General features: G+C 33.3%; 4 protein-coding genes across 6 annotated transcripts in view; 1 reads left to right on the top strand and 3 right to left on the bottom strand.

The window, feature by feature from the left end:
* The window catches only part of LOC142609470 (putative CoA ligase CCL10), an 8,999-nt gene extending 1,546 nt beyond the window's left edge, over positions 1-7,453 (bottom strand). Inside the window, exons 1-5 of the mRNA XM_075781055.1 lie at positions 6,342-7,453; positions 1,833-2,022; positions 1,154-1,299; positions 312-379; positions 78-180 (exon numbers count right to left, since the gene is read on the bottom strand). Of these exons, the coding sequence (XP_075637170.1) occupies positions 78-180; positions 312-379; positions 1,154-1,299; positions 1,833-2,022; positions 6,342-7,367 (1,533 nt within the window). The 5' untranslated portion in view covers positions 7,368-7,453. The remainder of the gene's footprint in view (positions 1-77; positions 181-311; positions 380-1,153; positions 1,300-1,832; positions 2,023-6,341) is intronic.
* A 26,598-nt stretch (positions 7,454-34,051) lies between these two features.
* On the bottom strand, positions 34,052-39,990 carry LOC142609892 (putative CoA ligase CCL10). 3 transcript variants are annotated; one of them, XM_075781619.1, is made up of 7 exons: positions 38,849-39,989; positions 37,759-37,948; positions 36,775-36,920; positions 35,542-35,609; positions 35,331-35,433; positions 34,461-34,575; positions 34,052-34,159 (listed from the first exon to the last, which is right to left on the bottom strand). In XM_075781619.1, the coding sequence occupies exons 1-6, from the start codon at positions 39,872-39,874 to the stop codon at positions 34,462-34,464; spliced, it is 1,647 nt and encodes a 548-aa protein (XP_075637734.1). In that variant the 5' UTR covers positions 39,875-39,989; the 3' UTR covers positions 34,052-34,159; position 34,461. The 3 variants fall into 3 exon arrangements, with proteins under 3 accessions (XP_075637734.1, XP_075637735.1, XP_075637736.1); XM_075781620.1 differs by lacking the exon at positions 34,052-34,159 and having other exon boundaries at positions 34,170-34,575; positions 36,775-36,902; XM_075781621.1 differs by lacking the exons at positions 34,052-34,159; positions 34,461-34,575; positions 35,331-35,433; positions 35,542-35,609 and adding an exon at positions 35,627-36,133 and having other exon boundaries at positions 38,849-39,990.
* Positions 39,991-61,633: 21,643 nt separating this feature from the next.
* LOC142608655 (zinc finger BED domain-containing protein RICESLEEPER 2-like) lies at positions 61,634-62,440 on the top strand. Its single transcript, XM_075780352.1, has 2 exons — positions 61,634-62,222; positions 62,322-62,440. Exons 1-2 carry the CDS (start codon positions 61,634-61,636, stop codon positions 62,438-62,440), a joined length of 708 nt encoding a protein of 235 aa, XP_075636467.1.
* A 1,876-nt stretch (positions 62,441-64,316) lies between these two features.
* Positions 64,317-72,089, bottom strand: part of LOC142609484 (putative CoA ligase CCL10) — a 9,909-nt gene continuing 2,136 nt past the window's right edge. Inside the window, exons 2-6 of the mRNA XM_075781076.1 lie at positions 67,680-67,869; positions 67,001-67,146; positions 66,160-66,227; positions 65,926-66,028; positions 64,317-64,788 (exon numbers count right to left, since the gene is read on the bottom strand). Coding sequence (XP_075637191.1) covers positions 64,675-64,788; positions 65,926-66,028; positions 66,160-66,227; positions 67,001-67,146; positions 67,680-67,869 — 621 coding nt within the window. The 3' untranslated portion in view covers positions 64,317-64,674. The remainder of the gene's footprint in view (positions 64,789-65,925; positions 66,029-66,159; positions 66,228-67,000; positions 67,147-67,679; positions 67,870-72,089) is intronic.

The raw sequence follows: 72,089 nt of genomic DNA on the forward strand, positions 1-72,089 counted from the left end.
AATATTTCCTCAAAGATATACAACATGTTGTCATCACTGCAATTAAAATCATCCCAAAAAAAAGAAAAAAAAAAAACCTGCTTTGCAATGAATTTCTGAACATCTTCTTCTTTTAGCAAGATGTTTGGTGCACGCACAACAAATGCAATTGGGACCTCACCACATTTGGCATCAGGAAATCTACGAAAGTTGAAATTGTAATTAAACTGTCATGCAGTGATTCAAAGATAAGGCAACAGATGGACATGTATAACTGCTTACAAAGCATAAGGAAAATTATGACAGAGAACTTATATGACTCTCCTACTTACGGGATCACAACAGCATCTAATATTTCAGGGTGAGAAAGCAGCAGCCCTTCAAGCTCTGCCGGTGCCACCTAACAAACAGTCAAGTAAAAGATGATACACTACCTTTTATAATAATAATAAGGAAAAGTTTTAGTTTACGTTGTACTAGCAAAATGTGTATAACATTGTACACATTTCGTGTGCCTACAATGTAGGTTTACATTGTTAATATAAAGTAAACGTTAAGCCTATAAAAGTCCTAATACTAATTCATAATGAAGTGACTAAATTTTAATTCAACAACCCAACCTATCGCAACTCTCATTTTTTTGAACTTCCGGGATTGGCTGTAGTCGATGTATATGACACTGAACACAAATACAAGCTAACTAATATACTCACCTAACAAAAGGTAAAAAAATCATGCGGAGAAACAGAGGCATTGATAAACTCATAGGAGAAAGTGTTTTTTTTTTATTTCCAAGCTAATCAGATGACTGGAGAGACATGGTGACAAGTCATTAGTAGTAAAAGTTATATAGCACTTTGGGGGATATTTTCTCAGTAAAGAAATATACTTGACAATAGTATCAAATGAATCAGCTTAGCTAATTTTCATTAATCATTAAATTGTTCTAAGAGGCTTAAAGATTATTCGCTCACTGGGGAAGAATATATCTAATTTCCCCAATACTGCTATATGAGCAAATGTAAACTTTCCCAGGGTCAAATGCCTGCACTGTTAGGATAAGTATTGCCAATATAAAATGTAAAGGAAACAAGAAGCTTTAATCTTCTCACAAGAAATGGTTAGTAATATCACATACACCTTCTCTTTTAACAATCAATAAAGGATAAGTTACCTGAAAGGCATTGCACTTGATGAGCTCCTTAATTCGGTCCACAACAAATAATTGTCCTTCTTCATCGAAATATCCAAGATCTCCTGTGTGCAGCCATCCTTGTCCATCTATTGTTAGCTTTGTTGCTTGTGGATTATTAAAATAACCTGAAAGAAAGATTTTGAGATATTGCATGAATCATACTAGCTATATTTAATCTATAAGGAAAAAGTAATTTAACCAATGAGTCTCTCAAGGTGTTTTCTCCCTGACATACTCAAGTAACTCTATACCAAAGGTTTGCAAGCTGTTAGAACTTGGAGTTATGGTTAATTGATTAAATTCACAATTTTCTAACAATTTAAACTTTTGGTAATTTAACATTGTATCATAGTAAGAGATCTTGAGTTCAATCTTTGACTCCACTCTACCTCCACGACCAAAAGAGAAGTCCTTGCAAGGAAAGCAAGAAGCTTTTGGAATAATAGTTAATTTAATACAAGCAAATGTATATATAATCCCTAGTCACATACTTTGTTATTTTAACATTAGCAGTGTGCAAAATCAGTGACACAAACTTTCTTGACTACTGGATGGATTAAGGGGGAAAAAAGTCTGTAAGGTACTTTGGATTAAGAAATCAACATATGCCCTGTCAAAACTAGGAATCTAGTAAGAAACATTGATCCAAAAACTCAACCTTGCATCATATTAGGTCCTCGAAACCAGATTTCTCCTAATTGATTAGGTGGAAGAGGCTGTAATGTATCTATGCTAATTATTTGGCATTCAACTCCCGAAAGGAGTGTTCCGGTCGAGGAAGAAAGGTGAGATCCTTCCTTTGGATTTGCCAATGAGATGTCTCCACAAGCTTCTGTCATTCCATAGCCCTGCCAGAATACAACATAATGCACTTGAAATCAAGATGTGAGTTTTCTCGCTACAAATTACCACAGAGAAGCTTCAATGCATAATTCTACATGTATTGCTTATCATATGCTTTTTCTTTATTGATACTAAATTTAAGAACTTATCCCTATATTATAATATGCTTCCATGATAGATGAAGCAATGCATGTTTGTTGAAAATTTGTGAGAAAAGTTCACCTTTTCAGTTTATAGGCTTATCATAAAAAAGTTAGAGCAGGCTTAAAAGATAGCCATTGTAATGTTCCTATGCTTTCTATGCCTTTACCTTCCCAGTTGAGCAACTAAAGTTCTACTCAAGTTAGGAAGGAGGCAATACCTCTCTGCCTCACTAACTTATATCTTAGTGCATAAATCATTCATTCTATTGAAAAATAATTTTAAAAAAAATAGCAAACATACAATTGAGAATTTATCATTGCTGCAATTCTCTCGAGAGGAAAGTTATGACATGTACAATACTTCCCTCTGCAGTGTGAAGAACAAAATATTTGAAAATGTTTGATTATTGTAACAAGTATGCAATACTGATATAGTTTTATCTCACCCAACTCAATAAGAGATTCATTCTAGATTACTACCAATTTGTCTTGTAGTTGCATGGTTTAGAACTTCGTATGACAAGAACTTCTTTAACTTGTTCAAAATAACTCTAAAACTCTAAATAACCAAAATACATTGAAGTGTCTGAAAGTTTGTCAACTTGTGGATTTTAAAGGCCTATGTAATTTGTCAACTTGTGGATTACAGAACCACGTACACAAATAGTGAACCCCATTGGAATTCCATGAAGTGTCTGAAAGTTTTTAAAACAAAAGGTTAATATAAAAGAGAATCAAATAATCAAAACCAAGGCTAAACCCATAATATTAATTAATTAAATAAATAAATACATCTGACCAGGTGAAACTAAGAAATATTTTAACCAAAAAAAAAAAACTAAGAAATAGTTTGGTTCAAATACATCTTACCAGTTTTTTAAAACGAATGTTTTTTTTTTAATCTTATATGATGTTGACGTTTGATTCAAATATATTGCTATTTTATTTGATATTTTCTATTTTTTAATCAATGTGATTTTTTTTTTTGTCTTTTTATCGTTAAGCTAAAACATTAATTTGACTTAAATTTACAACTAATTAAATATTGAAAAAAAAAAAAAAAAACATGATCATCTCCGCAACCATTTAATTAAAAATTGCATTTACCGTCCTTGGACACCTAAGTGATAGGGGACTAAAATTAAAAAATTTCTTTTGGGTGAATTATAAAAATTTCCTTTGAAATTTGAGGATATAACACTTTTGCTCAAAACTAAGAGGAAAATAATATGCTATTTTGTCTATTGTTTTTCTTTAAAATATCATTGTTATACTAAATAATTATTTGCTATTATATGATGGTGACGGTGGTTGTGATGGTTGTTTATTATAGTAGATATATTATTTTATTGTGTTAAAAATTAAAATAAAATTATTGATATTAAATATTTTGTAAATTGAGAAGATAAAATAAATAAACTTCTTATGATGTCAAATAACTAAATTTATAACTCTAGCAAAGTGAATGTTCTTATAATAAGTCATTGGGGCTGCCATGTAAAAGCACCACAAACCTATCATTTTTGCATTTTAAAAAAATTTCATTGCTAAGAGGAACTCTTGTCAGAAGAAAAAATTAAGTAGGATGTCATTAATTTTTGACGAACTCTTGTCAGCATTTAAAAGTTTAATTCAAAAGAAATAAATATCGTAGATGGGGAGGATTTTAATTAAATATTACCTTTTTAGGCCAAGAACATATTAAAAAAATAATAATAATAAAAAAACTATACGGAGGGGTATTTGGTTTAGTCATTTTCATCGTTCATATCTCTCGATTTCCACCAATTATTATTCCATAATTATGAACCCTACCCCACTGGTGCAAATTTCGTAACAATTCTCATCAGTCATCCCTCGTCGCTCATTTTTTGTGTTTTCAGAAGTATGATTGATGAGTTTCATGGAAATTTTGTAACGAAATGCAACCTTGCATAAAAAATAAAAATAAAAACTAAATGCAACCAGTACTAGGTGGTACCCAATTCATTGTGTTGTCACATCAGGCTTTTTTTTCATTTCTCTTTCTTGCTCTCTTTATATTTATTACTCCTTCCTCCTTTCCACGAGGAAGTACACCTGATACATGCTTTCTCTCTCTCTCTCACAAGTCGGTAGTTAAAAACAAAAAAAAAAAACTAAATGCAACCAGTTACCTAATTCATTGTGTTGTCACATCCGGCTTTTTTTTTCATTTCTCTTTCTTGCTCTTTTTATATTTACTACTCTTCCTCCTTTCAACGAGGAAGTACACCCTGTTACAAATGCATGCTTTCTCTTTTTCACAAGCCGATAATCACAAGCTATCGAGAGAAACATACACATGTAACAGGTGTATTTTCTCCCTTTCCACATACGTTGCACCTGCAGTGCTTCTTTCACCTTTTCGAGAAGGTAGTCAACTACTAGGTGAGATGGGTGAGTGGGTCTCTCATGTCAGTGAGATAACAGGTTTATAGGCCCGTATTATTCAAGATTTTTCCTCCATTTTTTCCTTCTTTCTTCACATCTATTGCTTCCTCTTTCTTTTTTTCTCTTCTTTTTATTTATTTATTATCTCATCACACAGATGCTTTTGTGAGTTTTTGTTGTGGGTTTTTCTGTACTTCTAATGGGTTTATTTGTTTTTGTATTGGTGGGATTTGTTTGGGCTTGTGCAGAGGAGGGAGAGACGGCAGCTGGATTTTTGGGTCTCTAATCTCTCTCTCTCTCTCTCTCTCTCTCTCTCGCTTCAGTGGATTTGTGGGTTCCAATGATGAGATGTGAGTTGGGTTTTTAAGGGTTGGTATCGGCGGTTTTGTGGGTTTTTGTGGGATGCACTGGTTGTCCGTGGTGGTAGGAGGGGGAGTTGGGTTTTACACTTGTTGCTCATGTCTTTTTGGAAGAGCATCTTGGCAGTGTGACACAACTTGGCTTGTTTGTGAGGAAAGGAGAGGAGGAGCAGTGGTGGCTCTGAGCAGAATTGTGACTTTTGAATATTGTCACCATTTTGTCTGGTCAGACTTGTAGGACTCTATATTTTTAGTTAAAAAATAATATTTTTTAGCAGAAAATTAAAGCCAAACATGTTGGGATTAAGATAAAGAGAAAAAGATAGAATAAAATATGAATGAAAATTGAGATATGAGCGGTGAAAATCAAATAGACTTCATCCATACCGACATGTTTCGTTTTTAACTTGGGTTGCGTTGTTGGGCATAGTAAGGTGAGGTTAACAACACATTTTGAGTAATTTTATATATAATTTTTTTAATTTTTGACACGTTTTTAATTTTTAAATTTTTGATGTGAACTATTCTTTTACTGGATTTTTTTTTTGTATTTGTCTATAATAAACTATATAATTTTTTATATGTTCATTAATATTTAAGAATATAACAATATATCAAAGTTAATAATTTTGCATTCAATATGAATTATGGTTAATATATCAATACTACAATTCAGCCCCCCAAGTAAAATTTTCTGGTTACGCCCCTGCCTCGTGGCATTGTCTTTTCTTTTCTTTTTTCTTTTTTTAATGGAGACTTTTTATATAGGGTAATGTTAATGAGTGTATTAGGATATTCGTTAACAATCTATTTTAGAAAAACTTTTACACTACTTTTATGAGAAATGAAAAAAAAAAAAAAAACCGTTATAATATTAATTGCTTTTTTTTCTTTTCTCGTAAAAACTTTCTTTAAATAAATTATTAATCAATATCTTAAGGGTATTTGTTAGTATTTCTCTTTTAATATAAGATTTTGTTAATATGTGTCCTAAGGGCACATAATAATTTATCATTTTTAAAAGAAATTTCTCAAAAATTGAAAAAAATTTGATAATTCTTTTAATTTTAAAAAAAAATATTTTAAATAAATAGGTTAATGTGTGCCTTTAGAGCACACAATAATCGGAATCTTATATATATTATATCATTTCTTATTTAAGTCATTGACAATAATTAAAATGTTACGACGAATATAAAATCTTAAACCATCGTTAATACATCTCTTGACAACCATGATAATGTTGCGGGGATACAAAGGGGTGCTTGACTTTATTATTTAAATAATAAATTTTGTTTTTTAAACCATACAATACAAATTTTATAACACTTTTTAGGTTAAATATTTCACTTGACTTATTGTCTTAAAAAGAAATATTAAAAAAATGAAAGAAAAATCAGAGATTTCTACCTGACAAATTTCAGCATGAGGGATCTTCTTTGCGCACTCCTCCATCACATCCCTCCCAAGAGGTGCTGCACCAGACCTGATCTGCTTCAACGACGACAAGTCATACTTCTTCAACACCGCGCTCTGCTTCACCAGCTCAATCATCACCGGCGGAACCACGCACAAATGGGTCACTCTATACTTCTCCACCGCCCACAATACCTTCTCCAAATCAAACTTCCTCATCGAAACCACCGTGTTCCCTCTCCGAAGCTGCGAATACAGTGCCACCGATAGCCCGAACATGTGAAACATAGGCACGAAACACAGGAACACGTTTCTTGGGTCCCCGTATCGGTCCTGGTCGGCTGTCACCATTAGCGAAGTCGCGATTAAGTTCTTATGCATCGTAATCACTCCCTTGCTCTTCCCGGTCGTGCCAGACGAGTACATAAGCGCCGCCATGTCGCTCTGTGTCACGGCTTTATCCGGTAATTCACACTCCACGTTCGACATTTCTATCAGTTCAGAGTAATACCAAATCTTCGAACTCGGTGTTTCTTTAAAACTCATAGATTTTGAAGAACCTATAATTATGGAAGGCAAGTTTAATTCATTGATTTTGTGCCAGAGTTCAGGGACGGTTATAACAAGCTTAGGGTTACAGTCCTGGACTTGCTTTGAGATCTCGGAAACGGTATACGAAGGATTACAGGTTGAAGCAATTGCACCGAGAGCGACAATGGCGAGGAAACACACAGGGAAGTGGATTGAGTTGGGAGCGACGATGAGGACGACGTCGTTTTTGTGAATGTTGAGATGGTGCAAAGAGTGGGCGAGCTTGGAGACCTGGAGTTTGAGCTGGTGGAAGGTTAGGGTTTCGTTGGTATCAGCGTCGATAAGAGCGAGGCATTGTGGGAAGGAAGATGAGTTTTGGAAGAGGAAAGAAGTGAGAGAGAGGTTGGGATTGGTGGGGAGGTGAATCTGTGGTCTTGGGGATGTGTAGGTATGAGTTTGGGAGTTGAAGGTTACTGTTGCCATGCCCATGGGTGTTTGGGGAGTAAGAAAATGTAGCAATTGTTTGTTTCTAATTAAGGAAAGTTTGATGTTTCAACTATGAAGATGGGAGATTAAGGCAAGGTGATCGAGAGTTATATTGAACAAAAAGTTGAACGGTGGGAGAGGGACAGTGCCAGTAGCATGAGCGTTGAATCTATCACTTGGCCAGTACGAGTTGTAATCTGGTTGTAACTAAAATTCATAACACTTTCAGCACCTAGATTGGGAAAAGGTTTTAATGTAACATGATCTTTTGAAAATTTTAGACGTGTGGATGCAGGGGCGGAGCCAGGGGGGGTCGAGGGGGGCACCTGCCCCCCTGGCCCGCCAAAAAGAATCTGAAGTGCTGGTGCTTTATAACAAATTTAAGAAAAAATAGTATAGTATTTTGCTATCTTATAGAGTTTCAGTCCAAAAATATAGTATTTTTCTTAAAAAGTTCTATATTTTAAGAAGTAATAGTATTGTTCTATTATTTTATTTTAAATTATGTAGGTCTTATTACATTAAAATATCACTAAAATATGTGTGTATTATTTTTTTTATATCAAGTAAATAATATACATATACATGTCCTAATGAATGTTTATAGTGTATATAAATTTTGCCCCCTCTGAAGTCAAATCCTGGCTTCGCCACTATGTGGATGGTTCTTTCAACCACCACCACACGGTGGATTGCATAAAAACTCTCCCAATCTAGATCACTTGCATAAAAATCTTACTCATTGAAAAATTCTAGGACCATAGTCAAATTTTTATTTTCACAATTATCTAATGTGATTGATTTTGAGTAGTGAAATCATATAAAAATTACAGACAACTAGTCATAATTAGGGCTATCCATCTCACCCGCAGACAGGCCAAACCCGCACAATTCGCCTGTACCTGACCCGCTACAACCGATCCGACAGCTCCAGTGGTCGAACGCGGGTCCTGAGCTCCAAAACTCGACGTTGGCGGTTTGGTTTTGGTTCCCTTCCTTCAAAACCCATTCAACCTGACCCGCCCAAAGTGAGAACGATGAGCTACGATTTCAAGTTTTTTGACACGTTTTTTAGCATGATTTGGCAAATTTCGGCTACCAAAATACCAAATCTGGCGATTCTTGGCACGATTTGGGGGAAAAAGCATCGGATTTGGTGAAATTTCTGCCAAATTCGACTAGATTGCACCGGATCTTGGACGGCAATGGTTGAGATATCGCCAATTTTCTACTTTTTCGTCCTCACCGACAGGTTTCGGTCTCACCCAACGGGAAACCGACCCATAAAACCCAATGTCAGTTGTGGGTTCAGCACCGCCCTACCCGATCTCCAGCAGGTCGGTTGCGGGTTGAGCACAAATCCAACCCGAGGATAGCCCTAGTCACAATATACTTAGTAGAATAGTTGTAAAATTGGGTGTGAAATATTAATTTTTGACCTAGAGGCTAGAATAACATGTGTTGAGCCAAACAAGGTTAGCCACGTGTATAAATTTTTTGAGGGACTAAGAGTATTGGGCTAGAGCTCTGAACAAAGAAATTACATAGTACATGCATATGTGTACTTATAATTTAATGGTACATAGATGTATATTTACATTGTACAATAATTCACAAGCATATAAATGCATAGGTATCCTTATAGCACAATTTGTATCTACATTTTTATCTGTTTACATGGTATATATGATTTAGAAGGGTCCGCCAAACTTCAAGCGTACTTATCTTATTCCTACATCTAATTGATAAGGTTGTGATATTCTTCTTTCATCTAATTATTTCAACAAAAAAAGGACTTTTCTTGTCATCAATTTGACATAGTACTTCGATATGGCACTATAAATACAAAATTTCTCTAGTTTGAAAATCAAGTAATTGAAAGTGCTTTGCAAATATAATTTATATTAATTGAATAATGAGTTCAATTCTCTGTTTTTTATTTTTGTACAAAAGAAAAGTTCTCTGATTCTATCTTCTTTGTAATCTTAACTCAAACACGAAATCTTCTTTTCTTTGATTGGAATATATATAGATCAGATGATTTTTACAACGAATCTCTAGCTTTGAGCTTGTTAGAGGTTTGTTGTTCTTCAAGTCTTCGAATTTTCTTCAAGTTCTCCAAAGATTTTTTGAATTTGAAGTATTTTAGGTTGAAGTTCTTCAGGGTTTTAGAGGCTTGATCCATTGAAATTCAATGATTTAAGGCTTTTTGAAGTTTATGGAGGCTTTTGAGTTGGATTCCAATAGAACTTCAAGTCTTGCAAGAAGGATTCAAAGGAATTTCTTTGAATGTTCTTCATGTGTTCTTGAGGCAAAATTCTCCAAATTTTTGTCGTATTGAAAGAAAAAAATTGTCCACAATGAGAGGAGGTATGCCCTCTATTTATAGTGGTTTTAAATTATGAGTCCCACTTTAAATTAATCTCATTAAAGATAAGTAGTAGATTCTAATTGGCTCAAAGTTAAAAAGTTCCATTAGAACTTGTAACTTGTAGATAAGTATCTCTATTTTTATTTATTTTAATAGAGATTATTATTAACTATTATCATTCCAATTTAATTAGGATATTTATCTCTATTTAATTATGATAATTATTGTAAGCGCACAATTGCACCTGGACCCAAAGACAACTGTGGGCTCAGGCCCAATAAGCCTTAAACAATAAAATTTGTAGAGTGTGGATTTGAAATCTAGTTTAGGGATGTTGAAAACTTGATAAACAGGCTAAGGTGTTAAAGTATTTGAGAATAGTAAATGATTATGACAAAGGGACTTCCTCGGACGTAAGCCGATGACAATTTCTATATTATTTCTCTTTCTCCTTTAAAGGTTACAATTCTTAATCCCTCTTTTGCTAACTGACCGATCCCCCTTTTGTTTGCTCTCTTCTCTTCTTTAATACTTCTTCCTTTTCCTTTTGTCCACGTGTCACATAAATCTTATCCTCTCCCTTTCCACTACCTTCTTCAAGTCTTTCAATAGTAACTAGAAGGTTTAGTCCTACTGTTCAGGGGTCACTTCCCCATTAATGCGGTCAGAGAGGTAGGTGCAGGATCTTTAATGTGGAGGTAGCAGTCTTTTTCTGAGATATTTCTCTAACACCGGTGCATCTAGAGGGTACGGGGGTCCCCCTCTTAACCAACAGTTTTTCCAGAGCCCTGCCTTGATCTTTTTGGCGAATCTCCAAGTCATTGTGGGTCTGTCCGAGGAGAGATTCGTCCTCGGACAAATCCTCGGACCCTCGGCATGTGGGCCGACTTACAATCCTAAAAGCCTTTAGTCAAGAACGAACTGACACCCGTTAACAAAGCCCAAGGCCCAAATAACTATTCGAGTTTCTTTTACCCCCCACAATTATCATCTTCAATGACACATGTCAACACTTGATTTATTTAATTTAATGACATATAAATATAGAATTTGTCACTAAATTTTGATGTGGCATTTTTTAATTGGCTTAATATTTTCCTCCTACAAATGCCCCACAATTTTGAGTGTGGAAAGTGGTCAAGACTTCACAAATTTGTTGATGAAAATTGTTAACCCATGTTTAACAATAATTGTTAATTATGTTTAACAAACATTGTCAAATTATGTTTAGCAAGAATTATAAAATTATGTTTAACAAACATTGTCAAATTATGTTTAACAAGAATTGTTAGATTAGTCAGATTCATCAAACATATTTTCACCCATAGGCCATTTGGCGTATGAGTTTTATTGATGTGAGTAGTGTTCATTCAAGATAATGTATCTCTTAATTACAATCCCTTATTTCAAGAGAAGACCATTTGATTCTAACCACGTCGTCTTTGTACATAAGTTTTTTTATTTTCATGTTTAAGGGGATATGTGTTTTTATTTATCTGTGGCTGCACTGAATAAGTTATTTAGGTTGCCTACTTACCCTTGACAAGGATCATGCCAATTTGTAGTTCTTAATTTGAGGTTTCAGATTTAAAATCTTCAAATATGATTTTGCCCAATTTAAATAATAGACATTTAAGTCAAATACTTTGCGTTTAATTAAGCATCGACTTAATTTTACTTTGGGTGAGAGAATTGATTTTAATCTAAAGGATAAGTCAAGGACCAGGTTTATATGGAAATTGAACCAAAGATTCTCTCTTTGAGAAGTTGATTGTCCAAGAAATTTTCCCTTTCTTTCATTTGCTTCTTTGTGGGAATTTTAATAATATTTTGATTGAGGTTCCCAAATTTAATTAAGGGAAAGAAAACTCCTTTGAAACAATTTTATTTTTATGAACATGTTTTAGGAATTGGGAATTGGAAAATTTCCTCAAATCAATTTTATGGTTATTTTATTTTTGAGAATTATTAACTCCAATCTTGATTAAGAAATTAGGATTTCCAAAGAATTAACCATGTTGGAATTTGAAGGAACTAGAACCCCCATTTTATTTAAAATAATTTAGGGAGTCTAGGACTCCATTGAAATATGGTGGAGTCGAGGACTCCATTAATTTGGTAGAGTCAAGGACTCCATTAAAATATGGTAGAGTCAAGGACTCTATTAAAACATGATAGAGTCAAGGACTCCATTAAAATGTGGTCAAGTCAAGGACTCTATTAATTAGGCAGAGTTAAGAACTCCATTAGTTTAGTAGAGTCACGGACTCCATTAGTTATGTGTAGAGTCAAAGACTCCATTAATTTTGTGTATAGTCAAGGACTTTAGTTGAAAAAACATTACACCAAAACTTAAACTTGAGAGAATTTTTATTTGGTAATTTTCAAATAGGATATACGAGGTAGGGACTTGTACGTAAAGCTTCATGTATAGAATTAGGAACTCATGAAACCCAACCTTATATTTTTACCAAACAAAAATTCAGATTTGAAAAAAAGGGAAAGGGGGAGATTTAGAGAAGAAAGGGACTGATAAAATCCTAATCTAATGCTGATGTTGTGTGTTCCTCCTCTGCTTGTTGCTCTCTATCTCTGTTTATGTCTCTCTTCTTCTTCTTCTTCTTTTTTTTTTTTTTGCTTGCTGATGCCCATTTAATTCATAGAGGAATTGAGAAGTCATTTTCCCCTATTTTTTTCTCTTAACTGATCAATTCATGGACCAAAACTGCAAAGAAAGTGCAGTATTGCACTTGCATCTTTCCAGGAAAAGGTCCGTCGCATGCTTCCTCTCCCTCACATGTGGAGTCCACCCTCATGTAAAAAAGATATACATGGAAAAACGGGCAGGTCAAGTCGGGTTCAGGTCGAGTTAATCGGGTTTGCATGTCAATAGGGTTACGGGTTAAAACGGGTCATTTTTAAATAGGTCAATTGGATAGCTGGTTAATCGGGTCGCGGGTTGGGTCAGATTGACTCGTATTTTTCAAACAAGTTTTTTTTTTTTTTAAATAAATAAATACAATTTGTCAATTGTTTATAAGTTCCTTAACTATGATTAAATTCTTACTGATAATACTGTTATCACTTACCAATTACCACTAAACACTTGATACCCAAATTTGGTGCAACTCTTGTTCCAACTTTCTAGAAGCTAATCTTGGTATAATCTTCAATCTGTTTAAAGTAGGAAGAGAAAATGAAGGTAAAAAGTAAAGAATAACAAATTATAATGGAGTACATAACATATTAAATAAAAAAGAATAATTTCAATCTACTCAACGTTGGTAGACGTGGCAAAACAGGCAGTTCGGGTCGAGTTCGGGTTAGGTCAATCGGGTTGCGAGTCAAAATGAGTCATTTTTAAACAGATTAATTAGATTGCGGGTTGAACAGGTCAAGTCAAAATATTATGATACGCCTTGCTATGTAAAAAAAAAAAAAAAAAGAGAGAGAGATAAGAATGCAACTAAAACATGATAGATATTCTTCCCCGTGTTCATGCCATCACTCACTTTTTAGAGCATCCGCATCAGTGGATGCAAAATCATGTAAAATGAAAAAACAGATCAATTTTACACATTTTGCCTAAAAAATGCCATACATCAGTGCTTCTAAAAAGATGTAAAATTGTGAAAATTCATAAACGAGCTACAGTAACCATGTAAATACACACGGCTACTGTAGCTCGTCCATTTATTATTTTAATTTTTCCCATTTGCTCTTTTTTTTCTCTCTCTCATTCGGGCTCAACAAACTCAAAACATCCACAGACAAATCAAAAGAGATACACTTGCTAAAAAAAAAACACACACACAGATACAAACACACCCACACACAAACAAACCCACAAGGACAAACAACAAAGAGACAGATCGGTGCTTGATCGGAGCTGGGTCTTGCCTGATCAAAGATCGAAGCAAGGATCGGTGGTGTTGTGGATTGGTGGTGCGTAGATCGGAGATCGGAGCTGGGATCGGAGATCGGCGCTGGGATCGGTGGTGCGTGGATCGGAGATCGCGGTTGGAATCGGAGATCGATGCTGTGGATCGGAGATCAGAGCTGGAAAATGGGTAGAGAGATCGGAGCTGGAAAATGGAGAGAGAGAGAGAGAGAGAGAGAGAGAGAGAGAGAGCATAATCAAAAAAATGGGTAGAGAGAGAGACAGCGAGCGCGGGATATAAAAGGCAGTTAATCGAAATAATAAAAAATTTAGAAAAATTGATTATTTAATTAAAAAAGATGGTAAAATAGATGAACTGATATGGATATTTTATATAAATAAATGTGTAAAATAGAAAAAATAAATTTTTAATATAAAAATAAATGTGTAAAATAAATAAAATAATACAGTTGCTCTTAACTTTTCAATTTTATTTTTTGTTTTGTTCCTGCCGTCTGTACCTTTTCATCCTTTATCTTTTTTTTTATAATGGCAAACTAATTGTTGGTAATGCTGCACCGACCTTTCTTATAGCTCCTTATTGTTCTCATTGTAGTCATTTCTTACGAGGAATGGCAGACTACTTTATAGGTAGTCTTTGCCTTAATTACTAGGTATCGGATTCACGTGACTTTTTTTTTTTTTTAATTTTATTTTATGTGTCATCCCTTCTTTCCAGGCGATGCATATTTGTTTTAGGGTGATTTTGAATATCTTTTAGCGGATGAAAATTGAAAATTAAAAATATTATTATAAAATAATTTTTAAATAAGTGAATAATGCAGTGAAATTTAAATTTATATTTAAATGATTTTTATGGGTTTATAAACAGTACCATGAGACTCATATTTTTAAGCAAAATGCATAAATGCAACACTTTCTAAATGCTCACTTAATGTATTATTTTTGTCAGGTTATTTTATTATTCAGCTTATTTTTTGTATTATTTATGGGTCTCACTATACTATTTCAGTTAATTTTTATCTTTATCTACAGTACTTTTTGCAAAAAAATTTCAGTTTCAACAAAATAAGCAGATCTCCAAACAGACCCTTAATGTGTATTTTTTTAGTGTGTTTGGCAAAAAAAGTGTTTGATCCCATTGCACTTTTTGGTACTATTCATGGATTACACTATATTATTTTAGCTAACTTTTACCTTTATCTACAGTATTTTTAGCAAAAAAATTTCAGTTTCAACAAAATAAACGAATCTCAAATAGATCCTTAATGTGTATTTTTTTAGTGTGTGTTTGCTAAAAATTATTTTTGTCAACTTATTTTATTATTTAGTTTATTTTTGCTACTATACATGGATCTCACAGTACTTTTTTATTTAACTTTCAACAAATTTTAAGTTTTGATACAATTAATTTCAGCACCCTTTATACATATATATATATATATATATATATATATATATATATATAGAGAGAGAGAGAGAGAGAGAGAGAGAGAGAGAGAGAGAGAGAGAGAGAGAGAGAGAGAGAGAGATGGATTCAAGTTACACCTGGTGTAACTCTTATAAACCTATACATTTTTTACACCGTAGATTTCTAAAAAATTCAACGCTTAAATAAATATAATTAAATGTTATTATTTTTTACCTTATTACCTAATTAATACTAACATTTTCTCTCTCCTTATTTATTGCTTTCCATTAGATAATGGGCATTGACACTCCAACCAGATTTGAGGCAACCGACTCTTGATTCTTTGTTTGTGCAAGATAATATACTCTTTTGTTGTAGTGCTAAGTCTTATATTTTGGGGCATTGGTGAAAGTAGTCGTTTGATATACAATTGTAGTGAGCAAGATGTTAGTGTGCACTTAATATAGCTATATTCAATGCACACTAAAACCTCTTGGTGTAGCTACCACTTTCTATGGACCATGAAAATGGTATGATATGAAATATGCCTACCACTTTTCCCTGTCATGTCCATGAGAATATCATGTTATAAATGTTTTAAGCTTGGGGGACTAGTAAAGTAAGGAACCCACCTAGTGTCGTGCCACTGTCTTTAAGTGAAGTTGATGACCGCAATTATTAGAATATAGTGACTTTAATTGTTAAACAATTATTGTGATATATATTCCCTCTTAATAAATAGGACTTAATATGTGAAATTTTTAATAAGGCAAGCAGAATAGGGACAAGATTCAAACTCAATACCACAATATCAATTATTTCAAAAGTTTTATCTCATTTCCTTTCCTTATATGTGTGTTTTTTCTATAAAAAAAAAAAGAAAAGAAAAAAGTTTTAGGCCATGTTTGGTTTACGCCTCACCCTATCTCATAATTCATATCTCGATTCTCACAACTCACTCTCAACTCACAACTCATTCTCATAGCTCATAATTGCTCATTTTTTCTTAACTCAATTTCAAGTCCGGTTTGGCGCCCATATCTTATTAGTTTTTGGTTTGTTAAAAGAAAAGAATTTTGTTAACGTGTGACACATACTCATAAATCACTTTTAAAAATATTTTTTTTAAAATTGAAAAAATATTTATAATTTTTTTAATTTTCAAAAAAATATTTTTAAAAATAAAGAGTGTAATGTTGACCTTAGAGCACACGTTAACCGGACCAAAAAAAAAATATCACTCAGTAGGTGGGCCCTGATACAGTACACTTCCTCTAATAGTCCAAATAATTTTGTATGGTGTTCTTTTCATCTGGGTTTTAGAGGAATTTATATTAAAGCAATATCCATATCCATACAAAAATGGAGGTGTAACGATAAAAAAAAAATGGAAGTCTAAACTGGAGGCAGAAACTAGAGGGAGATGTAAACATAAAACCCAAACAATTTCACATCAAGAACCCAGTAACAAAGAGATGGAGGGCAGATCCAGTGAAGATGAAGAGGAATGAGGTTATGTTTACTGGGAGCGGCTGTGCCTTGTAGCAGGCTGGAGCGGCGGAGCTGAAGATGTTCAGTGGTCGGAGCTGGAGCTTCAAGGGTCGGGAAGGGTGTGCAAGACCGGAGGTTGGAGCTTGTTTCACCGTGTGGTGTTGCTGTGGGTGTGGAAGAAAGAAACAAAAATTGAAAGAAAGAGCAAATCAGGCGTGAAGAGAAGAAGAAAGAAAGAAAAGAAGAAACAGAGGAGCAGACGTGAAGAGAAGAAGAAAAAAAGAAAAAAGAACAAAAAACAAAGAAAAGAAAGAGAGATGGTGATTAGACAAGACACTGAGCAGTGGTCCCATTTAGTGAATGAATTTACAATATTGCCACAAATGACAAAACTCATATTTCAACACTAGAAAAAAAGCTTTTCTTGTGAAGAGACAGAGGAGCAGACGTGAAGAGAAAGAAGAAAAAAAGAAAAGAAAAGAAAGGGCTAATACATGTCCCTCTTTGCATGGTCCAACAAACAAATCTTTTGTAGGTAAAAAAAAAAAAAACACAAAAAACTTCCATGTGCTTATCATTTATTTCCACTATGAAGATTAAATTACAGGCCAGGTTTAACATCCGCAAATCAATTTTTTTGTTTATATTATTCGTTGGTCTAGCTACCTGATAAAAGCTCATAAATATTCTAGAATGGAAACTATTACGTGGCCAATGAGTCGTTTTGTTCTATCCTATTCAAACTGCGGACACTGAACCTACTTCAGAAACACATCACGCCAAACCCAAAAATAAGCTCAATTCGTTTACAAAAATAACATGATTCTCCATTATTTCCAACATGATATAATGCTCTAGAGCAAGTGAACAAATATTACAAACTAACAGCCCTGCTCGCTGCCACTGTATATAACCACTACTTTTACCAATGCCCCAAAATATAAGACCCAGCACCATGGGCATATTATCTTGCAACAAATCAAGAGTCTTGGGATGCCTCAAATCTTTTTGGGAGTGTCAATGCCAGGAAAGCAATAAATAAAGAGAGAGAGAACGGTAATATTAATTTGGTGGTAAGTGAAAAATAATAATATTTAATAAATTTTTTTAACCTTAGATTTCTTATAAATTTACGATATAAAAAATATGTAAAGTTAGATTTTTTATAAATTTACGGTGTAAAAAATGTGTAAATTTATAAAAGTTACATTAAATATAATTTGAATTTATCTCGTGTATATATATATATATATATATATATATATATATATATATATATATATATATGAGAAATGCTAACGAATGTCTTAGAGTATTGTTTAATAATCTATTTAAATAAAATTTTTATGGAGAAAAAAAGAAAAACAATTAATGTTTTGATAGCTTTTTTTATTTCCCATAAAAGTGATATCAAATTTTTTTTAAATGAATTGTTAACCAATGCCCTTAGGGCATTCGTTAGCATGACCCTATATATATATATATATATATATATATATATATATATATATGAGATAGACACATTTTTTAAACCATTGATTTATATTAGATCTAACCGTTAAAAAAACATTCATAATCATATATTTATTATTTTCTACAAATTAATAATTAAGTCATTAATTCTTTTTATTTAAAAAAAAAACAGCATTATTCTATCTCTCCATCATTATCTCCATCTTCTCTCTCTCTCACGGTCTTAAAAAGGAGTAAAATAGTTGACACTTGTATGACACAGTGATTGAAAAGGAGTAAAATAGTTGACACTTGTATGACACAGTGATTGAAAAGGCGTAAAGTAATGTTGCAGGGAGAGGTCGGTTGTGATGTTGCTTTGGGGAAAATTGTTTTTATACGCTGTGAAATTATTTTTCAACTGGACCAAAAAATAATAAAAAATACGTAAACAATTTACAATTAATTAAAAATGGTTACAAGATTAAACCATACAAATAGCTCTGCCTTGTTTAAAAAATAAGATTTTCTACATTTTTTTTTTTTTTTAGATTATACAAACGATTGAAATAAATCCAAGGAAACAATGATTTGGATTTTTCTTTATCCCCCAGCTTTGTGTGCCTTACGGCCTGAACTATTTTTGTCCATACACTATTGAAAAACAGAGAGAATTCTGAAGAAGAGAAACTCTATTTCATTGAAGAAGTGAAAAATCAAAATGATACAACCAGATACGCACCCATATATACATCAAATCCCTCCACTTAGTATTATTATTATTATTATTATTATCCGCTAAAATAGGATTAAAGCATTTGGGCAGAAGCGTTCTTTAGAGCATTCACAGCAGTGGTTGTAAATTGCTATATTGCTATATTTTAGCTTCTCAACCACTAAAACTGATGATACAGCAGTGGAGCTATAGCAAAAAAATTTTTGCTTCCAGCTACAGTGCACATCTATCTTTAGATGTGCACTGTAGCTCAAAGTTAAAAAAAAAAAATATTATTTTATTAAATTTCTCTCTCTCTCTTTCATTTAAAAAATGTTTTCTCTTTCTTTCTTTTTCTCACTCTCTCCGACTTCTCTTCCTTCTTCGTTTTTCCTTCTGTCTCTCTCTTTTTTTTTTCTTTTTTTTTTTTTCTCTCCCTCATCTACTCTCTGCTTTGCCGGCCTGTTCTTCGTCGACCTGTTCTTCGCCGGTCCTCGCCGACCTGTTCTTCGCCGGTCTTCGCCGACTTGTTCTTCGCCGATCTTCGCCGACCTGTTCTTCGCCTGTTGGTCGCCGATCTTCGCCTGTTCTTCACCTGTTCGTCGCCGATCTTCGCCGACCTGTTCTGCGCCGATCTTCGCCGACCTGTTCTGCGCCGATCGTCGCCGACCTGTTCTGCGCCGATCGTCGCCGACCTGTTCTGCGCCGATCTTCGCCGACCTGTTCTTCGCCTGTTCGTCGCCGGTCTTCGTCAACCTGTTCTTCGCCGATCTTCACCGACCTGCTCTTCGGCGATCTTCACCGACTTGTGGTGTTTTTTTGTTTTGTGGGTGTATTATTTTAGTGTAATAGAAATATTATTTTATTGTAATGTTTATATTATTTTAGTGTGTTGAAAGCTAAAATAGATCCACTGCTGTATCATGTTTTGTAAAATGTATAGGTAAAATAGATAAAGTAACTTTTTGTAGAGCTAAATTGCTAAAATTTGTAGAGCTAATTAAGGTGGCCTGTATAATAATAATAATAATGAACATTTGGGGTTAGCCTCACAGCTTTGTGTTTCTTGTTCTAGAGCGATTTGCCTTAGATCTTAGTTGGGTATAAAATTTAACAATTGTATAATTAAAGGTTGCTTGAAAGTACATAGAACACAAAGACTGTGTGAGAGAGGGAGAGAAGATGAAGCCGATGATGGAGAGTAGAGAGTTCATGCTGTTTTTTATTTTTCTACTTTTAATAAGAAGAGCTAATGACTGAATTACTAATTTCTAATGAATAATAATGACATGACCATGAGTTTTTTTTCCACCCTTAGATCTAATATAAATCAATGGTCTAAAAAAAGTGTAACTCTTATGAAGTTACCAGGTGTAACTTGAACCATCTATATATTATTTGCGAGGTAAACTTACTTCAGAATTATGCCTCTAAGAACTTTAAATATGTGTAGGAGTCCATGACTATGGGAAGCGTTTTGCTCCTAATAAAATTATCTTGCAAACGAAAATTTGTTTCTTAATGCTCCTTTTGTTTCAATGGAAAACATTATGTGAAGATAGTTTTCCGTGTTTTCTGATATTTGGTAGCATTAGAAAAAATAAGTCAAATAAAAACTATCATTGGTCAACATAAAAAGTATGGCTTATTCTTATAAATTGTTTTATACTTTAAAAAAAAAAAATAAATAACTCTATCTCACAGTAAGCTAAATTAGAGAAGTTAAAAAATTGTTTTTCACACTTATTTACGGTTACTACCAAACATAGAAAAATGAGATAGTTTTATGCAAAATATTTTTTGAAAAATGACTCATTTTTTAGAAAATATTATTGCCGAAACAAACAGAGCTTTAGTCAAAGTAGTTTTGGTTATTGACTTCTAATCAAAATAGTCCATACCATACCAAAAGTCATTTTAGTTTGGTTAAGAAAATAAAATATTTCGATACGAGTCAGTATTGGTGTATCATTTCGAGGTAACCATAATTTTACAATTATATATATATATAATATTAAAAAACTTGTATTGTATAAATTAATATTTTTAATTATATTTCAAACTTTTTCTCATTTTTATGCAACTTCAAATTATTTTAAGCTAATGACTAGCCCATTTCACTACCTTATAAAAAATTAAAACTAAATAGGAATAGTAAAAAATTCAAAAGAAAAGAATAGTAAATGATTTTTCATGAATTAAAAAAAAAAAGTATAAAAGTGGCAGACAAACCACTACAGTTTGTCCAAGTTTAGATTAAAATTGGGTAGTTTTGAACAATGGAGTAGTCATTTTGGCGGGTTCCTTTTAGGGTGCCAAATGGGTGGGTTTTGGACGGATCCGGATTCTCTCCATTTCCCTTTGAAATGGAGAGTGTCCATTTCACGGACAGGATCATTTTGAAGAAAGATCACCGCTTAAAAACGTGCCACGTCATAACTTAACCCATACCACACTTAACTATGGTTAACACTTAAACTAGAGGCTCTCTCACCAAACCCATCTGAATATTTCAAACTCTCTTTCTCACTCTCTTCTCCAATGTTCGACTTTCTCTCTCTTTCTCAACCAACAACACGACCACCATCAACAAAAAAAAGCTCAACCACCTAGCCACCACTTCCACCCCAGCCACCATTAAAACCCACCACCAAACAACCATCACTGAAACCCACCCAAACAACCATCACCCAATTCTAGCAAGCACCGATCCAAATTCTAGAAAGCACTAATCCAGCAACCAAACCAGCAAGAACCGAAACCCACCACCTAAATCTAACCCAAACACCACCTAACCCACTGATCATCGCACCATGGCCTTGTGGACCTGTGCCTCCGCCAGGAAACTGAAGCTTTCTTCTGTCCACTACATGTTCTGGTAGATCTTCGATTTGGCAGTAGTTATGTTGCAGAGAGAGAAAAGAAAGAAGCAAAAGAAAAAACCCAAAAAATTTGCTATTAAAGTTGTCATCCAAACCCAGGAAAAAAAATTAAAAAGAACTTTGGCCGTTGTGTGCAAACCCAAACCCAGAAAAATTGCTAATGAAGTTGTCATCCAAACCCAGAAAAGAAAAAAAACAAAAAAAAACCCGCAATCGTTTGCTAAAAAAAAACCCAAGAACTCCTTCTCATTACACTTATAAAAATAATAATAAATCCTGTGCAAAAAAAAAAAAAAAAACCAAGAAGAGAGAGATGTACTCTTTGAGAGCACATATCTTTTTTTTCTTTTTTTCTAATCAGTGATGTTGGATTTTCTTTGATGAAGAAAACTGGGTTTGATGTTTGGGTTTTTGATTTTCTTTGAGAGAGAAGGATCAGACAAAACAGAGATGAATGTGTGATAAATAAAGTGAGGTTGACGTGGTTTTATTTTTGACCATTGGATTTGTCATTTGACAGGTGTCTCAAATCTATTTTAAAACGGGAGGTAATGGGAGGGTCCTTAACGGGGGGGTGAGCCGGTCCTTTTTTGTTTTCCAGTAGTTGTTGTATCCCTCTAGTTTAAGTCTTTAACCATAGTTGAGTGTGAGTTTACATTTTAATTGAGGTGGCATCATTTTGACCGTTGATGATTTTTAAACAAATCCTGACCCTCAAATGGACACTCTCCATTTCAAAGGGAAATGGAGAGGATCCGGATCCGTTTTGGACGGGCATAATTAGGTTAGGTACATAAAATTTATTTACTTATTTATTACTTATATAACTAATTACTTCTAGCCCAAATCCAAACCCAACCTAACCCAACCCAATTATTATGAACAAATCCCAACCCACCCAATCATCCAATCTATATATCTATATATAATAAGTTTTTTTTTTTTTGAGAAGACTATATATAATAAGTTATTAATAACTAATAATCAAAATGTTTGACTTTTTCTTAATCACACCTCATTACGCCACGTGACTATATAAATTTATGTTAAGTTTACAATTAAAAACACAAAAATATACCTTTTCGTTTGACGTTTAAACAAACTGTTTTAGTATTATTTTCTCCTACCATTGGTGTTTAGTTGCACCGTACCAGTTGGTAATTATAAAACGAAGAGTTCACTATAAAAATTAAAAAAACTACCTATTGCTACAAAGAAACACAACATTCCATCTCTACTTGGAGCAGTAATTATATCTTTCTCATTGTAAGCTCTTTTTTCCTCACTCTCTCCTTCTCTCCGAAATTTACCATTTGCAGCTAAATAGCTAAATACCATTTCCTCATTTTCATTTTGGCCCTTTGGCAAAAATAGCTAAATACCACTATTTTTCGAAATTATCAGTGTTTTACTAGCAGTATACCACTTTTTTGTCATATTTTGCATAAAAGTTCACTTAGAGTATCTTTAGCAGATTCTTCAAATTTTTGTACTGTTTGAAGAATGAACAGTGATTTTTACCTTTTAGCTATTATTTTTTTTAAATATACTTTCCAACAGATTCTCTATCCCATTATCTATTTCATTTAAATATTATTTTTTCATTTATTTTTTTTTTAACAACAACACATCTTCCAACATTTTTTTTATTTAATATTTGATTATTATAACAGAAAAAACATTTAAAAAATGAACAGTAGCCCATCAGATTTGATGAGCTACTGTTCATAAGCCAAAAACAATTTAAAATTTAGAGAATTTATTGGAGACTATTAGAGAATATTCTACCTTTAATTACATGATTGGAGATGCTCTTAGAGCTTGAGTTCCTCGTGACGTATGACTTATTGCTGTGTTTCAAACTTTGGCGACCTTTATCACTACCTTTTCCCACGTCACCTGACAAAAGAAAGAAAAAAGAGAAACCCACAGCCACAATTGTTGACTAACATAATACTCGAGTGTCATAAAACACTAATAATTTCAAAAAATAGTGGTATTAGACTATTTTTGCCTCTCGTTTTTGGTAACACCAGTCAACAAAGCGAAAACATGTTCCTTAAATGTATGGTAAATAAAACATGGGTACAGATTAATGTAGTACAGTATTTGTGTTATAAATTCGAAGGAGTAAGTGAAAATCACTTAAAAAAATTAAGAGTGGTATGGTAGGGTGTTTTGAGAAACAATTTTAAATGTTTAAATAATATTACATATATTTTCACACACTTTTTCATCTATAAGTATTTTTAAAAATTATAAATAACGTTATTAGAACAACATTATCAAACGAACCTTAAGTGATTCTATTTTCTAAAGTATAGAAAAACTCTCCTAAATGAAATTACCAAATTACACCCATCTTAAATCCAAAACAATAAATACATTGAATTTTTTTTAAAAGACCTGAAAGATTATTTTTGCCCCTAAAATGCCCACTATGCTGATACTTAAATCAGTTTAGAAAAGAGTTGTTCTATAAGAGAAGGATGACAAAGGATCTATTCTATGAAAAAAAGGGGACGATTTTTATTTTATATAAAAAAGGTATTTTACAGGCTCATAACACGTTATCACCATTGTTGAAGCTTCAACCACCATGAAATCTGTCAAACGTTGATGGTTTTGTTTCAAAGTTGAGGAAGAAGAAAACAACGAAGAAGAAAGCTTCAACCACCAAGAATTCAACCCTTACAGCAGGTAGCCTTCTTCTTCTTCTTCTTCATGACTAACTTGTCTTTTGTGACTAACTTGTCTTTTGCTTTGTTTTGTTTTTTTTGTTTTTTGTTTTCATTTGTACTGAGATTTAACGAGCGATTTGATAGCGATAGAATCCTGCGTTCCTTTTCTTTTAATTAATTAGGACCCGCGTTTCTGACTTTCACTGTCAGTGCACTGTTTACATAACAAAATAGCGGCGGACAGTGCATATTAGTGCGTCTCATTCTTTTTTTAGCTATGATTTTTTTTTTTTTTGTCTGTGTACTGTTTACCATTGCAAAATAAGCTGCCGACAGTGCATATTAATAGATTCGTGTATTGTTAATAAGACTCACAAATTAATAATTTTTTTAATAAAAATAAATTCTATAATACTATTTATATATTTAAAAATTATTTATTAAGTATTTTTAATTTATATTTTAATTTTCAGCTAAATAATAGTATCTATGGTAACGTTTGGGGGTATGAAACTAGGCAGGTGACTAGCACTGAAAGTGATAGAGAAGAGTGAAAAATTGAATGCTGGGAGCCAAAAGTGTCAGACTATATGTCAATTCAATTTTGAGTCCCTCTCCCACGTGATAATGAATGTATCTATCATCTACCATGTTCTCTCTCTCTCTCTTTTTCAATATGTTCTTCTTCTTTTTCCTTTTCTTTTTCATTATTTTTAGGTTCATATTATAATTATAATATTAAAAAAATGTAGTTTTTATTGTTATTATTATTATTATTATTATTATTATTATTATTAGGTATTGATTTGGGTTTGATATTGATATATTAGTTCAAATATCTTAAAAATTATATGCATTTTGACCAATATTATATAAAGAAAAATATCTCTCTATTTTGTTTGAAAGGGTATATCACTCTATATTTAATTGGATTATTTTAATAAAATTTTTTATATGTACTAATTTAATATATTTATTTATATTTTCAATTAATTATAATGTCATCACATTTCAATTTTGATTTGAGCTCAATTCAACTTTAAAAATCTTGATCTTACCTTTTTACACTTTATTGAGCTGTTCGGGTTTGAAAATAACAATAAAATGAATGTTTTTACGAAATCTTTTGACAAAAAAAAAGAGTGCAGGATTTTTTTTTTTGTGTAAAAAAACATACTTCCTCTGTCTTATTTAGCTTGTCCTGTTTGAAAAGTCAAACTTTTTAAGAGAACATCATTTATTATCTTGTCTAACTTTTAAAGATGTACTAGTTTTTAAAACTGCCTTTATATAAATTTATCAAAAAATTGATTTGTTTTTTCAAATAGAGTAGTTTTAAAAATTAAATAAGAGTATAATAAAAATATTAATAAATTTTATTATTAAAAACAGGATAATATTTTGAGACATCTCAAAATGAAATAAGGAGTAACATTTTTATTGTTTCTGGAAGTGAAACTAATTAAGAAGAGAGAGAGTGAGGATGAGAGAGAAGGGAGAAGTTGTACTGATGTAGCCATGTAGGATTGGGAAAATAAAAGATAAGGGGCTGGAAAATTAAAAAAAAAAAATTAATATGTGGATAAGAACAATTCAGGATAGGAGTAAAAAAAAAAAAAAAAAGGGATGAGAGAATTTTAAAAACCGTGGAAAAGGAAAAAAAGAGAGGAAAGTGAAAATAGGTTCACAGATTGAAATGCAAAAGGAATTTAAAACTTTTTTTGCCAACTACTTTTCCACCCTCACGTCTCTTCTTCTTCTTTTTTTATTATTATTTTTTTATACCAGATAAAAAAGTCATTATCAAAAAATTCAAAACAGGAGATAAGTACACCAGGACACAACCGAAAACATTAAGCTTGTACAAATTTTGCTCCGCCAGTGATCAAAACAGGAGATAAGTACACCAGGACACAACCGAAAACATTAAGCTCGTACAAATTTTTGGAATTTAAAATGTGTTTGGATTGAGCGCTTTGGCGTCTGCGTTTAGTCAAGCGCGTTTTGCTCTTTTTTTTTTTTTTTTTTTCCTTGTAGCACGTTTTTCAGAGGACAAACGGCTATTATTTATGAACAGAGCAGTATATTTCTGATTTTTCAGCTACTTTCTGTTGTGAACAGTGTATTCATGCACTGTTTACAGATTTACAAATTTTATTTTCAGCTATTTTTAATTAAAAATGAGTCTCACAATACTATTTATACATTTAAAAATTATTTTGTTACAATATTTTTAATTTTTAATTTTTTATAATAAATTTTATCCAAACATGCCCTTAATCTGCACCTGTGAACTGGAAAGCAAGTAAGCTAGATATATTACATGACCAATTACATCCTTAGGAACAAAAAGGAGGCTTAGGTCAAGCGCTGAACCCGAAACTTGTTTAAGTTTGAAAGTCGGTTTTTTTCAAGCCAAGATGCTCCTCTACACTGATTGCATACCTGTGTGAGGCCTTTACTGCTACTCAAAATAAGCATTCTATTATGGATTTTACTGACAGTGACCTTAGAAGATAATAGTATACTATTTTTTTTAAAAAAAATTTATAATATTTTTAATTTTTCATAAAATATTTTTAAAAATAGATGGTTTATCCTTCTATTATATCCCAATTCCAATACCTTGACCACTGCTTCTTCTCCATCTCTTCAATTGTTCAGAATTTTTTTAAATTATAAAATAAGTTGACTCATATAGTCATATTGGATTGTCTACGTTATTTCCTTTATATATCAATAATTTAAAAATACTAATTGTGCAAATCCTACTCATATTTTTAGATAAACAGCTACAAATTTAATTACTACTACTCCAAGTTTGTTAACAATTTCTTTATTATATATATATATATATATATATATATATATATATATATATATATTATTCCTATTACATATGATTTTTAGGTATTGAGAATAATTATTAGGTGATGTTTGGAATGGGCATTTTGCGTCCACATCTCAGGAGTTTCACGTTTCAGTTTTTTTTTTTTTTTTTTCTTCTTCCTCCTCCTCTGCACGCGTCTCTGGGGAGATAAAAGTATTGCGCGCACTGTGCGCGTACTGTGCGCGTACTGTACGCTCACTGTTCATACACTTTTTAGCAATTTTTTTATTAAAAATGAGTCTCGCTGTACTATTTACACATTTAAAAATTATTATGCTACAGTATTTTCAATTTTCAGTTTTTACTTGTATCCAAACGGACCCTTAATGTCATCTTTAGCATAGATTTTAGGTATAACAAATTATTAGTGGTAGAAAAAAAAATCAAATTATATTGGAGTTGGACTTATCATTATTGGTATTAGTATTTTTTTTTCCTCTTAAATTTTAACTTTTATTTTAAAGTGGTCATAATTTTAAGCAAAGTGAAAATTTAAAAATTTTGTTTGACTCTCCCATGCATTGCACAAGTTAGTGACTAATCTATATCTATATATTACTAAAAGTTGAAACATGACATTTAATATTACTACGCTCACATTAAGCCACGTTAGTAGCCATGTCATTACTACCCTTTTTCCTAAATTTATCCTACAATTTTGAAATACTTTTTATCAATTTTTAAATATCAATAAAACTAAAATGATTTCCAGCCTATCTCCACCATAAAGCCCACTTCTTTTAAATTGAATTCTACCAACCCACATTTTCTAAATTTAATTTTAACTTAAAGCCTAAACCCAAGCCTCCTAAACTGAAAACCCTTTGAAAATCACGGTTACAAACTCTGGATTTCCTTCACTTTTGTTTCTCACATATTCTTTCCCCTTCCCCACATTCTGACGGCAAATTTCTTACACAAACTGTGTGACTTCCCCTTCCCCACATTCTAACCACAAACTTCTTGCGCAAAACGTGTTCTGTCCCTTTCCCCACCTTCTAACGGTAGCCTCTCTGTCTTCCTTACTCCTTTCCTCAAAATAATATAAATACTGACAAAAGTTGGATGCTTCAGTTCAAGTATCTCTAAATCCCAGTCTGTTTTTTGCTCAATTCTTTTTGCTTGATTGCTTGATTTTTTTTTATTCCCTTCTTACATTTTGTTACTACCTACTGCCTCTTGAGTGTTGTGATGCAACTCATATTAGTTCGTGTAGTCTATGCAAAATAAGGCAATATTATTGTAGTTGAAACATTTTTTTGTGTATTTATTACAATGCCAAAAATTTGTGTCAGTTTAGATTGATACCCAAGGTCATTCGATTAGAGTTTTCAATATTGTAGCAAATCTCCTCTGTGTATGTATTTCAATTTAAACAAATTGTATCAAATATTTGTGTCATTGTTGATTGGTACCGAAGGTAATTTGATTGGAATTCTGAATATTGTAGCAGCTTTGCTTTGTGGATGTGGGATTAGAAATATGTGTACCCAAGGTCATTTGATTAGAGTTTTCAATATTGTAGCAGATCTCCTTTGTGATAGTGTGATGAGAAATCTATGTATGTATTCCAATTTTAAAAAACTGTACAAAATATTTGTGTCATTGTAGATTGATACCAAGGTAATTTGATTGGAGTTTTGAATATTATAACAACTTTCCTTTGTGATTGTGAGATTAGAGTGTTGGAAAAATAGTATGGAGTGAATAAGAAATTGACTCCTAATGTGATCACTTGAACATGATATTAAAGTGGTGAAAATCCTTAAGTCCCACATTGAAAATGATAGAGAATATGAGTTTTGGGCTGGATATTGGGTTGAACTTTAGGCATGTGTGGACTAGGCTCATTTATCCAATTAATAATAATATTTTATTATTTTATTTTTGAGTCAGTAAGTCTGTATGCAGTAGTTATCTCTGAAACAGTGTTTCTATTTTAAGTTACGTATAATTTCATAGTCCCTCATTCATGAAAAAGAACTTTTTTTTAGAGAAACTCTCCTAGAGAGAATATTTTTGTGCATTCATATGAGTCAAAGAGAGAAAAAGAGACATAGAGTAGTTTGTAGAGTACAGATCTTGTGTGCTTCTTCTCCGTGCCGTAGATCATTTTATCCTAGGAGACAGACGTCCGTAAGTCTCAAAGTACCACATATTGTGTGAGGGACGAAATTTGCTTTAAAGAGATTGTGTCAAATACAAGACTTGATCTGAATCATTCATCCTTCATGCATTTGGTTTGTGAGTTTTAATTATTTGCAAATTTCTTCTTATATATATTCAATATTTATTTATAGTTGTTACCTATCACATCTATTTGTGTTTTTGCTTATTTTAAAATCTATGTATTGCTCCTTTTGCTTTATCAAAAAGTAAAATTTTAAAATATATCCAACAATCTTAAAACAAATTTTGTTTATATTTTAATTTACCCTTGTGATTTACAGTGGAAGGAATTCTGTGTTTGTTGAAATACGTTAATCGGCAATTGTTTATATACTGGGAAAAACTTGAAAAAATTGGGTTTGGAATTTGTGGGTTTATCGTTTATCGCAATTTGACTAGGTTTGACTAGGTTCGTTTACAACCTTACTCTTACAGAGAGGTTTAGGCTTCCACCTATAATTCATGGGTGTGGGATTTGGACTCTTGATCCCCCACCCATGAATGATAGGGGATTTAAACCATGAATATCTTTGTTACAAATACCAAGAAGTGTCAATTAAGTTACAACGTTCTTAGCTAGAATAAGACATTTTTAAACATGAAGTTTGGTATAAAATGGCTATTGAATCAAAAGAATTATTCTATCCTAATTTCTAGGTTTGTGGGCAATTTCATCATGTACTCATGGGCATTGATTAGAAGAGTAATGTTAGGAATATAATGCATAAATCTTACAAATTGATGTGTTACGAATTACAAATTTTGCTACATAAATCTTATATTGTACATGTGACACCAAACAGATAGTAGCTTTAGTAAATTTTTTTTCCCATTAGAATTCATTTACCTTAGGTAGGCATTTGTTAAAACAAGATTGCATGTAACATTGATGCTCCCCCCCCCCCCCCCCCCCAAGGGGAAGAGACCTCTCCAAATTATATGGCCCTGTGAAAAACAGCAAACAAGGCTCCATTCACCTTAACATTTATGCATTTCATAATTTTTTAAAGCAATTTCTAAAATATAACAAGATAGTTTATTATTTATTATTTCTTTTGGGGATTTTGTGTTTGATGTGAGTATATTTGAACTCTTGTTTATAAGAATGGTTATAAAGTTTTTTCTGCATTAAAATTTGAGAAAATGTAAAATCTACATTGAATACTATCAAAAAATTTGGAGACAAGCAAATTACCAAAAAAATAAAATAAAATTTAGAGATCAAATTGAAAATGAATCTAAGTTAGAGTGTTTAGTAGGTAATGATATAGGTAATTCACCACCCTTATTCAGTTTTGCATTTTACCCATATTTTTTCCATTGGGTGGGGTCAAAGTCTAAGGGTGGTAAATTAAAATTAATGTAATATTCAAACCGATTATGACATAATTTCGCTTTGTCAAAAATTAGATTATAATTAATATCACTTTCATATAAAATCACCTCTAACATCACTTTCATAGTTATCTTCAAGGTCATAGGCTATTAGTTTGTGGGTTGTCACCACAACAATTATGAAAGAAATATGTGAAATTTGGATGAGTTATTATTTTCATGTGAACTCCAAGGTACAGGGCAAGTGGCAACGAAGTCAAAGCAAGGACCAATAGAGAGTAAAATGGACCCATAAAAACAAGGTACTTAAAAAAGCTTAAGTCTGATTAACAACTGTGGGACCAAGGACTCAAAAGGCTAAAATGATTGGGCCATGGAGGGGCCTAAGTTTTTCAAACAGCTCACTGAAAAAATAAAGAAAGAAAGGAAAAAAAATAAATAAATAAAAAAGAGGAAATGCGTGGTGCATGTGCTAAAATGAATTATTGTGTTAGCATGGCATGTAGCAATCTCAATTCTCAATTCTAATGTCAAAATCTTCGTAGGAGAGAGGGAAGTGTCCAGGCAAATTTAAAAGCACTTGAACCCCATTTCTTGGCCTTAAGATTCAACTTTGTACCTAACGATTTTGTTGTGAATCTACGATTTTTGACGAGTTCTTCTTTCTTTAAAAGCAAAGATTTCATGGATTCACAAATGCAGTGAATGAAGTAGAAAATAGACAGTGTCATGTATTATAGAGGCAGTCTATGCCTAAATGGCTACATTATTCCTTCCTTCACATTTTTATTTGTTTATATTATTATCATTTTGGCCTTGACATATTTTGGGTTTGGTTCTTACATTATTGTTGTACATTGTGTCGGGCATTGGGCTGTCACCAATGAGCTCACTACTATTATATAGGCCTGAGCTCTTAGACGACAAAGAAGGATAACAAAATCAGAGCCCGTAAGCTATTTCAAAACAAATAATTGCAACTCACAAGAAACTAATCGACAGAGGAATTGACAGTCCAAAATTATGAAGGGTTGTTCGAAGATTTTGTATATAATTGATGATTTATTTGTAATCTTATTTATATTCAAAGCATTCGTTTAAGAAGTTTAAAGGATAAAGCTTTTCTTGGAACTCTCAGAACTCTCAGAATCCAAAGTCCAAACCAATTTTTTTATTAACATTAAAAGATCCAGAAAAGGCCCATTAGTCTTTTTATTTTTTAACGGCCCATTATTTATTTTCTTTGGTTTTAATTTTGTCAAAGAAACTCACTGTAATGGTGTATATTTGGATAAATCTGGTGCCACCACCACCCTTCCACCAACCACAACTCTCGATGTGGCGAGTTGTGACTTTTTATGTGGGCTTTTTTGTGGCACCAGAAGGACCTGTATATTTTGGGTTATGGAGGTGGATATCAGCAAGGCAAGTCAGTGAAAGATTATGTGAATTTTTATTTGGTGTATATTGCAGAATAAAAAAAAAAAAAGTATATTATAGCAGATGTATGTATTTAGCCTCTTACCGTTACAGCACATGAGCCTGTGAGAGGCCAGAGCGAGACGCATTCATACATACACCTATTGCACTATTCATCTTAGTAGAATTCATAAAATAATCCTTTTGAGAAGCTAGATATATTCATACATACACCTTGCAAAAATTATCTTAGCAGAATTCATAAAAAAATCCTTTTGCACATGTAGTAAGAACGTTTAAACTATTTTATACGATAAGCTGAATGACCTAAAAAAAAAAAATTCCAAATGAGGAGATTTTTTTCGATCCACCTTTTATTCATAATACCATTACTTTTAGTCAAATAATCTATTTAGTAAGTCAATGATTTGGAGGAATATTTCATCAAATTATAAAATTAAAAAAAGAATAAATTCCACTAACGTCCGTGAGGTTTTGGCTAATGCTAACCAAGTCCAAGACTTTTCAAAATTAGCCAATTTGATCCCCAACTTAGTCTTTAAACAGTTAGTTATTTTTTCTCAACTGTTTTAGAGATTAAACTGGTTTTAGTGACTAAATTGGTTAGTTTTAAAAAGTCTTGAACCTGGTTGGCATTAGCCCAAAACTTAAAGGGTGTAAATAGAATTAACCCAAAAAAAAAAACTACAAAGAAGAAAGAGAAAAGGAATGGGCCAAAAGCAGTCAGAGAAAGTATAAAAGTGAATCATGAGTTGTAAAAACTGCACAGCTTGAAAATGTACAAGACGAAGGGCATGATTATCCCATAGGACCCTGAACTATGTCTAGGAATCTTCTTCTTCATCTGCCACAGCTGAAAGTGGCGAATGTTGACAGTGATGAGAGAGGTCGAGGTTGTGAAAATGTCAGAGACAGTGTATAATGGATGTTCTGCTGGCTAAATCAGGAGCACCCTTAAGGCACTCTCTCTGCTTTATTCAATCATTTCAATTTTTGTTCGCCGACATTCATCGTCTTTTGATTCAATTCTATTGTCGAGAATTATTCTCTTGCCCTTCTATAACCCATTCTCTGTAAGTGTGCAAAAGTCTGCTAGGTACAGAGACAACTATCTAAAAACCTGTATTTTCCGGCCATCGTCGTTTGTGGCTCCAAGTCTCTCTTACGTTTGGTTGTAAATCAACCAGCTCGGGCTCCGCTCCAGGTAAAACTTAGGCTATGATAGCTTGTTTAGTAGACAAGCCGAGTGAGATTTGCTCCAGGTAAAACTTAGGCTATATTAATCGACTTGAAATTGGATTTGATAAGTTTGTAAATTAGTTTATATAATATAAAATTATTATTTGAAGTTTATTTATAACATAAACAATCCATTTGTAGTAAAAATTTATAAATTTGTAAGGGGGGTAAACCATTTTAGTTATAGTTTTACAATAAATAGGAAAAGAATAACTTAAAAAAAATAGCTTATGAGCAAACTCAAACTTGCTTGACAAGTTAATGAACTAAGCTTGAACTTATAATCTTATTTGGTGATGAGCTTAAACTCGGCTCGTGTTTGAAATAAAATTAAATAAACCAACCTAAACTTTTAATACTCGGTTTGACTAGGTTCGTTTACAATCTTACTCTTATAGAGAGGTTTAGGCTTCCACCTATCATTCATGGGTGTGGAATTTGGACTCTTAATCCCCCACTCATGAATGATAGGGGATTCAAACCATGAATATCTTTGTTACAAATACCAAGAAGTGTCAATTAAGCTACAAGATTCTTAGCTAGAATAAGACATTTTTAAAATGAAGTTTGGTATAAAATGGCAATTGAATCAAAAGAATTATTCTATCTAATTTCTAGGTTTGTGGGCAATTTCATCATGTACTCATGGGCCTCTATTAGAAGAGTAATGTTAGGAATATAATGCATAAATCTTACAAATTGATGTGTTACGAATTGCAAATTTTGCTACATAAATCTTATATTGTACATGTGACACCAAACAGATAGTAGCTTTAATAAAAAAAATTTCCCATTAGACCTCTCCAAATTATATGGCCCTGTGAAAAACATCAAACAAGGCTCCATTCACCTTAACATTTATGCATTTCATAATTATTTTTTGCGTTACAAACTTACAATAAGTGGGATTTAAACCCAAGATCTCTCCCTAGAGAGAATTAGATAAGATCATTGAACTACATGCTCTTGGCTTTTATATTTCTGTATTTTTTTTTTTTTTTGCTAAATGATTAAGCTTTTTTATAGTTTAAACAAAGAAAGATACACTTTCTAGAAGGGTTTTTTCCTGAAGGGCTTCTACATTTCAGTATAAGTGATAGTGTAATACAACCTATGTACCTTATATCTTGGATCGGATTTTCTCTATGAGTTCTCTTCTCAAGATCTTTCCTGCAGCTGACCTTGGGACACTGTTAACAAAACTTACTGCCCGTAACCTTTTGAATGGTGCCACCTGTACAGGGTAAAAAGACTGGTTAAATTTCAAGCAAAGGAATGTTTGAGCCTCTTCATCAGTTGTTAACAGTATGCGTTCATTCATGAAACATGGCGACGAACTTAATTTATGCAAGCATCATGAGCAGCAGCAGATATCACAAATTGGCTATTTCTTGAACAGATGATAGGAGTCATATAATTTGACCAGAGCATCTACTATTTGGTAGTGATGCTTTATTTCCAGGCCAACGCACCCGTGTAGAGTACGCATTAACTAGCAAATATGAAATATCATACATTAGGTATTGGGACATTTACTTTTGAAATAAGAATTTTGCTGGCCAGGAATCTACACCAAATGACACTAATTAAAGAGAGACTGCATGGTTATGGTTCCATAAATCCAAGATGTTGCACTAAGAGCCTCATAGTCATAGAAGCATGAGCCATATCCCACTATCAATAGAACAATTTTTTTTAAGACTATTGCAATTGTGATAACTACTGAGGATCTCATAAAATGACCTAATGAAAAGGGATTTTTCAATTGGTAAACATTAAATAGACAAGCGATTTCTGAATGGATGAATTCCTGACTGAAATGACTGTATTTCTTTAAGAAGATATACTGCCATCACTGCAATTGATATCATCGAATGAATTACTGCATGCTTGAGTTATTCAAGATCAAATCAATCATTGACAAGGGTTGGGTTTTTTTCCCCCCTTCCTAATGCCTTTATACTGAATGATGCTTTGCAGACCCTTTACCTGCTTTGCAATAAATTTCAGAACGTCTTCTTCTGTTAGCAAGCTGTTTGGCGAGCGCACAACATTTGCAATTGGGACCTCACCAGCTTTGGCATCAGGAAATCTACAAAGTCAAAATTGAAATTAAACTGTAATGCGGTGATTCAAAGATAAGGCAACAGATGGACATGCATAACTGCTTATAAAGCATGGGGAAAAGTATGACACTTACGGGAACACAACAGCATCTAATATTTCAGAGTGAGAAATCAGTAGCCCTTCAAGTTCGGCCGGTGCCACCTAACAAACAGTCAAGTGCAAATATAGAACTTAAATAAAAAATTGGAGTTAAGTTGTAAGATATGAGATATTAGAAGTAAAAGAGAGGAAAGAATAGCAGAGGGAGAAAGATTTGAGAAAAGGTTTTAGACTTTTAGGGCTTAATCAGCCAATTCCTCACCACAGCGCATGTTTATATTATAGTGATATGGCAAGACTACATTAATACCCTTATACTAATATAAAATAATAACAAGCTAATACAGAAATAACAAAGTAACTCTAACAATTAGGTTAGGTTGGTTTGACATCAAGGGGAAATTGAACCAAGGCACAGTATATCAACCTGGGAACCAATCCAAAGTTGCATCCTTTGTCATAAGAATTCAACTATACATTAATTCAGCAGTACCAAATATTTAAGAACACTTACATTACCGAAAATCCTTCAAGTACCTTGGATTATGAAGATGGACCTATTAACTTTCAAATTATTAAATACAGTAGTTTAATGAAGAAATAGCTATCTCCAGGATCCAGAAATTCTGTAGAATAACGAGCAAGGCCAACATTTAGAATGGTATTTGGACCCAAAATCTTAACACTTGAAAAGAAAATATGCCAACCTACTATTCAAAATAATAATTTATAAAAAAAAAAGTGACTAAATTTTAGGTTGGCAACCGACCTACTGCAACCCTCATGATAATAGATGTGCAGAAACAAAATTCTTGATACTGATTCATAGGAGAAAATGCTTTTCTGATTTCCAAACAAATCAGATGACTGCTGACATGGTGTCAAATCATCAGTAGAGTGAGTTATATAGCACTTTGGGAGATTTTTTGCTTAGAAAAAAGAAAAGCTATTGACAACAATATCAAATGAAGCAGAGAACATTAGTGCTAATGTTGCAGGTCAGCTAATTTTCATTACTCCTTAAAATATATAACATGATCAGGAGGCTCATGGATCATTCACTTGCCAGGGAAGAACATATGTATTCTCCCCAGAAATGCTATATAAGCAAATGCAAAGCTTTCCAAAAGTCAGATGCTGGCACTGTTAGGTCTTCATTGTCAACAGAAATTCTAAAAGAAACAGATAGCTTTTATCCTCTCACAAGAAATGGTTTAGTAAGATTACATACACCTGAACATTTAACAATCAATTAATAATAAGTCACCTGAAAGCCGTAGCACTTTATGAGCTCCTTAATTCGGTCCACAACAAATAATTGTCCCTCTTCATTGAAATATCCAATATCTCCTGTGTGCACCCATCCTTGTCCATCTATTGTTAGCTTTGTGGCTTCTGGATTTTTGAAATAACCTAAAAGGATATTAAGATGCTGCATGAATCATAGTAGCAATATATAATCATAAGAGAAAAAAGCAATAAACCCAATAATATAACTTTGTAATCAACACGACTGATGTTATCTTCTCTTCTCCTTCTTCATCCTCTTTCTTTATATATTTAGCTCTTTATCTTGGTCTGGGACATTTGAGTTTTTACTAGAGTTTTGAGTTCAAGGGCTAGGGAAGACTTCAAGGAGGGTCTGTGGTCCAGTCTCCAGATTACCTTACCACTAAAAGTTTAAAACCTGCAATGTCAACTTCTACTAAATGAAGTTAACATCCATCAGATCTTTAAAACAACTGCATCCAACAGTGATTCTAAGATTTTCCCAATACGTTTACTTCGGATGTCTCATTCCTATTTTACATATTTATTCACAAAACATAATAATAGTGTTTTCATTTATGGACTGGGTGTTAAATCATCTTCATATGTTTCACAAACAAGCACGGATAAACTTGAGCATATGAGTCTAAATGATAACATTCACATGCAGTCTAGTGTGGCAAATACAAAGCGGTAAGATGGAAGATTAGTTTAGCAACTCCCACAGTGAATTATCTAATCAATGTCTTTACTGCTGTCAGATCTATAACGACAATTCAAGGCTACATTATTTAACATACTTTGTTATTTAAACCTTAGCATTTAGCAATATAAAAAATTAGTGACATAAAGCATCTTGACTACTGGATGGATCCTTAAGAAAAAAAAAAAAAGTATTGGTAAGAAATTTTGAATTGAGATATCAACATATGCCCTGTCAGAAGTAGGAATCTAAGTAGAAACATTGCATTAAAAAATCCACCTTGCATCATATTAGGTCCTCGAAGCCAGATTTCCCCTGATTGTTTACGTGGAAGTGGCTTTGATGTATCTATGCTAACTATTTGGGATTCAACTCCTGAAACAAGTGTTCCAGTTGAGCTAGAGAGGGGAGATTCTTCCTTTGGATTTTCCAATGAGATGATTCCACAAGTTTCTGTCATACCATATCCCTGCCATAATATAATGCATATCAAATCAAGACGTAGCTTTCTCGCCACAAACTACTACAGACAAGGTAGAGTTACATGTCTTGCTTATTATATGATTTTCTCGATTGTTACCAAAGTTATAACATTATCCCTTATATTATAATAATATGCTTCCATTACCCTTATATTACATTATAAATTTATAATATGTTTGTTCAAACTTAGTGACAAAGATTCGGTTTTGCAGCTTATGAGCTTATCATAATAATGTTCGAATGGGCTTAAAATATGCCCATTTTAATGTCTCTATGTTTGGTGCTTAAAATATACCCCTTGGGAAGTTGACAATGCCTCTCAATCCCACTAACTTATAGCTTAGTGCATAAACCAGTTATTCTAATGAAAAATTATTCAAAAAACAATTATTTCCATATACAACTGGGAATTTGACATAGCCGCAATTTTCTCAACAGGAAAGTTGTGACATGTTAACAATCTTTACAATACTTCCCACTTCAGTGGGAAGAACAAGTTCTAACCATCATGTTGTGATATAGACAATTTCTAACATATCTAATAATTAAAAATTAGTATGCAATACTTATAAAGTTTTAATAATTGAAATCATTTCATTTAGTCAACTGAATTTGACCACCCACCCAACCCACTCAATAATTTCACCGGATTGAAGCCATTAAGATTTTCAACTAACCCGGCGGATTTATAGATTGGTGGGGCCGCGGCAGATTGAAATTTTCCCAGGTTGGTAAAACATATTGCCATTCACCCTCCCAACTGACTTGTGCACATCCCTACTAACTATCATGTTAAATTGAATGAAAAATTACTGTAAAAATTAGTATGCAATACTAATTAAGTTTTATCTAAATCAGGGATACTCAATACTCTGTTCAATATTACCTGAATAATATCAACATGAGGCATGTTCTTTGTACACTCCTCCATCACATCCTTGCCGAGAGGTGCGGCGCCCGATCCGACCTGCCTCAACGAAGACAAGTCGTACTTCTTCATCACCAAACTCTGCTTGGCCAGAGCAATCATCACTGGCGGAACGACGAAGAGATGAGTCACCCTATACTTCTCCACCGCCAGCAACACCTTCTCTAATTCAAATTTCACCATAGATACGACCGTGTTCCCTCTCCGAAGCTGCGAGTACGTCACCACGGAGAGCCCGAATATATGAAACATAGGCAAGAAACAGAGGAACACGTTTTTCGGATCGCCGTATCTGTCCTGATCGGCTGGCACCATCAGCGAAGCCGCGATGAAGTTCCTATGCGTCAGAATCACTCCCTTGCTCGTACCGGTGGTGCCGGAGGAGTACATAAGCGCCGCTGTATCGGTCTGTTTCACGGTTTTATCAGGCAATTCACACTCCATGATCGACATTTCTATCGGTTCAGAGTAATACCAAATCTTCGAACTCGGTACTTCTGCAAAACTCGTATATTTCGAAGAACCTATAATTATGGAAGGCAAGTTTAATTCTTTGATATTGTGCCAGAGTTCGGGGACGGTGATGACGAGCTTGGGGTTACAGTCTTGGACTTGCTTTGAGAGTTCGGGAAGGGTGTACAAAGGATTACAGGTTGAAGCGATGGCACCGAGAGCGACGATGGCGAGGAAACACACGGGGAAGTGGATTGAGTTGGGAGCGACGATGAGGACGACGTCGTTTGTGTGAATGTTGAGATGGAGCAGAGAGTGGGCGAGCTTGGAGACCTGGAGTTTGAGCTGGTGGAAGGTTAGGGTTTCGCCGGAATCGGCGTCGATGAGAGCGAGGCTGTGTGGGAAGGAAGAGGAGTTTTGGAAGAGGAAAGTGGTGAGAGAGAGGTTGGGATTGGTGGGGAGGTGAATCGGTGGTCTTGGAGATGTGTAGATTTGGGTTTTGGGGTTGAAGGTGGCTGCTCTGGCTGCCATGGGAGTTTGGGGTTGGGGGGGGAGTGGGGAATTGTGGGAATTGTTTGTTTCTCGGGAAAGTTTGAGGAAATAGAAATGCTTTGCCTTCAGCTGGAATAGGAAGAGACAAGACAAGAGTAAGATGGAAAAGCGAGAGTAGTTGACTTCTAGTTCCCGCCAAAAAAGAGAGAAGAAATGACCAGATAAGAGCGTTCCCATTAGGCACTGTAAAAAAAGAAATGTCACATTATTTTAAAAGTTAGTTTATTATTTATCGCACATTACATCTTCTATATATATATTTTTTGGAAAGGTTATATTTTTCAATTCTATACACTAAAATAATATGTAAAAATAATAAAATAATATTAAACAAAACTAACAATATAAATATATAGATATACCAAATAAAAAACTCATTTCACCATCTTACTGCCACTTCCACCCAGCTCACTACCAACCCCACCACAATCAACCACTGTTACAAACCCTCCACCACATCCCACCATTGTTACAAACCCATCACCACCAACCAAAATCAACCAACCAAAATCAACCAACACTATTACAAACATTACCACAAGCATAGAGAGAGAGAGAGAGAGAGAGAGGTCAACAGCTCTAGGCAAGGCGACTCCAGGCAAGATTAGTAGCTTCAGGCGAGACAACTCTAGGCAAGATCAACAACTTTAGGCAAGGCGGCTTCAGGCGAGATCGGTGGCACGACAACAGCTCGAGGTTGGCGGAGTAGATTGAGGATGAGAGAGGAAGAGAATGAGAGTGAAGAGAAAGAGACGAAGGCAGACAAGAAAGAGAGCTTCAGAGGTGTGAAAGGAGAGAGGAGAGAGGGAAGAGTTGATTAAAACAAGGAAAAAAAAAATTTCCCACATTTGGGCCCATTGGTGAATAAAAATATAAAAAAAAAAGTTTTGCAATTCATGAACAATACACTTCCAAATTTGAGATTGCACTATTTATCCATGTCAAATATTTTGACATTTAAAACACTTGATGTGAGTGGTTTTTGGTGTTTGATGTGCCAAATGCCAAATATTTGGCATTTGACACACTTGATGGAAATGCTCTAAGAATAGTGAATATTCAATGCTTAAAGCACTAGTATTGGGGGTGTAAACATCCCTAATTGCTATTTTGCAACTTAAGCCACCTAAAACTCACTCTATTTGAGTTTGTAAACCTAAAAAAATTTGCAACTTATGAACAGTAAGGTTACATATATACAATTCATAGGTTGTAAAAAATATATATATTATTTTAATCTTGTGGTTATGTGTGAAAAGAAAAAGTGAGTGGGAAAAAAAGAGAGAGAATAATATTTTTTATTATTTTATTAGGTAGTTTATATTATTTTATTGATTTGTATGTAAAAATAAAAACTAGGATATAGGGTGATTTGTAAAATAAGTTAGTAAAATAGATAAAGTAGTATTTGAGAATGCAAAATATATATATATATATATATATATATATATATTTTTTTTTGGCATCATCAAATGCTAATACTCTTACATAATGGGAATAATTGAGGGGAACTGGTCTACAAGCTGGTACGTGTAATAACTAATAACTTGTCGGTGATAGTTGCACAAGGATTATTGTGCACACAATCCATGATTTAGTTTTCTTTTTGTAACATAAGCATTTAAGTAGTTGTGACTTGTGAGTAAGTTATAGCTAAATCATCTAATGTCCTGTTTTGGTGCAACTATCACTATTCAATTAGTTACACATATCAATTTGTAGTTTAGTTCACAAGTGACCTAAGTGTAGATTAGGATTGGAGGAGGAAAGTGGTGAGAGAGAGGTTAGGATTGAGGTCTTGGGTTTGGGTTTTAGGGTTGGAGGTGGCTGCTGCCATGGGGGTTTGGAGAGTGGGAAAGAGTGGGAAATTGTCAAAATTATTTGTTTCTTGGGAGAGTCAGGGTTTGAAGACGACATTGTTATGATCCTTGTCTCCTACATGGTTTAAGTCTAAGTTTAATTATGTGTATGTATGCTTTTGAATACCCTTCCCTTGCAAGTCGATTTTCAAATGTGAGTTCTACATATTAGTTTGTATCATTTGGTATTAGAGCCAGCCATGAAGTCGAGTTTTTGGATATAGCTCATTGAATATGAGATTAAATGAGTTGCGGCTTTGTGGTCAAATCTTGAAGGGGAAAACCTAGAGGCTAAATCAAAATGTTTATTAAGTCATTGAATAATTGATAGGTAAATGGACTTGTTTAAAAAAAAAAAAAAAAAAAACTACCTTTGGTTCAATGTTGATAGAGTACATCTATTGTGAATGTTGGCTGTAGAATGTGATGGTATGTTATGACTTATGATCCTTGTAACCTATTATTCCTATATGACTTAAATGTAAGCTTAATCATGTCTATATGAGCTCTTAAGCATCCTCCCCTCATAAACTAGTTTTTAAAGGTAAGTTCTATTCATGAATTTATATCAGAGATGTAGCATATATCAGCTAATTGGTAGAATAGTTGACTTCCCACCAAAATTAGTAAAAAGCAATGCTTTCGGATGGCAATAATTGATGTGGGAATTGCTTTCTTTATCATATGATGATTTGGCCAAAACGACAAACCCATATCATGTCTCTATTTTTTAATATTTTTTTGGCTATAATGTTCTTGATGCAATTTTAAAGGAAAACATAGGTGTTTTATTCACGTGATTTTGTTAATTAGTCATATGACTTATTTAGATAATATACATGAATTATAATTCATCATGTGATGGCTAATGGATTAGAAAATATTGTTCTAGATTGGTTTAGGAGCCAAAGTTTCTCCTTAAATAATTATTAGCTCCCGCAAAGTGAATAATTTCAAAATTACAACCAAAAGTTCTAGAGTCATTCTCAACGAAATTGAATGACCATATCTCTTATGCAATTCATTTTGAATTATTCTGAAAGTAACATTCTTGTTGTACTCACAATAGTTTTATGAATAATATTACAGTTACAAATTATTTTACAATATTTTTATAAATTAGTAGCATGACAAATTCTTACTGGTTTTCATATGGATATACTTCTAACATCATTTTTTTATTTACAAATAACTCATCATATCAGCAGTTCGTTAAAAAACTTTTGACTTTAGCTTTTTTCTAGTTTTATATTCAATTATCCAGACTAAAGTAAATTTTCATAAACTTGGCTTCTTATGAGTTCACAAGTTTACATAGCGAAAAAAAGTTAGCAAGAAATAAAATGCTTTTGTGTCTAAAAAAAATTCACAAAAATTTTTCTTAAGGGTTCGTTTGGAAATAACTTATTTAGTTGAAACTGAAACTTATTGCTGAAATTACTTTAGATAAAACTAAAAGTTAGCTAAAATAGTACTTTGAGACCTATGAATAATATCAAAAAGTGTAACGGGACCTATGAATAGTAACAAAAATGAATTAAAAAATAAAAGAAGCTGTCCAATATAAGTTATCCCAAATGCAACTTAAATGTTAAATTGAAAATGAATTTTTGCTGCCTTATCATCAGGTAGAGATTTTTCACTGTGAAAATTTTGTTAATATAAATTTAATACTCAGGAAGAAAGTATTTCGTAAAATACTTCGTAATATATCTCACCACATAAAGAAGTTCTCAATCAAATAATTTTTTTTTACACACACTTTGCTACACACCACTCTTGCTCTTATTTCTCTTACACTTGTTGGATTTCTTTCTATCTCACTGGTTGGATACTTGATACATTCAGTGGGAATGGCTATATATAAAATAGGGCAAGACTATCCTATACCACACTTCCTAGATAGCAAAGGCGATAAGCAGGGCCAGCCCTAAACATTTTGGAGCTTTAGGTGAGAACTAAAATGAGGTCTTTTTTATATTTATGTATTAATTATATTAATATTTAATTAATATTTTTATATTATAATAAATTTCATTTAAAATTTATTTTCATTGCTTTTTGAGATGTAAATTGACTAATTAAATTTTTGTATTCAAGTTCTTCTAATATCTTATTTTCAATCGATAATATAGATAATCTACTTAATCTTTCTTGAGACATTGTCGATCTTAGATATGATTTTATTAATTTTAATTATGAAAAACTCCTTCTTGCAGAAGCAACTGTAACATGTATTGTTAATAAAATTCTATAAACAATGCATGTATTTGGAAATGAATCTAACATTTTTTTAAACAATTTAGTATGTCAATTGGAATATATTCCTTTATTTGTAAAATTTCTTTTAAAATTTTCATCTTTTAAAATAAATCTAAACCATCAATATTATAATAAACATCATTTTTGAGAAAAGATTCAAGTTTAAGTTAGTATTTTTGCAAACTATCATCATCTAGCTGAGAGAGAGAGGCGGAGAGCAAGAGTGAGTGAGAAAAGGTATGAATAAATTTTAGGGGATTTGAGATTTTTATTTGTTTTGATTTGAGATTGTTTTGTGGGTAATTTTTTAGATCGGATTTGCATTTTATCTAATTTATTTTTGATTTGTCTAGAGGTTAAAGATGATATTTTTGGGTTAATTGATCTTGTTTAGACCAAAGAATGTTTTGAGGTACCAATGTTTACAAGGATATTCCAGATTTTTTGTTCTTTGGTTATAAGGATGTATCAAATTTTTTGGAGTTTCATCTGAAACTATATATATATATATATATATATATATATATATATATATATATATATATATATATATATATATATATATAATCTTTACTACCCTTTCTTTTTCAAAATTTTGGAGTCCTTCTTCCACTTAGGGGTCTTAGACAATGATCTAATTGGCTTAGTGGAAGGACCACCCTAGCAATAAGGCATTAATATCCTATCACCTAAAAGGCAAAAGAAAGTTATACTTAGAGGGCGTTTGGATCCAAGTTTGGCGTCCACGTCCGCGTTTTTGTTTTGTTTTGTTTTTTTTTTTTAACCCAGCCGCATAGATTGACTTTTCAGTGATGAACAGTGCACAAATGCACTGTTCACAGGTCCCACAAATTTCACTTTTCATCAACTTTTTCATTAAAAATGGGTCCCACAGCACTATTCACACATTTAAAAATTATTTTGCTACAGTGTTTTCAGTTTCAGCAAAATAAGTTCTATCCAAACAGACCCTTAAGTTGAAAATGTTGAATTTAAAGGAAGAAGAATAAGCAAAAGCACCTCTTCTTCCTTTACGACTCTATATCATGTTGTTAGTTTTTTTTCACAATTTTAATGTGAAAGAAAAGTTACCAACATGCAAATAGCACATCTAAAATGCTTTTAGACAAATCACCGTCCAATTGCTAAACTGTCTTCCACGTCATGTCTCCTATACGCCTTAATACCCTCAAAGAATGGTAAATTTAGTGATCCTCCAAAGGTTACTCTGTTTGGATAGTTTTGATCTCTGCACTGTGGATTACTTTGAGAAGTAGAATTACTTGATAAAATTGATTGTATGAGAAACCTCACGCTTGATTAAAAATATTTGACCACAATTGTGCACCCTTGACATGATGGTTACTCCACAAGTATAAGTATTTGTAAGGAGCTTCACACACATATACAATTAAATTAAGTTAGAATAGAATTTATATCTTATATCCAAAAAAAAAAAAATGAAGGCAAGCAATTATGTTAGGAAGACTCTTAAAGATGGTCATGCTAAGTCCTTACTTGATTTCTAGAAAACCAGACAGAGCATCAGCATAGAAGTAGAAATTAGTAATTACAATAAGCAATTTTTCCATGCAATTTACAAATTTAAGAACTCAGATGAAGAACTTAGGTAAGGAATTTTTCTACGGGTATGTTTGATGTAAAAACGCCCTAAGTACAAAAAATGCATACAAGAAAAAGGTAAATTTAAGGAGAATCCATCATTAACTCATATAAGGAACAAAGAAAGGCAACTCTAAGGTGTGTCAAGCAACTTGAGTTAGGAAGAGAAGTGAAGTGATCAATGAGAATTGATTTGAATGTGTAAAGTTGTGATTTACAACTATGTTTTATGTTAGCTTTATTACATGACAAAAGTGTTGTAATTGTTTTAATTTTGTTCCTTGTATTTTGTGGGATTTTACTGTATTGGGTTTAGTATTAAGTTGGTGAAGTATCGAGCATGAATTGAAGAACAAATGGATTTCGAGAGAAGCTCACGAGAAGCTAACCCGCGAAAGAGCCATGTGAGAAGCACATGTTGGAAGCTAAAGAGTCATGCTAGGTTGTCGTTTTCGCGAGTATTCGCGAGTAAGGCCTTCTCGCGAGATACCCATGAAACTCTCTGCCTGGAGGATTTTTTAAGTGTGACTTTCTTACCTTTTACCCGTACTATATACCATCATTACCCACAAAAGTAAAGGAGGTCATTCAGAGAAAAAAAACCCTAGATAGGTTTTTTACAACACACACACGCACACACCCATCTTTTTGAGAGAGAGTTATTCATCCTTAGTGAAAAATCATTCTAGCATCTTCTTCTTCCCTCTCCCATTATCATACCTTGAGAGAAGATTTGTATCCAAACACAACCCACACATTTTCAGAGTATAGAGAGTGTTTTGGAACTTGGGAAGCTTTGGAGATTTGCCAAAAGAAGCCAATAAGGCTTGGTGGATGCAATTAGGCGTATTGCGAGATCTAGAGAGCTAGAGAAGACAAGGCTTCGTTAAGTCAGTTGGTAGTAAGAGCTTGGAGGGCTCAAGTACATTGGGTAGACTAGGCTTGGAAGGTCTTTTGTTATTTGTGTACTCCAACTTTATTCTTTAGTGGATCGATTTACCGCTTAGAGGGCGGCGGAGAGGTTTTTCGCCGAGTTCTTCGGTTTCCTTTTCGATAACTCGTTTCGGTGTTATCTTGTGGTTGCATCTCTCTTCCCTTACTCTTGTACTTTACTTTTATTGTTTGTTATTCATGTTTGTGCACTAGAGTAGTTATTGGTTTATTGCGCTTTATTTACTCTTGTTCCGCACTTAGATAAGTTAGAATAAAATCAATCTAGCTGTAATTTTAATTGGGGGTCTAAACAAGCTCTTGTATATTCACACAATTTCGAGCTTTCAGAATGGAGCTTCCTTTTTCTGTTGCTAATTTGGATGTCAAGGAAAGAAGTGACAATTGTCGCTAAAGCTTGTTTTTCTTATTTGAACTCAGAATTCCACCAAAACTAGACTTGCCACAATGTAGTACTTCATAAAACAGGATGAACTTCATGCAATTGAACTTTTCAACTACAATTTTTAAAATTTTTTCTAAAAAAAAACATAGCAACAACATCAACCTTGAATTTGAAAGTGCTCCATCAGAAAAGAGGAGAAGCATATCCATGCAAGTAAGCCCCTGGGAAAGCAAATCTCAAGCTACATGAATAAGATTGGCATGTATGTCTGCAATGAACTACATCATGTGTTTACTAGATCAAACTAGGTTATAGAAGTTATTACAATTAGCCTCAATTGTCATGTAACTAATAATTTTGGGGTAAAACATAGAAATGGTTAGCTCTTCCTCAAGTCATGACATGTTTAGAATTTTTTATTCGTTAGAGTAAAATGTGTGTTAGTGTATTTTTGAAATCTTACAACTAATCTGTATGGAAATTCCAAGAACATGTTTGAGAACCATTGAATTTTCAAAAGGTGAGTGAGAAAACTTGAAAATAATGCATTTGATGTGAACCACTTTACCATCCAAAAGGGAGGTTGAAAATATGTTAGGGGCATCATGGAATTCCTTGACTATCTGAAGAAACAATTCAAATGAATTGCTTAAGAATCTCTTAACCATCCAAGGGGAGTTTGTAATATAAAATTTAAAAATAAATACGAAAAGATTCAAGTATTAAATCTTGTTGAAAACCTAATTTGTTTCCAAAGACTAATAGAGGTGAATATTTTATTATAGGATCTCTTTGTTGCCAACAGAGACCAATGAAATGAATCCAAAAGATTCAGAGAAATTTGTGTTAAAAATGTCTTTGCTATTAAAAGGAAAGTGAATTATGGAATAATGTTGGATTTTTTTTGGATCATGAAAATTTTGAAACTTCAGAGTATGAGTTCTTGAATTTTTGAAAAGATACTCGTAATTTGGGAGGCAAAAAAAAAAAAAAAAGGCTTTAAAAGTGATGTTTTTGGGCTTAAATTTTTTGAATGTTTAGGATTGTCCATTGTTTGCTGCAAAATCTGAATTTGTTTTACGGGCTTTTGTTTTTAAAGATTACAAGTAAGGGCCTAAGCCCTTAGGCTCAATCCAAGAGAATTCTTTTTCATTGAGGGTCGGCCGAAGGGGCTATACCTCTCTTGTTGTGTTTGTGCTCATAATATTTAAGACTTATGGGGCCTTTATTTTTATGATGGTGGGCCCTTAGGCCCAACCCCCCCCCCCCCAGGAAATATGATATATACTCGAAACTATAAATTATAAAATGAGGTTTACTAGTTTTGTGTTTCTTTTACTTTTTTTTTTTTTTTTGATTGAGTGTTTCTTTTACTTATTGCGTCTTGTTCTCTTGAAAAATTTAGGTTATATTTGGTAACTGTTTTTGTTTTCTATTTTCAAAAACTTGTTTTGGAAATATAAATAACAAACAATTTTCTTGTATTTTTTAAATCAAAAACATGTTTGGTTAGTTAAAATTAAAAAAAAAAAAAAGTTTTTTGAAGAAAAAAAAAAAGTACTAAAATATATGTTGTTACTAGAATTTGAACTCTAATGTTAACTCATTAAATGAGATAGATTCATTAAATTAAATGTGCGTTTTCATTGACTTTTGAAAATTGGAAACTAAAAACAAAATTTTACATGTTTTCAGTTTTCTTTACAAATTGAGTTATGAGAATAGTTTTTTGTAATTTGTCCATTTTGGGTTGCCAAACAAGTTTTTTAGTCTTAAAAATAGAAAATTATTTTTGAAAATTGAAAATAAGGAGAAAAAACAGTTACTAAACATACCCTTAGTTTTTCCCTTTTATTTTCTCATCTTTGCCTTGCTTTGAATCAATTTTTGTTAATTTCTCAATGGATCCATCTTTATCATTTGCGCCGTAATCCACAGTTTTTTTTGTTGAAGAGAAGCATGCATATATTTATTACATGAAACAATTATTGCTCTAATCCTATCAAACATGTTAAATGAGAGATTTGAGATTCAATCCCCACCTATACCAAAAATCAATTAATATCTTGGTTTGATGATAAGGTAATCTTCATAGAGTGAACCCTATAAGTTTGAAATTCTATCTTCTTTATCCCACAAAAAAAAAAAAAAAAAAAAAATCCATTAAAACCCCTTTGGGATCCCTTCATTAAGGGCAAAAACAAATAATAAAAATTTGCCAAAAGTCTTGTAACTCAATGGTATAACTTGTGTTTCATTGTTAGGAGAATGAGTGAATCATGACTCAAATCCCTCCATTATTGTAACCATAGTTATCAAAACGTAAATCGTATTGTGAATCAATTTTTCATTTTTTCGTATCATGTATCGTATCGTGTATCATAAGATATACAAACACTTAAAGAAATTTATAAAAAAATTATAAATATACATATATAAATGGTATATTCATTATAAATTTTGAATATATTCAACTAATGACTAATTTATTCGCAACTTAAGTAATAATATTTAGCAAGCTAACTAAATAAATCAAACTAACATGTGTTTATAACATACACACTCAAATTACTTAAATTCAAAAGTGATGATATATTATATATGACTCAAAAATAATAATTTATTTTTATCATATTCATCAAATTGCCTAATCAACCCCATGTAAGTCAATGCTATCATCACGTTATAATTTCGCAAACCTATTTCTTCATTAAAATTTTCTTCATCATTAACATTTACTATCTCTTCTTGTTCTTTTTATTTTATTAATTTTTTTGGCATTCTAGTTTCTTGGACTCACAACAATCAATATAAAAAATAAAATAAAAATTATATTGTCAATTAATATTTTATTCATAGTATATAAAAGAAATTTGTAAATATTAAAGTGAAAGGTAAGAGTGTACTGTGTAGTCCAATTGTAAGAGAGAGATGGAAAAAAAAAAAAAACTTATGAATATGTTATTTTAGTAGGCTAAATTAAGTAAACTAATAATTTTGCGTTAAAAACAAGTCTAACAACTAGTTAGATTCAAATAAAAGTACAAATTTCAACAAAAAAAATCTCATTTTAAAGCATTTGTCTATGTATCGTACGATATGTACGATACGATTCATACGATACACACACTATATCGTATGATTTATGAGTACTTACGATACGCCGATACGATACAAAACTTCTTACACATGATACAATATGTATCGTACGATTTATGAGTACTTACGATATGCCAATACAATACTGAACTTCTTACACACGATACAATACGTATCGTATGATACTAACAACTATGATTGTGACTATTGAATTATCATTAAAAACAAAAACAAAACAAAAAAAAAAATCTAAAACAAGGTTAATTAAACACCTCCCTCCTTCCTCTCTAGTACTCTTCTTTTCCTCCACTCAATATAGCCATATATTTACGTAGTCATTTAGCTAATTTATTTTGAACCAAAATAGAAAAGGGAAAAAAAGTATTTTTAAAAAAAACTGATTGATAATTTGATATATGATATTATAATCCTGAAATAAATAGATTGTTATTTTGACAATTGAATTATCACTATAAAATAAAAACAAAAAAAATCTAAAACAAGGCTAATTAAACACCTCCCTCCCTTCCCCTCCCTTCTCTCTTGTTCTCCATCCAAGCAAGCCATAGAGTTTAGGAAACCATTTAGCTCATTGATTTTGATCCAAAAAAGAAAAGGGACAAAAAGTAATAAAATAAATAAATAAATAAACTCATTGATAATTTGGTATATGACATTATGATCCCCAAAATAAATAAATAAGAGCACGGGTTTCATTTCAGGGACACGATCATACTGCATTTATCAAAAAAGGAGAAAATCAGGAAAAGAAGAAAATCACAACAGCAATCTTATATTTAATAGGAACTGAAGTTCATTTGCTTCAGCCTATTCTTCTTTTTCTTTTACTTTTTTTTATATATAGGTAGATGAAGAATTTTCTGTAACAAATATATAATGGCGAAGAGCTTGTTTTAAAAAAATAAGAATTCTCTTCAATCCAAACCAAAAAAATTATCAATGTTTAAATCATGTTTTGCTAATAAATGTGCAGGTTCATTTCCTTACCTGCGAACATGAGAAATCTCAATTCAACAAAGGTCATGAATTGTAGCCATAATATCGTAGATAACTCTGCCAATTGAAGATGAAGGTGGAGAGTGTTCACCTGCCGCCTGATAAATAATGAGAGGATCCCCTTCTAGAATATGCTCCATGAAATGAGGGCTATAGCCGCGTTTTTAAAAGCGCGGCTACAGCTCACCCTATAGCTGCGTTTTTTACAAGCATAGATACGGGACCTATAGCAGCGTTTTTAAGAAAACGCGGCTAAATTCCCGTACCTTGGGTTTTTTATATCCGCGTTTTTAAAAACGCAGCTATTATTTCTCCTTCGACTCCGCTCAATTCATTGTGGTCAATCTGCACAAATTCTTTCTGACCCTCCATGTGTGTGAAAGCTTCAGAAGCACATGAGTAATGGAGGAAAAGAACAAAATATAATCAACCTTTTGGTTAGTATGTATTATATTAACATGCATCATCATTATTATTACTTATTCGGCTACAATGGGATTAAGATATAACTACTAACAGCAAATCTTGAGCACAGAAGTAACTTTTCTGCAAAGCATAAAAAAATTATTTATTTATGCTCATTTTCATGCCAATGTATTGGAAGCAACAATGAAAACCACGTAATAACATCTTGATCTCTCAGAAGCAAGATATTCAATCAAAATATGAAAATTTTATTCCATCTTTCAATTTAATTGGCATGACATAATTGGCATCCACTACCAAACTACCCCATCTAAACATTCAAGACACAAAAATGAATACCAATTCCATTTTCTCAGTACAGTTCAGAACACAAACGTACCATTATCTATCCACATAAATCCCAGCCAACTCAAGCAATACAATAAAGTAAAAATCAAAACAGAACCACTAAATAATAAATTCTAAACAAATCTAATCAAATACAACTTTCAAAGCTTAAAAAAACCAATCTTAAACAAATCCCATAACAAAAATGCTTTAAAGATTATAGTATAAAGAGAACCACTAGACACAGCCACCAAAACCCAGCACCGAACTCACAACCAGAATCACGCCAAATCAGCAACCACCAGACCCACGCCGATCTCGCAACCACTAGACACCATCACGCAACAACCCACCCCACCACCACGGCAACACCATCAGAACCCACCCAAAATCAAACCCATTCCAAAAATCCAACCCATACCCATCGGAACCCAGCTACAACTACGGCCCCATGCCATCACTGCACCTCCACAACCAAAACCCCCATGCCACTGCAACCCACCATGACCCAGACCCGCCGCAACCCACCAACCCAAAACCCACTCCCACACAAATCAAAACCCCACACCCACACCACCAGAAGTTTGAAATCTATATTTCCCTTTCCAGGAAACTATTAGAAACAAAAAATGCATCAAATTGTTTTCTTATATGTACAAAATAAACTATTGCACTTCACAGAATAAATTAAACAACGGGGTAAAAAATCTTTCACACTGTGTGTTTTTCACAAGGTTTATTAAAACGCAGTGTGTGAAAGAAATATTGTCCTAAACAAAAATACAGTGCAGTTATAAAATTAGCTTTTGTGAAGAAAAGTCCATTTAAGGCATTGGTGTTAATAACATAAACAAATGGAAAAGAGAAATAAGTCAAATGGAAATTTATATGGCCACTCCACCAAACTGTCTCTAACAAAGACAATATAGACTAATGGAAAAGAAACACACATATCACATATATAAAAACTTAATTGAACTAAACAGTTATGTCAGAATGCCATTTGGCATTTAAGAGCAAATTACATTTGAAAAATGGCAAATTGGTAAAGGAACACGATATAATATTAGGAACTTATAATATAAGTTAATTCAGTAATGACAAATGACAACTATTACTCTATCAACTTCCTGATAGGATGTAATTGCAATTAATGTTCTCCTGCAAAAAGTGGCATGCATGGGCAAGGGAGATGGGGTAGACGTCCAATAGAAACAAGGAACTTATGAGATGAGCTTGTGCTATGATATATAAATCATAAACTTTTTATATATTGAAGCATGCTTTGACCACCATACCTCTCTTGGCCGGCAGTGTCCCATATTTCAAACTTAACTGTTGTAGAGTCTTGTAAAGCTATTGTCTGTGATAAGAATGAAGCTCCAACAGTAACCTGAAATTATTTAAACCACCAATTGTAAGTGTATCATAAAATAACTTCTAGGGCTAGGTGGAAGGATAGACCATATCCATTCACATAAAACATTATAAATAAATAAAGCTAACTTTTTTCTATGTAGTTTACTCCAATACAAATTGCTTACCTTGGAAGTTGGGTCAAACTGACCACGAACAAAGCAAAGAACAATACAACTTTTACCAACACCAGAATCACCTAACAAAACCAGCTGCACACAGTGACAGATGCAAAGGTGAGTTGCATTTACTCATAACAGGATTAAAACAATAAAATCATTATCAATTTCACAAAGTCCAGTAGGTTTTATCTCAACCTCTTTCTCCTAAGCCTCAGCATGGAAAAAATTAAAATAAAAAAGCCTTTTCGTTGGCAAATTTATTTTGTCTACTACTATACTACATTATGAATCAACTGCAAGCAATAAAGCTAAAATATGCTACCAATTGCAAATAGTCCAATCTTCACACTTTTTCTTTTTCGGTGGATAAATGCAAATAGTCCAATCTTTACACATTTTTCGCACATGTACTTTTAAAGATCAATTTTGTTCTCAGTTCAACTAAATTAAGCTTTCATCCCAACTAACTAATTCAACAGCATATATCCTTTTCCAACAATATTGTGTCCAGCAACATATATCTTTTTCCATATAATTAGATCTTTGACCATGGAACCCAAGGGACATTGACAATAACCATCTTCTAGGGAAATTTAAAACTAGCCATTATCACTTAAGTAGCTAGTCAACTTAGCTTCCACAAATCACACATCAATTCTATTTCAATTGGACTTTATCAATACAAAAAATAACAAAAATGAATAAATTATCCCACAATGTCCGTCTCATTTCATTTACTCAACCAATTGCAAAGTTTCTTGAAAATATTAAAAAAAAAAAAAAAAAACATATAAAAGCCACAAGTCGATATCAACTGAACCTAAACAGTAGCCTTAAAAACACTTTGCCACTAAAAAAGTACCTTCACATGAGATTTTTGACGTCAGACACTCCAGATGATCCAGATGACAAGGCCGACAATGGAGATGAGGAGTGAGAGAAATGCAAAGGGAAGGCCCAGTGGCCTGCACTCACCGTCTCCAGAGCACATTTTCTTTCGCTTTTTTTTTTTTCTTGAATTTGCTTCTTCTTCTTCTTCTATGTACTAGAACTTTTGTCCGCCGCCTTGGTGTTTGTGAAAAATGACCCTGAGAGAGAGAGAGAGTTGATGATATTATCTGTTTCGGTGTTTCCTTTTATCTCTTTGTTCTTACTTTTGATTACGGCACTCTAGCTTATGAGGTGGCGCTGGCGGCGTTGTGTTGAGAGTGATAGAGAGCGAGGGTTTGTCTGCTGGTGATGAGGGATTTTTTCTTCAATATATATACCAAGGCCTAAAGCCGCGTTTTTAGTTCTAAACGCAGCTCTAGGTGCTTCTATAGCTGTGTTTGGAAACGCGGCTTTAATATATAGACCAAGGCCTGAAGCCGCGTTTTTAGTCACAAACGCAGCTCCAAATACCCCTTAAAGCCGTGTTTTCCAAACGCGGCTTTAGGACATAGTTAGTTAAATAAATAAATAAATGGGTCTATAGCCGCGTTTTCAAAACGCGGCTATATCCCTTCTCACATAAATGGATAGAACTTATTGCTGAAAACTGAAAACTGAAAACACTGTACCAAAATAAAATTTAAATGTGTGAATAGTGCCGTGGGTCCCATTTTTAATTTTAAAAAATCTGAAAAGTGAAGTTTGTGGGTCCCGTGAACAGTACACGGGACCCACAAATTTGCTGAAAGTCAACAAAATTGGCTACTGTTCATGCACAGTAGCATGAACAGTAGCTGCTTCTCCTGTGAAACGCGTGAAGCAGAAGGAAAAAAAAAAAAAAAAAAAACGCTGAACGCAGACGCTTCTTTTTTCATCCGTATCCAAACTCAGCCTAAACACAACTTAAAACCGCGTTTTTTGTAGTTAAAACAATAAGCTTGGAAGAAGACATTGACTAAATCCACCATTGACTTAATTTTTGGGTTTGTTGGCAATTTTGTAATTTACTCATTCGACTCCATTCGCATGGTTATTAAACTCAAACCAAACATTAATTTGGTCTAACAGCTGCCTCATTAGATCATTGGTTCAACTAGTGGGTTACTAGTCAAATTGCATAGTTATATAAAAATAATTTAAAGAAGTCATAAAATAAATATGAAAATTGATCAAAATAGGTAACTCTGAATTATTAACCAAAATTATTTCTAAAAAATAAACCGCCTAATATAATTCAAACTCTAGGTCTAACAGAAAAAAATAGTGAAAACACCATTTTAATTCCTACATTTTGAGGTCACAGTCAATTTGGTCCCTGCTATTTTCAAGTTACAACCAATTTGGTCCCTACCTTTAGGTGACTAACGAAATCTGTTTAGATGGCAAACGAAATGCACACATGGGATAAATTAAATTAAAATATAAATAGTCTTTCCACATCAGCTTCCACTATTACTAATCCCACGTGACTCTCACATGACTCACTTACCATCAACACCCTCCTCACTAGTCAGACAACTCAAACCCAATTGAATTAAAATCCCCAAGATGAAATTTCGAACCCTAACCCAAGATGAAATCCTTCTTGACAACCACATCTCTTCTTGCCTAATCCCCAAGATCAAAGCTTAATCTCTTCTCACCGATTCCACTCTCATCTCGCAGATCTGGTGATTCTAGACCAAAACCATTGATGAACTACTCTGTAACTCACCCATGTCCATACCTTGATTTCTATGCTCTTTAAAGAGCCAATTCCTTGTGAAGGGATGAATCAAAATTTGAGGAACATAATTATTGGGTAATGGTAATGTCTCAATTTGTTGAAGTTTTAAAATTTCTACCACATTTGTTTGAAATTTTGACGGAAATGTGGTGTACTTTCAGTGTTTAGGATTTCTCAAGGGAAAACATTGGAGAAGCGAGGAATTCAAAGAAAGCCTTCCACTTGGACCTCCTATTTGAAAGGTGTTTACCCTCTCTCTCTAAATCTCTTGTGTGTTTGACACCTTCTTAGGGACCACAAAATCTCAACATTGACACAAAATCTCTTGTGTGTTTTACACTTTTGCTATTTTTATAATTGTTGTTCGACTATTATTAGCTTTGTCATTGACTGTTTGTTAGTGCTTTTCTATTTTTATCTTCATGGGTCAAGGTAGTCAATGTGTAAACTTGTTAGCATGTGAAAGTGTTCGTCATTAAAAGATTTCTTGCATCCTAATCCCAAAAAAAAAATAAAATAAAATAAAAATTTATTGCATTATATTTTTTGTGAAAAAATATAGAATTTATACTATTTGTTTTCTCCACGAATAGGCAATAGTAGTGTTGAGGTCTAAAAATTCATGAAGTTGCATCAAGGCCCAAAATGGCACTGAAGATTGAACTCTATAAAAACACTTGAGCCTGCAATAAAGGAAAAGGATGATAGGCCCAAAAATCCATTAAGGTCATAAGGAGGAACCCAAACTCGCAAATGGATGTGCTTTAGAACCCATGAAAACGAAGGGAAGAAGAAAAGCCCAGCCCGCTAAGGTCAAAAAATCATTGGGGAGCCCAGTGGTGAGAATTGGGTCGAGATACCTGGGGACTGCCAGGAGCTCGGGATCCTCAAGACGTGTAGCAGAGCCAGAGTTGGATTAAGACAGTTCAAAGGGGATGCCAAGAAACACAAGGAACGGGAACAGATATGTCCCTATCAGCCACCCAATGATGCAAAAAGGAATCAGAAAGTTTGAAGAACCAACAATTCATGAAACAAGGGGCTGGTACCTCGGGGAACCCAGAAAGAAGAACCATGAAGGGAAATGGTTCGGAAACTTTTGATTTGGCAAGAGGAATCAGTTCACTTGGGAAAAACGACAAGGGGAAAGGCAGCCAAAAGCTGAGTCTGAAAAAGGTGGGAAATAGAAGCCTTGAAAGGAGAAAAACCCAAGGTCAGCTCTTTAAGACATACCGGTACGGAAAGGTAGCAAGAGACTTTTAAGAAAGAAACACCAAAAGAAGAAAATTATGAGAAATAAGGAAGGGACCAGCCACCAATGTTGCTGGCACAACATTGGTTCTGGTACCCAGGGATGCAAAAGGGGGGAATCAGTGGTACCCCGGAAACCCTAGGGTGACACTATAAAGGGGGGAAGCAGCCAACAGTGAGGGATCATTCAGCAACGGTGAATTAGAGTAGAATCATTGAGAAAACTCTGTTAGAATTCAAAGAAAGTAAGAAAGAGACGGAAATACCACTTGGTATCCTCAAACAGCCACTAGAGAACACACTTAGATTCAAAGGGATTCAAACTTTGCAAGTCGTAGAGGCTTGAAGAGCCATCTAAGTCTGTGATTTTTGAACTTATTTGGGTCTTCTGATACGTCCTAGTGAGCATGATGTATTACACAATTAAAAAATTAATGAAATATTGCATAGTATCTTAAGGACCCCTAGCGTTTATCTTGTATCTTTCTTTACCACATTGCCCCTTTATTGTTTCTTGCTGTTCAATGCATATATTTCTTATTTGCTAGCATGTATGTATTGTAGGATTCCTGCTCTGTGCACCGCTCGGTTCGTAATCAGTCCATTTAGCTACGGTGAACCAAGCCCAGTCCCTTAAAACAACAACTAAAAGGCCCAGGGTCCTTACTTTTACTTGGGCCTGGACATCGTCCAAAAATGACCCCCACAAGCAGCATGACAAATAAGGAAGCCACATGACCACATTGAATAAATTTGCACTTACTTGAAAAAAATAAGGTTTTGTCACATGGATAGGCACAGTCAATAGCTTTTACATGTACTTGATTAAAATACCAGTCTCCAAATGACTTTGTAATCAACGACATAAAGATGGCATAAATGCATTTTGGTCCCTATATTTTGGGACAATTTTTATTTGGTCCCTACATTTTCCTTTTATCCCTTTTAGTCCCTAAAAGAAAAATGCGTTCTATTTTGGCCCCCGCCGTTACTCACTTAATGGATCATACAAACCCAGAAAATCAAACACAAGAAAATCAAACCTAGGAAAATCATAAATGAATATTGTACCAAACAAAATCAATCCACATATATACATAAACCAAATTATCCAAAACAAAATCAATCCACGTATACCAACACAAACCCAGGTCAACCATACCAACACAAAGCAAAATTAAAATTAAAAAATACTTGAATTTAGATATGGTAATTCGTTGGTTTCTCTCTCTCTCTCTCTCTCTCTCTCTCTCTCTCTCTCTCTCTCTCTCAAACATAGAAAAGAAACAAAGCAAATCTTAAGTTGGGTTTTGAATTTGACGCTAAGGCCAAAATTGCAATTTGTAATTGCATTCAAAATCAAATGGAGATAGATGAAAATATTATAGAAAAGGGAATCAATTACCTTTGTTCATTGAGAAAATTTATCAAACACCATAAAGGCTAACCATGATCACACCTACCAATTTTGCAAAAACCAAGGATGAACCCAAAGAACTTGCAAACTGGGTCTTTTGGTTAGGGTTTTGATTAAGTGATGAAGCGCAGAAGCATCATTTGGTTGGGGTTTTGACTGAGATACCAACTTTGTTTGCTGGGTTTTGTTTGGGTGACTTTTTTCTAGGTTGGGACTAGGTTGACTCACTGAGTGGGTACACGAAAAGGTTGAGCAAGAAAAGGTCTAACAAACCCAACTCAATCCCTCAAGCATACCAATAACAACAAACACAACTCCCACCCAAATTTGAACAAAATACCCACAAAACCATCAACACAGCACAAAGACAAAAGTCAAATCTAGATTTTTCGGCCCCAAACACAAAACTCAAGCAAGATTTTCTTATGCTTTCAGTCACCTCCACCTTCACCCAAAACTCACCTTCAGTTACCTCCACCTTCACCTTGAGCTTGGAGACTTTTGTAGAAAGAGATAGCTTGGAGAGAGATTGGAGAATTTGTTTGAGTTTTTAAGATTTAATAGCTTTTATGTTGTGATTGGTTGTCAAGAAAGTTTAATAGAAATTGATAAAGTTACTTCAAAAAGATCTCAATCTTTAAAAGTTAAAAAGTAAATTCTTTTTTGTTTTTTCTTTAATATTATTTTTTCAATTTAAATTTAAATTGATAGATTAGAAATTCTTTATTTTTAAAATCTAAATTTAAATGTTGAAGTGGCATATTTTAAATACTAAATAATTTTTTAATATTATTTTAATAGTCACGTTAGCATCCGTTTGCCACATCTACAATTTCCATTAGTGAGATGATGGTAAGGGCCAAAATGCAATGCGTTTTTCATTTTAGAGGCTAAAAGTGGAAAAATAAAAAAGTAGGAACCATAATTAAAATTAACCCAAAATGTAGGGACCGAAAGTACATTTACGCCTAAAGAATAATGTAACCATTCTAGAGTTGGCTGCTATTTAATCTTAAGATTGAAAATTAAATGGAGAATGAAATTATAGTTTGTTTTTTATTATTGTTTTTTGTAACGGTGTGGAATTTATACTGTTTTTTATTTTATATTATTTATTGTTTAATCTTGTAAGTGTGTATTTTTGCATGCAAAATGGACGCCCAATATTTTACTATGAATGTGTATCATGGTCAGTACATGGGAGGTGCAGTAGGAATAGTGGATAATTGTAATCATGAGATGTGTTCGAAATGTGAGATTGAGTCTAGGGATGACAATTTTGTCCCGCCCCGTCCCACCCCGCTTTGACCCGCCCCGCCCCACCCCGCTCCGTGCGGGTTTTCCCTGCCCCGCAAAGGTGGTGGGGCGGGGATGGGGCAATATTTTGTCCCCGCACCTCGGGGCAGGGCGGGGATGGGTTTAATATTTTTATCCCCAACCCGCCCTGTCTCCACCCCGCACTAATAAGGACTATAATTGTAAATTTAGTAAACCCTAAATCACTAATATTTAAAGTGAAACACAAGAGTACAAGATATAAGATAAAATATTTTTTATTCTAAAACCCTATTACTATTGCTGCCTCTGGCCCATCCCTATTTTTTGTAGTCCATACGGTTTTTCAAGGTTCATCTCATTCAGGTTACGTAGTGCTTCCAGTAGGCAGGTTTGCTTCATGTTTTTTGCTCATTTGTTTGCACATTGTTTCATATATTTGACTATAGTAGGCAGTGGGTTTGTTGTTATATTTGGCCCCACATTGTTTCATGTTTTTTACATTGTTTCATTATGGATTCGGCCCCACATTGTTTCATTTTTTGCACATTGTTTCATTATGTATTTTGCATAGGAGGGGAGAGATCTTCTATTCAGTTATGTTCCAAAAACATTAAAATAATTGCAACATTGAATGTTCAAAATTTCTTCAATTCCAGAACAAGCTAGAATAGTGAAGGGCTTACACTTAAAAAGAGTTTTTTTTTTTTTTTTGGATATATCTCATAGTTGAGTTTTAGTACTCATTCTATTCGGGTATATTTATATTTTTATATCCAACTTATTTTTTTCTTCACTATGTGATAGAGTCATAGTTCTTAAAACTTATTTGATTGATAATCTTAAAGATTTTATGTTTGTTAATGTGGTTAAATACTTAGATCTATATCTTTCTATCGACAGTATTTTTCTTTGAAATGTGTGAAAGCATTACACACGGTTTAATTTACTTGAATTTTCTCATAAGTGATATAAGTTTATCTGTTACATTGTTCTACATTGTTTGTGTTGGAGACTTTTGGCTTAGGTTTTGGTGTATGAATATTACTTTTTTATGATTGCTAAGTTACTAAATTATCATAAATAATTTTTTTAGGAATGACTTCAAGTGAAAACAATGGTAGCTCCAATCCATCTATCACACCCATTGGCAGCCATCAATCTCCAATGATGGTAGATGAAGATAATGCAACTCCCTGTTCAACTCTGTTGGATAGGCCAGAAGATGCCCAAGCCCAACCTAGTAATGAGATAACTGAGGAATGAGAGAGGTTGAAATCAGTTGTGTGGAATCATTTTAAGAAAAGGAAAGTTGATGGGAAAGACAAAGCTGAGTGCAACTATTGTAAGAGATTGCTTGTAGGGGGGTCTAAAAATGGTACTAAACATTTGCATGACCACTTAAAAATATGTCCTAGGAAAAAGTGTAAGGACATTAGGGATATGAAACAAAAAATTTTGGTGAGGGATCAACATAACATGGACTCAATGGCAAGTGTGAATGCTTATCATTTTGATCAAGATGAATCAAGGTTACAGAGCTATTCTCAGGTACCTCATATCCTATAGCTAATCTTTTTTTTCCTAAGGTGTGTGAAATAAAAATTGCTTTGAATTCTTGGTTCACAAGCCCAAGTGATATAATTAGAAGCATGGCATTTAAAATGTTAGAAAAATTTGATTGTTATTGGAATGTGATTCATGGTGTTATGGCTGTGGCAACCATTTTAGACCCAAGATATAAGATTGAATTGTTGGAATATTATTTTCCTCTAATTTATGGTCATGAAGCTGAAAGTGAAATTCAAAGAGTTAGAGATACTTGCTATGAAATGATTCGTGACTATACTTCTGGGAGAATGGGTAGGGAAGGTACTCGTGGCACTTGTGTAAGTGAGGATCCACAAGTTGATGACTCCCTTATGGACTTTGAAAGATATATTAGTCAGAAAAAGAAGGGTGGGAATATTAAATTGGAGTTGGAGCATTACCTTGAGGATGATCTAATGCCAAGAACGTTGGAGTTTGATATTTTGGCATGGTGGAAATCTAATGGGCCTAAGCATCCTACTTTGCAATGTAATGCAAGGGATATCCTAGCCATTCCAGTGTCAACTGTTGCTTCGGAATCACCATTTAGCACAAGTGGTAGGTTGCTAAGTCCACATCGCAGTAAACTTCATGCAAAGGCCGTGGAGGCATTGATGTGTGCTCAAAATTGGTTATGGGCTGAAATCAAAGGTAATCAAATTTACTAGTTAATCTATTTAATGATTTATGTTGCAGCATTCTTCACTGTATTTTTCAATTGTTTGATTGAATTTGTTTTACTTTTTTTAGGCCCTTCATATATTGTAGATGGAATTGAAGCTAATACATTCCAAAACATCCTTGATGATTCTGATGGTGAAGAAGAAAGTGGTGTCACTACATTGGGAGAAAGCGAAACTTATTCTTAAAGAACTAGTCAATTTTTATTTGTTATAAGACAATGTTTAGTTTTTTATGTTTATTTTCTTAAAGAACTAGTCAATTATCCTTGATGATTCTGTTCATGCAAAGACAATGTTTATTTTGTTATAAGAAATTTTGAATTATGTTGTTACGTATTAGACTATTTAAATACTTGGTTTATTTAAATGCTTGGATTTTAAAACATTTTGTTTTGTTGTGATTTATATTATTGTACCAAAAAATTTATTTATATATATAAAATTGTGTTAGGGGTGGGGCGGGTCCCCGTGGGGCCCCAAGGGGCGGGGATGTGGCAAGGTAGTTTTCCCTGCACCCCGAGGCGGGGCGGAGACAGGGAAGGGCAACAACCATGCAGGGCAGGGACGAAGATCCCATCCTCTGGCCCCGTCCCGCCCCATTGCCATCCCTAATTGAGTCTATATGTAAGCAGTTTGAGTATACTTCTGTTAGCTTGTGGTATAGGATGCCTAGTGTGAACCTTGAGAATGCATAGTTCCACGTGATTGATGAAGGGGCATACAAGTTTAATAGTGTGATAATTCATTTCTCCATTTGTTTGTGTTTTCAGCTCGAGGACATTAGATTGTATTTTATGGGACAATCTCAAGTAAACAAGGAAACAATCTTGAAAGTTGAGTCAGAGCTGTGTACTAAGGTTAATAAGAGGTTGCACAAGGAGAAGCTTGGAAGTGGCAAGTGGCTAGCTTGTTGGGTTGGTCATACCAAGTTTGAGGTAAAAAATGGGGTTACCAGTTTCATTGTGGACTGGGCTGAATACAAATGCAGTTGCAGGAAATAGGAGATAACTGGTATACCTTGCTACCATGCCATTTCATATATTATTTTTCAACAGAAAAAATGCTGAAAAATATGTAAATGATTGCTACAAAGTCAATGCGTATAAGGCATGCCATGAGCCAATGATAGAGCCAATCAATGGGCAGAACATGTGACAATCAACTGGACTTCCTTTTGTGCAACCTCCCATTAATTGTGGACCACCTGGCAGGCCTAAAAAAAGTAAAGGAATTTGATGAACCAAGAGTAGGAGTCCCTAAGAAGTGTAAGGCATGTGGGAGGTTAGGACATAACAAAAGAAGATGCAAAGGGGAGGTTGGAGGATATTCTTCACTTTTAAGAGCTGCTAAAAAACCAAAAAGGAAAAGAATTAATACCAAGAACGTAAATACTTAATCTAAGGCTTTATCCATCCTTTGATGAAGAGCTTCACAAAGTTGTCTCATCTCAATAAGCTCATATTGTACACTTCTTAACTGTCTTGGAGCCATCTTGAACAAGAATAAGCAAATTCGTCACTTTCTGACAGATTGACGTTTGTTCAGTAAATTGCAAATATCTCACTGTAGAAAACTCGAAATCATGATATGCTTTTTTTGTTAGAAAATAGAAAGATAGATCTTTCCAAACATATATGGCATGAACACAGAAACCTCACAAGAAGATACAGTGTCACGAAGAAGATGAACAATCAATTCTGGAATAGTATGAGAACTTCAATAGGCCCAACAGGAAAAAACTTGCTTTGATACCAACTGATACCGGATTTGTAAGGGGTAACCCAAACTTAAATGATATGATAAATGGAAATAGGCTGGATGAATATATTTTATATTTTTTGATTTTATGAGATAAGAAATACACTCAATAATTTAAATGCTAGATAAGCTTACCACCAAAGTAAACCCAAAGAGATACAGATAACACCACCCAAAGGAATTTAACTAAGGATACAAAAATATTTTGGCTCACCACTCTATAGGATATAGATTAACACCACCCCAGAGATACAGAAACCGATACTCGCCACCCAAAGGAATCCACCCAGGAGTTAAGAGATAATTTAGAAGAAATCCACCTTATGAAAAACACAAGGTTTTTTTTTTTTTTTTTTTTAATTCAGAAAATACACTCTAATTTTTATTAGATTCAGCCAAAGGCTTAAATAGAGCTTGGAACAGCCCCCCAAGCATAGGAAAATGAAAATAATAATAAATACGTTCAATAAAGCCAACTTTTTGAGTTTCACTTATCACATCAATACTATTTTCAGTCATTTCATCAATTTATATCAATTTTTTTTATTAAGTGAACTCCATACTAAACTATTCTTAACGGACATCTCATGGCATCCATTAACATTTCCTTTTAGAATAAGTAATAGGGTAGATTGTAATACAAATATACAACCTTTGTTCCTTTATATCTTGGATTGGACTTTCTTTACGAGCTCTCTTCTCAAGATCTTTCCAGAAGCAGACTTAGGGATGCTGTTCACAAAAGTTACTGCCTTTAACCTTTTGTACGACACCACCTATATAAGGCAAAAAAAGAAAAGAAAGATCAAGTTTAAAGGATGAAAAATGCGAAAGATATTATTATAAGTTTTATCGCATAATGCTTACGAACTAATGTGAGTAACATGTGAAAATGAATGTGATTGATGGGTTTCAACCACTTCATAATAAATTTTGAATTGTCTCTTTGAGATTAATGACATATTAGTTTGTAAGCTTCATATGGTAAAACTTGTAGTATTTGTAGTACTACTCTTTACGAATATGCATTCATTTATGAAACATTGTGACAAACTTTTTTATCTATTTTTAAACAATTCAATACTTATAATGATAGAGGAAGAAATATTTAAACGTTTTCGTTGAAAATACTAATAGGTGTTAGTAAGTTCTTGGCAATATGGTGACAAACTTAATTACACATCTTTAGCACATTTGTTTCTTAGGGTCTTTTCATTTTGTTCTTAGGGACACATCTATAGATTGGCCCCTGTTTCATTCAATGTTTCTAATTTTGGTGTAGGCTGTTTTGGGGCTTATTATTTTCAGCTATTTGGCTTAGGTGCTCTGTTGTACATGACTTCTCAATTCTTTTGAAATTAATTGCTCCATCATCTAAAAAGGACTCAACCAACCAATAGGAGTTGGGCTTGGCAATGTATATAAGCTTCCTTGTAAGACTTAGATCTCATAAGTCATTATTGACAAGTTGATGTACTTTGTTACGGTCTCTCTTCACCTCTCTCTCTCTCTCTCTCTCTCTCTCTCTCTCTCTCTCTCTCTAATCTGGTTCTCTCTATTTTCTTGGAAGAAAGATTCCCTCATAGAAATCCCTAATCAGCACTCTCTTCTCCCATTCATCCCACACACAAACATCTCCACCGTTATCAAAAAAATTCACTAATACCCAAAACCCTATCAACCTTATCTCACAAACTCATAAGCACTTGTCCTATTCACCCTAGAGCTAAATAGACACGTGACCCTCTCATCATATATTAGGTTTTTAGAATGATAAACGTATATGCATTATACACTAGATAAGTAATTTAGGAGTGGATGTTCCTCACTGAAATGAATATTTCCTCAAAGATATACAGCATGTTGTCATCACTGCAATTAAAATCATCCCAAAAAAAAGAAAAAAAAAATACCTGCTTTGCAATGAATTTCTGAACATCTTCTTCTTTTAGCAAGCTATTTGGTGCACGCACAACAAATGCAATTGGGACCTCACCACATTTGGCATCAGGAAATCTACGAAAGTTGAAATTGTAATTAAACTGTCATGCAGTGATTCAAAGATAAGGCAACAGATGGACATGTATAACTGCTTACAAAGCATAAGGAAAATTATGACAGAGAACTTATATGACTCTCCTACTTACGGGATCACAACAGCATCTAATATTTCAGGGTGAGAAAGCAGCAGCCCTTCAAGCTCTGCCGGTGCCACCTAACAAACAGTCAAGTAAAAGATGATACACTACCTTTTATAGTAATAATAAGGAAAAGTTTTAGTTTACGTTGTACTAGCAAAATGTGTATAACATTGTACACATTTCGTGTGCCTACAATGTAGGTTTACATTGTTAATATAAAGTAAACGTTAAGCCTATAAAAGTCCTAATAATAATTTATAATGAAGTGACTAAATTTTAATTCAACCGCCAATCTATCACAACTCTCATTTTTTTGAACTTCTGAGATTGGCTGTAGTCGATGTATATGACACTGAACACAAATACAAGCTAACTAATATACTCACCTAACAAAAGGTAAAAAAATCATGCGGAGAAACAGAGGCATTGATAAACTCATAGGAGAAAGTGTTTTTTTTTTATTTCCAAGCTAATCAGATGACTGGAGAGACATGGTGACAAGTCATTAGTAGTAAAAGTTATATAGCACTTTGGGGGATATTTTCTCAGTAAAGAAATATACTTGACAATAGTATCAAATGAATCAGCTTAGCTAATTTTCATTAATCATTAAATTGTTCTAAGAGGCTCAAAGATTATTCGCTCACTGGGGAAGAATATATCTAATTTCCCCAATACTGCTATATGAGCAAATGTAAACTTTCCCAGGGTCAAATGCCTGCACTGTTAGGATAAGTATTGCCAATATAAAATGTAAGGGAAACAAGAAGCTTTAATCTTCTCACAAGAAATGGTTAGTAATATCACATACACCTTCTCTTTTAACAATCAATAAAGGATAAGTTACCTGAAAGGCATTGCACTTGATGAGCTCCTTAATTCGGTCCACAACAAATAATTGTCCTTCTTCATCGAAATATCCAAGATCTCCTGTGTGCAGCCATCCTTGTCCATCTATTGTTAGCTTTGTTGCTTGTGGATTATTAAAATAACCTGAAAGAAAGATTTTGAGATATTGCATGAATCATACTAGCTATATTTAATCTATAAGGAAAAGGTAATTTAACCAATGAGTCTCTCAAGGTGTTTTCTCCCTGACATATTCAAGTAACTCTATCCCAAAGGTTTGCAAGCTGTTAGAACTTGGAGTTATGGTTAATTGATTAAATTCACAATTTTCTAACAATTTAAACTTTTGGTAATTTAACATTGTATCATAGTAAGAGATCTTGAGTTCAATCTTTGACTCCACTCTACCTCCACGACCAAAAGAGAAGTCCTTGCAAGGAAAGCAAGAAGCTTTTGGAATAATAGTTAATTTAACACAAGCAAATGTATATATAATCCCTAGTCACATACTTTGTTATTTTAACATTAGCAGTGTGCAAAATCAGTGACACAAACTTTCTTGACTACTGGATGGATTAAGGGGGAAAAAAGTCTGTAAGGTACTTTGGATTGAGAAATCAACATATGCCCTGTCAAAACTAGGAATCTAGTAAGAAACATTGATCCAAAAACTCAACCTTGCATCATATTAGGTCCTCGAAACCAGATTTCTCCTAATTGATTAGGTGGAAGAGGCTGTAATGTATCTATGCTAATTATTTGGCATTCAACTCCCGAAAGGAGTGTTCCGGTTGAGGAAGAAAGGTGAGATCCTTCCTTTGGATTTGCCAATGAGATGTCTCCACAAGCTTCTGTCATTCCATAGCCCTACCAGAATACAACATAATGCACTCGAAATCAAGATGTGAGTTTTCTCGCTACAAATTACCACAGAGAAGCTTCAATGCATAATTCTACATGTATTGCTTATCATATGCTTTTTCTTTATTGATACTAAATTTAAGAACTTATCCCTATATTATAATATGCTTCCATGATAGATGAAGCAATGCATGTTTGTTGAAAATTTGTGAGAAAAGTTCACCTTTTCAATTTATAGGCTTATCATAAAAAAGTTAGAGCAGGCTTAAAAGATAGCCATTGTAATGTTCCTATGCTTTCTATGCCTTCACCTTCCCAGTTGAGCAACTAAAGTTCTACTCAAGTTAGGAAGGAGGCAATACCTCTATGCCTCACTAACTTATATCTTAGTGCATAAATCATTCATTCTATTGAAAAATAATTTTTAAAAAAATAGCAAACATACAATTGAGAATTTATCATTGCTGCAATTCTCTCGAGAGGAAAGTTATGACATGTACAATACTTCCCTCTGCAGTGTGAAGAACAAAATATTTGAAAATGTTTGATTATTGTAACAAGTATGCAATACTGATATAGTTTTATCTCACCCAACTCAATAAGAGATTCATTCTAGATTACAACCAATTTGTCTTGTAGTTGCATGGTTTAGAACTTCGTATGACAAGAACTTCTTTAACTTGTTCAAAATAACTCTAAAACTCTAAATAACCAAAATACATTGAAGTGTCTGAAAGTTTGTCAACTTGTGGATTTTAAAGGCCTATGTAATTTGTCAACTTGTGGATTACAGAACCACGTGCACAAATAGTGAACCCCATTGGAATTCCATGAAGTGTCTGAAAGTTTTTAAAACAAAAGGTTAATATAAAAGAGAATCAAATAATCAAAACCAAGGCTAAACCCATAATATTAATTAATTAAATAACTAAATACATCTGACCAGGTGAAACTAAGAAATATTTTAACCCAAAAAAAAAAAACTAAGAAATAGTTTGGTTCAAATACATCTTACCAGTTTTTTAAAACGAATGTTTTTTTTTTTTTAATCTTATATGATGTTGACGTTTGATTCAAATATATTGCTATTTTATTTGATATTTTCTATCTTTTAATCAATGTGATTTTTTTTGTCTTTTTATCGTTAAGCTAAAACATTAATTTGACTTAAATTTACAACTAATTAAATATTGGAAAAAAAAAGAAGAAAAGACATGATCATCTCCGCAACCATTTAATTAAAAATTGCATTTACCGTCCTTGGACACCTAAGTGATAGGGGACTAAAATTAAAAAATTTCTTTTGGGTGAATTATAAAAATTTCCTTTGAAATTTGAGGATATAACACTTTTGCTCAAAACTAAGAGGAAAATAATATGCTATTTTGTCTATTGTTTTTCTTTAAAATATCATTGTTATACTAGACAATTATTTGCTATTATATGATGGTGACGGTGGTTGTGATGGTTGTTTATTACAGTAGATATATTATTTTATTGGGTTAAAAATTAAAATAAAATTATTGATATTAAATATTTTATAAAGTGAGAAGATAAAATAAATAAAATAACTTCTTATGATGTCAAATAACTAAATTTATAACTCTAGCAAAGTGAATGTTCTTATAATAATTAAGTCATTGGGGCTGCCATGTAAAAGCACCACAAACCTATCATTTTTGCATTTTAAAAAATTTTCATTGCTAAGAGGAACTCTTGTCAGAAGAAAAAATTAAGTAGGATGTCATTAATATTTGACGAACTCTTGTCAGCATTTAAAAGTTTAATTCAAAAGAAATAAATATCGTAGATGGGGAGGATTTTAATTAAATATTACCTTTTTAGGCCAAGAGCATATTAAAAAAATAATAATAATAAAAAAACTATACGGAGGGGTATTTGGTTTAGTCATTTTCATCGTTCATATCTCTCGATTTCCACCAATTATTATTCCATAATTATGAACCCTACCCCACTGGTGCAAATTTCGTAACAATTCTCATCAGTCATCCCTCGTCGCTCATTTTTTGTGTTTTCAGAAGTATGATTGATGAGTTTCATGGAAATTTTGTAACTAAATGCAACCTTGCATAAAAAATAAAAAAATAAACTAAATGCAACCAGTACTAGGTGGTACCCAATTCATTGTGTTGTCACATCAGCCTTTTTTTTCATTTCTCTTTCTTGCTCTCTTTATATTTATTACTCCTTCCTCCTTTCCACGAGGAAGTAGACCTGATACATGCTTTCTCTCTCTCTCTCTCTCTCTCACAAGTCGGTAGTTAAAAACAAAAAAAAAAAACTAAATGCAGCCAGTTACCCAATTCATTGTGTTGTCACATCAGGCTCTTTTTTTTTCATTTCTCTTTCTTGCTCTTTTTATATTTACTACTCTTCCTCCTTTCAACGAAGAAGTACACCCTGTTACAAATGCATGCTTTCTCTTTTTCACAAGCCGATAATCACAAGCTATCGAGAGAAACATACACAAGTAACAGGTGTATTTTCTCCCTTTCCACATACGTTGCACCTGCAGTACCTGCAGTGCTTCTTTCACCTTTTCGAGAAGGTAGTCAACTACTAGGTGAGATGGGTGAGTCGGTCTCTCATGTCAGTGAGATAACAGGTTTATAGGCCCGTATTATTCAAGATTTTTCCTCCATTTTTTCCTTCTTTCTTCACATCTATTGCTTCCTCTTTCTTTTTTTCTCTTCTTTTTATTTATTTATTATCTCATCACACAGATGCTTTTGTGAGTTTTTGTTGTGGGTTTTTCTGTACTTCTAATGGGTTTATTTGTTTTTGTATTGGTGGGATTTGTTTGGGCTTGTGCAGAGGAGGGAGAGACGGCAGCTGGATTTTTGGGTCTCTAATCTCTCTCTCTCTCTCTCTCTCTCTCTCTCTCTCGCTTCAGTGGATTTGTGGGTTCCAATGATGAGATGTGAGTTGGGTTTTTAAGGGTTGGTATCGGCGGTTTTGTGGGTTTTTGTGGGATGCACTGCTTGTCCGTGGTGGTAGGAGGGGGAGTTGGGTTTTACACTTATTGCTCGTGTCTTTTTGGAAGAGCATCTTGGCAGTGTGACACAACTTGGCTTGTTTGTGAGGGAAGGAGAGTAGGAGCAGTGGTGGCTCTGAGCAGAATTGTGACTTTGGAATATTGTCACCATCTTGTCTGGTCAGACTTGTAGGACTCCATATTTTTAGTTAAAAATGAATATTTTTTAGCAGAAAATTAAAGCCAAACATGTTGGGGTTAAGATAAGGAGAAAAAGAGTGAATAAAATAAGAATGAAAATTGAGATATGAGCGGTGAAAATCAAACAGGCTTCATCCATACCGACATGTTTCGTTTTTAACTTGGGTTGCGTTGTTGGGCATAGTAAGGTGAGGTTAACAACACATTTTGAGTAATTTTATATAAAATTTTTTTAATTTTTGACATTTTTTTAATTTTAAAATTTTTTTTTATCTCTTTAGATAATTTTTTTAATAACTTTTTTTCTCCTTTTTAAATGAAACATAAAAAAGAAAATATTAACGAGTGATGCACACATGTCCAAAACAGCACACATGATTGATCTATGCCGACATGTTTCGTTTTTTTTTCCCATAAAACAAAACAAAAAGAAGGAAAGAAAGTCCGATTAGAGACTATTATTAGTATATTATTGCCTGACAAATATCAGCAAGAGGGATATTTCTAGCACCCTCCTCCATGACATCCCTCGTGCCAGGGGTGGAGCTACATTGCACCTACTAGTAATAGGGTATAATCCTCCCAAAAAAAATTTATGACCCCCCCTCCTAAATTGTTTTTAAGAATTTTTAGTTAATCCTATAAATTTTTAGTTGAACTCCTCAATTATTTGTCCATTTCAATTATTCTTAAAATTTATAGTTAGTCCAAAAGATAATGAATAATAGTTAATTTTTTTTAATTGTCCAAAAAATTTATAATTAATCCAATGGATAAAAACTCACTTTCTAGCATCATTGACAACCCATTTCCTAACATAATTTCAATTTTTTTTTTCATTTTTAGGTACCTACTAACCTTTGTTGTAACGGCTAGTGTCAACTCATTGCCCCCATTTTCTTTCTTCTCAACACAAAAACTCTTATCTTAACCAAAATTATTAATTCATTTTTTTTTCCTAATGCAACATCATCTTCTTGATTCTTTAAAGAAGTGAATATGCAAGTGCATTTTCTTTTCTCTCTCATTT

The sequence above is a fragment of the Castanea sativa genome, chromosome 9 (genome assembly GCF_040712315.1).
Source record: "Castanea sativa cultivar Marrone di Chiusa Pesio chromosome 9, ASM4071231v1".
Lineage (NCBI taxonomy): Eukaryota > Viridiplantae > Streptophyta > Magnoliopsida > Fagales > Fagaceae > Castanea > Castanea sativa.

What these genes read in the sequence shown, in the direction of transcription:
- LOC142609892 (XM_075781619.1), bottom strand. Translation starts at nt 39,874, where the DNA reads ATGGCAGCCAGAGCAGCCACCTTCAACCCCAAAACCCAAATCTACACA. An exon ending in TTAGATGCTGTTGTGTTCCC is followed by an intron (nt 35,434 to 35,541) that starts GTAAGTGTCATA and finishes TTGACTTTGTAG; the next exon opens with ATTTCCTGATGCCAAAGCTG. An exon ending in TGAAATTTATTGCAAAGCAG is followed by an intron (nt 34,576 to 35,330) that starts GTAAAGGGTCTG and finishes TACCCTGTACAG; the next exon opens with GTGGCACCATTCAAAAGGTT.
- LOC142608655 (XM_075780352.1), top strand. Translation starts at nt 61,634, where the DNA reads ATGGCATTTAAAATGTTAGAAAAATTTGATTGTTATTGGAATGTGATT. An exon ending in GTTATGGGCTGAAATCAAAG is followed by an intron (nt 62,223 to 62,321) that starts GTAATCAAATTT and finishes TACTTTTTTTAG; the next exon opens with GCCCTTCATATATTGTAGAT.